We start from the raw sequence: 72,089 nt of genomic DNA on the forward strand, positions 1-72,089 counted from the left end.
CTGTGGTGCATCTGGCCTGACTCTCAGAGGGTGGAGCTTTGAAGTGCTGATCCAGAGTTTAGTTTAATCAGTCAAATCTCACATGTATTGTAGCTGAAAAGAAGATATCACCATGACAACTGTGGTATATAGCAGTGACAGGCATAGCAGGGGAGTTACAAAGAGATGCCTTTAAATAGATCCACAATATGTGCTTAAATCTGCTTAAATACACAACAACCCAAAACCTCTCCGCTAAAGACACATGTGCAAGCCTCTACCCTTTTAATTACAGCATGAGTTTACACAAAACAGGGACAAAATGAAGGCCTATTCCTTTTTGATTTTATAGTGTGGTTTCTGCATATCATTATTATTTTTCAATATCATAAAGTGGAGCCGAGAGAAAAGTGAAACCATATGAGGCAGCTTTTTGAAAGGGCGCTGGGCATGGCTTTTGAAGGAGCTGTGGTTCTGATGGAGGGCCCATTCTGAGCCAATCTGCTGGGCTAGGCTGGCCACACTCCCAAGCTCACCAGCAATACGCCCCCACAAAATTGCCCAAGTGACATGGGCAACCACAGTCTAAGGGTACAAATTCAGCAGGAAAAATCACATATGACCTGCTGTGTTTCTATTCTGGTCTACTTGGATCTATGTTACAATTATTACCTTTCAATCCATGAACAATTAGAGAACAATAGGCTTCTTTTAAAGGTGTCAAGAAAGAAGTCCACAGTCACACTCATGTTGTTTGCAAAACTCTGGGTTTTAACCTGATGGACCAGGTTAAAATGGGTTTAATGCTGACCAGGGTATGATACAACAGATACCATGGCAGGCTGATAGTAAGCCTTTATTAAAGGGAGCACATACCCTTGTCATTACCGCTGCTCCATTGTCACATAACAGTGCTCATCCTGCCTTCTCCCAAACTGTATAGAGAGCTTCTCAAACTGTGAAGAGAGCAATGTGGTGGCATTAAGACCTAACCCCTGCTTACTTCTAGAGTAAAACATATGAGTGTGCGTGAAGTGTAGTTGTGTGTAGTTCATTGGGGAGGTGCGTGAGGGTTCTGTCTCGGGCTGTCACTGTACTTTAGGGCTTCACTGATGTGGGGTGATGGGTGTCAACTTCATGAACAACAACAACCACAAGATGTAACAACGGTTCTCAGCGGAGTGTTCCTGAGTCACCTCTATTGGTCAGGTTCAAACCGCCGAACAGGAGACAGACAGCCACAACACAGAGGATTGTCATCTGTTGCACACACCGCGAAACACCTGGGAATACTAAAATCCATTAGGAGTTTTGGTAGAAATGATATTAACACTGCTTACACAGAAATCATACATTCATAAAGGTAACAAGCAAGTCTAATTAAAGAAGCAAGTCATTAGATTCGTGTAATTTCAGAAACTAATTAAATCTGCAGAGATGAGCAAATAGATTCTGATATCTCAATTTCTTCAGAATGACACATTTCAGTAGTTGTTAAATTATATTGATGTAAAGAGACAGAACATGTTATGGAGAGGGGGGGGCATATTTTTGATAACATATTATAATAGGGTCTGGAATGTGGGTGGGGGGGGGGCTCTAATGTGGTGGCTCTGATGTCATGAAGCTTTGCTCGTTCTTACTGCAAAGTGCTCATGATGGACTGACTCTGTGATGGATGTGTGTGCTTGCTGAAACAAGTGTTCCTCATACACCTTCAAAGAGAACTGACTACTTGACTAGATCTGTCAGTCTGTCAGTGGGAGCAGAGCAGAGCAGTGAGGCAGCCTCCCATTTATTCTCTGAAGTCTCAGTCACTGCTACACAGCCTCAAACCTACATGTGACTCTGACAACCAAAAGGAGACATGAGATTCAGTGGTAGTCATGAGATTTGTAAGGTGTTTATTCATTCTTATACATCACATAACTGAATAATATGATAATATACTGAATAACAATTGATTTAAAACAAATCAACAATCATATCAATTTAATATGTGTATGACCTATTTGATTGTACTAACTTAGCGTTTCCCAGGACCCCAAGGGGTGCACGTTTTGGTTTTTAACTGAACACTACACAACTAACTCAAATGATCAACGCTTGATGATTAGTTGATTATTTGAATCAGCTGTGTAGTCCTACGGCAAAAACCAAAACATGCACCCCTTGGGGTCCCCTGGACAGAGTTTGGGAAACCCTGTACTAACTCATTATGACATATTTTCCTAAATAAAAACTAGAAAAGGTATCAACGTATTTGGAGATGTGCTACAGGATTAAAAATACGTTTTCTGATAGCTTTACAATATATGAGGTAATTTGGTTACTTTGGCTCTCATCACGCAAACAATAAGTGAGCACAAACAATTAAATGAGCATTAAGCAGAGTTTGCACAGTGTTGTTATGATCACAAATACAAACATTTGACCACAACTCTGAAACATACAGAGCTATGGAGAGATTAAAAATGCACATTTAACAACATTTAGAATAGTTACCTCCAATATTATGATACTTGGAATTTTATGTTACTAACTTCCCATCCTGTTTGTGAGATTTCTGTTAGCCGTTAATTTGAGATAGATTAGAATCCTGTTGACTTCTGATATGAGGGACTACTGTGAATGTGGATTCTAAACTGGACATCAGAGACATCATTCCAGTAAGTGCTTCGTTGTTGTGGAATGAGTGAAGGTGCTGTAGTCTTTTACTCTGTCCCTGTTCCTCTAGAGCGTTCCTCACTCAAAGGCTCTCTCAGTACTGGCTCTGGGTGGGCCTGGGAGGCAGGGAAGTGCTGATGCTGTGCTCCATGTTGAAGTTGTACTCATACTGCCACAGGATAGAAGTATAAAGGGATTTAAAATACAGTATATCCAGTATAAACTGTTTGTATATGAAAACACTTCTTCACCAACAGCATTGAGGTTTGTATAAGAAGCTCTTTCAGTAACAGATCATTATGCCTTTAAGATTACAAGCTGGGTATGGGTTTGGGTATGAAGAAAGCTGAAAGGAGAAATGTGTGCAAATACTGTCCCCTTGTGGAATAAGATGAGAATGTATAATACGGTTATAAAAGTTCAGGGGAAAACCACAGTACTTATGAATTTTCTTCACACCACCCATCTCCCAGATACATGCATCTAATGCACAGTTCTTCCTGGCTTTCTCAATGGATAAAATAATATAAATAACCATTGCAATGAAGGAGAGCAATTCAAATCAGTTTAGAATATATTTTGGGGAAAACAATCCTCCAGTAATCAATTGTGATGTTGTGGTCAAAATATATTTCAAATCATTGTTGAAAGAGTAGTACCACATATCAACTTTTACCATTGCAATTTTACTAAAACAAGCAAGCGCATACCAACTCATCACTTCAATACACTCTGATCTGCAATACTGAATCACTGCACTAGGTGATGCTGCAAGATCATCAAATGCGTTTTAATATCTATATTCAAAGATCCCAACTAAGCACAATGGATTTATTGGGGATTTCCAACCAACACCCCTCTGTCTTTCAGGAAGCTATAAGTTACGAGTCACATGCCACAAGACGGTTAGTTATAATGAAATTCAGCCACAACACCTGGCAAAATAAATAAACAAATAGATGTAAGTGTGAGCGTGTGTGTGGATGATGGATGGGGGAATGGGGTGTTATCAGGGAGAGCATGTATCACTGTCTGCCACTTTTACACACGGGCTGACAGGACAGTGACACACAAGAACATGGGCGGCAATCACCCAGATGAACAGAGCTTCATTTCCTGTCCCTGCTCCACTGCTAAAAATATGTGACATGTTGTCTTCATTAATTCCACCTCTATTTGGAGCTCTCTCTCTTTTCTCTCCTCTCCTTCTCTCTCTGTCTGTCTCTCTCGGTCTCTTACACACTACATGCACCCAGGCACACACACACAGTTTACTGCTGAAACACACACACGTCCATAGGTGCAAATGAAAATGTCTGTCAGATTCATACACACATATGAAAAGACATCCACACTAACAGACACACTCTCACACGCTAACTCTGAAAATCATTAGGCAGCCGCCAAAAACAAACATTTTTTAGCAGTGCAAAGTACATAAAGACGTCAGCTCAAATCGCTTACTAATTAACACTTAAAAAGACACAAATTAGATATGCGTGGATAAAAGCAATTATAATCTCCACAAGTTTGCGAATCATTTGGGAAATGAAAAGAATGCCTAATTGCTGGAACCAACATCATCTGAGAAGTGAGAAGTGATGCCTGTTAGGAAACGTTCTTATCTGTAACATTGTATATGATTGCAACAGTTTTCCTCAATTACACGCGCAAATGTCAAATACCACCTCTCTTTTATGTATGTCTTTAAAGAAATGTATTGGACATCAGTCAGTTAGAATGTCCTTTACCATAATACTCTTTCTTCGCCCTGAAGAGAGAAAACAAACTCCTCCAGTGTACACTGACAGTGACCTCTGCTGGACAACTGAACACCACTCACCATGAACAAGAACGGCCTGTTTGTGTGACTGCATATTATAAAGGCTGCACTAAATACTGCACTGTTTATTCATAGTGGTATTGGATTTGATCCACTGAAAACAAAAAGATCTAGTGCATATTACAAATACTACTTAGCTTTTGATAACTGTAAATATCTGTACATATATGAGCAGGTGTTACTATGTAGTAACTCGAGGTGCTCAGTGACGACATATTTTGGCTTCAACCTTCAACCTAGAACAGAAAACCAGTATCTACATTTTAGAGCCTAAATTTGTATATATATATTTATTTTTTTTACAAAAAAATAAGCACTCCAAAAGCCCTGAATATATATTTGGCATGTGTAATATCAAACTGAAATACGATATTAATTTCCCATCTCTAGAGATATTGTAGTGGGATAATAATGCGAGAGGAGAGAAGTAAAAATAACACAATGGTGAGGGATGTTTCCTCTTGGAAACTAATTATCAAGCTAAGCTGTGACTTCATCCCCATCAGCCTGGCCCCACCATTAATCTTGTGCTGTCGTCCACTTCACTAAATCCTGCGTGTTACACTATCTCACATTTACTTCATCAGTTCCAGCTACCGCTGCGGTAATTAATGATTCCTAGCACTCTTCCCTTCCCCTCCACGGCTCAGCTCGCCATGTGTCCTGCTGCTAATCACACTAACTGAGAGGAGAGGAGAGCTAGCCTACGGGACGAGCTGCCAGGCTGTCTCCATCAGCAGACCGCAGTGGCCACACACACACACACGCCACACACACACACACACACACACACACACACACACACACACACACACACACACACACACACACACACACACACACACACACACACACACACACACACACACACACACACACACACACACACAATATTAGTACCTGAGTTGACAATGACAATGAGCTCCATTCTCAGAGACCAGATGACAAGATGGCGACTGTGTGATTTCTATACTATGTGACAGTATACAGAGCCAGGGAGCAGAACAGACACCCAGTTTGATGAGGGAGTGTTTGCTCTGTAACACATCTCAAACCCAACAGCACCTGTTCTTTTACAGTGGTCTGTCACTTCCTGGCAGTTCTGATACCCAGATATCGTGCTAATGAGAGAGAGGGGGAGGGGTTTACTCTCCTTCATGCACACACAATAACTGTGTGAGAACACACACATGCACACACACACAGGCACAAGAACACATGCACGCACACACAAACACACACACTTTTCAATTTTTTTTCTTACTAGGAATGCCTGTAGGGTAGCTAGTTGCTCTGTAATAATACACTGTCTGTATTCTTTTCATTTACTCTGCATGAACTTGTATCTCTACTGTCTGTATGCTGGCTGTCTCATTGGGTAAGAAAGATCAAGTAAGGCTAATTGAAACCAAACACATGCAGTATGTGCATCATACTGGCAATCAGTTTCAATAGTGAGAAGACCACCAAAAAAAGAAAAGAACACCAAATGGAATCCAGAGTGTTTTTGTGCAGGACACAGTGAGACTAGTCAGTTCTCAGAGAGAGTGGCTGACCAGGCCCAGTCTGGGCGGGCATTAATTCAATCTGGGTTTAGTGGAGCCAAAAGGGCCTTGCCCGTCTCAGACACTTAATTACAACCCCCAAGAATGTTTGCTTTGCATTCTGGGCCAACGGTGTCAGTGGCAGCCGAGCGTTGCAGCCCCTACTCACTTCCTCCTCGATCTCTGCCAAGGATTTGATCGTAATGCCCATTAAATTGACTCGCTGCATCTGAAATCAAAAGCAGAGAGAGAAAAAAACAAGAAACACGGCGTTAGGCACATGGCTAAGTAAGCATGCTTAAAATCTTTAATCCTCTCCCTCTCTGTTTCAATACAAAAGGTGATATAGTGACAGCCGCCGCCAGCCAGCCAAATGGACTGCATTGAGCCAGCTCTGCCTGGCTGCATGCATTCATCACTCAGTCTACACTGGAAGAGAAGAGAGGAGAGGAGAGTGCAGGAAGCTGTGTAGAACTGACTGGGGATCAGATCCTGGAGAAGGAAGAATACAGGGTACATACAGTATGTCCTCAATTGAAAAGTGGATGGATAAAAGCTACGTGTAGAGAGCACTTTGTACCTCACAATTTAACAAATTAGAGGCGATGAAAATAAAAAGGCTTTTTAGTTAGCATAATTCAAAAGCTTTGTGTAAACACTCACTTCTTCAGGGGTTCTTGCAAATTTCTCAGAGATTGTGAAGGGCACATCATCCATTGCTGAAAAGAGAAAATAAAATGTTGAGTGGAAACATAAGAGAATAAAAACATGACAACAGGTTTCATACATTTCATACAAAACCAATCATTCCATAATCTTCATACTGAGTATCTCATCCTGGCTAAGTGTAATTTTTTTTATTGAAGAACAGCTCCCCTCAACCCCCCTCCCACCCAACCCTTCCTCAATAGCTTGAAGATGAAAGGTTTTTTTATTCTCCACTGTACTTGAGTACCTCCACCCACCCCCTTCCCTCCTTCCCTCCTTCCCCCAAAACCCTCACCAGCCCGACTCCTCTTTAATTACTCTTGATTATTCCTGATTCTGTCTTGCCAGAGAGATGTTCCACTCCAAAACAAAGACACTCGCGCAGAAAAAGGGGAAAGAAGTGAGACAAAACATTCACCGGATACTGATTTGCATGAAAATAAGCCACAGTGTTTGGCAGGCAAAAAGTGGATTGAAATGAGGACTTGCCAAGAGCGTGGTAGTGTAATTAGCATTTGACCAAACAAACGAGCTTCAACAGAGCTATAATTAAGCAGGCCTGTAATTAAGTGTATGCCCTTTATCATAATGATCATGGTTAAAATGGTGTGATGGCTGCCAGTTGATTATTAATGGTGCAACCCCATACTGTACGCAGCCTGCAAAGGAATCAGAGTGTCACTACTGTCAGGCTAGAGAGCAGCCCTTTGTTTATAAAATACATTAGGGCCCAAATTAACGCAGGGTGACAGGGGACACAAAGGCTCTCGTTCCTTTCCAGACGAGAGGTGGTGACTAACTGCCGCTGCTCGGCTACACCAAATCACGAAGCACACAACTTCTAGCTCCCCTCTCTCTCGCGCTTTCTCTCTGAGGGGCCACAAATATCAAGAGGCCAACCTTCCAACTGCTGTTATTTTACCCATAGTCCATCAGCCTGCTGGCACAGGAAAAGGAACTCAGAAATAAATGTAACCAAATGCTTCTCATGAGTCACAGTTTTGGATCTGATATTAGTCTGTGGAGAATATAACTTAATAACGGTATTTCAAACAATGTCATTTGAATGTTCCTTCATTCTGACACTTATGACTGCCTTTTTGTGTACCTCAACAGTAGGGATCCATTATACTGTACTTTCCACCCATAAATGTGATTTTTACTGCTACAATGAGGTCTTTGTAATCTACCCGTGACCTCACATAATGTAATGACTACAGACCTCTGAGGGAAATACATTGAATATCACCCCTACCTAAAACCCACCCTCACCATTACAAACCACTACTGTAAATCTACACTATGAGTTAGGACGGATGAGAAAATAGACTTTGGCCTCCATTTAACTTCACCCTAAAGCCATTCAGAAAGCCAGCCCTGGCATGTGTGCTTCAACCCGCTCAGAGGAGGACTATTTAGCAGCGGTGCTAGCTGAAGGGCTATCTGCAGCAGCAGGGCTGGGTGATTGGGTGGATATGATGGCTTGTTTAAGCCCATAAAAACAAGTGAATAAACATGTGCTACTGTGTCACCGGGAGCAAAGAGGGAGGCGGGAGGGGGAATATATTAGAATCAATACCCAGCAATGGGAAGTGCAGATTGCACCCTGTTGATGGATCTGTGTGTAACAGACAGATTAATCTAGAGCTGAAGGCTGGGGTGCTTCTTTGTTGTTCAAGGATTACATTTTAAATCAGATCTCACTTAGTATCCCCCCACCATCCATACTGGAGGGTCCATCTCACACCCAGACCAACGGAGGAACTTGGAGACGATTTTACTGGGCGAGAAATTGATACTTTACCAGGCACACGTACATACAGTAGTGGAAAGTGCTGAAGTCATGTTAGTCCAATCTCCTGGTTGAAACACTCCCAGTCTAAAGCATTCACTACCTACTCAAATGGCCAGGGCTAGAGTCTGCTGAGCAATGAATCAAGTTCCAGCAATTTGTGTGAGGAAAACAAATATTTGACCATTGGTCATGTGGTCCAATCTATATTTGTGTAAATGGTGTAGTAAAAATGTGCGCGTTGTAGAGTGATTGTGTATTTGGTATGATGACATTTTCTATCAAATCAGAGTCCATACATGTGCTCTAATTATGACTCCCTAATGAAAATGATGATGGTTATGATGGTGATCATGGCGATAACAACAATGATGATGATGGTGGTGTTAGCGAGTAAGGGCCCTGTGGCCTGACTGATGGTAGTGTAAAGAACGGAGTCAGCACCGGCCCAGAGTGGATCACTGGCTTATTAATGGCTCTATCAGGTGAGATGAGGAATGGCTGCATTGTCATCTCCAGCCCCTGGGCACAGACGAATGGCTGTTTCAGGACGGGATGGGCTCCCTCGTCTGCTGCGCAGAGCACCAATCCCTCACAGTTCTGTAGTTGGATGCGCTGTCACTGTGGACTACAGCTTCAGTCCCGCTATGACCCGTAGCCAGGACTGTAACGCACACAGACACATGTACACACACACACGCACGCGACACGCACACACACACACACACACACACACACACACACACACACACACACACACACACACACACACACACACACACACACACACACACACACACACACACACACACACACACACACACACACACACACACACACACACACACACACACACACACACACACACACACAGGGTAATGCTCAGACATTGACTGATTGAGGACTGTGTGGGTGATCGAGCATACCTCACATTACCTGAACCACAACTCTTAATTAACAATGAAAGAATGTTAAATAACTTTTCTTTCATGCTTCACTAATTCAACATACCTGCACTGATCTGTGTCCACTATAATTACTCAGGTGAATCAAACTGATTCCAGGACCATCTGGGAAAGTACTGAATATTTACTCAAATACAGTCTTATATGCATATCTATTTTTAAAGTGACCATATGAATCAGTAATGTTTGGGTTACTGTAACTAAGACTGTGGTACTTCTACAGAGATACAGTGAGGGGACAGCGGGAGCTGAGTATGAGAAATCTGATGGTAAAAAAAGAACCAGACTGAACCGTTCCCATTGGCCGAAATCTATCACAGACTCAGTTTGAAAAGTTATTATGGGAGTTTCCAGTTTCCATCTAAGCACTTCCCTTTAAAGACATGATATTAACTGTTTATCCTGCCTTGGGGATTTATGCAATAGAAACTTTGTGGACAACCACACCAGTGTCCAACTCCAAATACTTTATTCTAGGTTCCTTGCCATTGTCTCTGCCTCATTTAAGGTAAACGAACAGAGTTTGGATCCACATAGATCAAGAGGAGGAGGACCTCTTCTGCCCACTCACAGCCCTCACCCCGACTAGACACTGACATGAGAAATAGTGGCCAGTCCTGACAGCATCTCTGAGACAGATTGTAGTTTATTTTGTCGCCCGGGCATACCATCTGTGCCATTCCAATAGAGGCTGTTTTCTCAGGCTGCTGTAGGAGAGAGGGCACGAGGCGCAGGGTCCCTCAGTAGCTCTGCAGCCGCGGCAGGTCATTAGTCAAATTGCCTAATGAGAGAGAATACAAATTGCCCCCTACCCTGACAGGAGGTGTCAGAGCTCCTGACCCGTGCTATGAGAACAGATGATCGCGCGTTGCTATTTTCAGATTATTTTAATGACTGTGGCTCTATGATTTCCATTCTTTTCCCCCTATCTTTTTTTAAATTCCTCCAGACAGAATGGGAGTTTGGGGGGGGGGGAATCCTATGAAGATTCTGAAAATGTCCCATTGAAAAGCAAAAAAGTGTTACTTTTAATGATTACAGCAAATGAAAAAAGGGTTGCTGGGGATGACAACTGAATATATTAACTTTATTCATATCCTTTTTCACATGCATTACAATTGAGACGTTATTCAAATGATATTCAGGATATAATTTACAACAGGTTCATTTTGGACATTGGACCCTATACACTTACTAATGTAACACTGTAACGCTAGTTAGATTGATGCAGTCACCAAAAATAGATACCAAAACAATATTTATGAAATGGAGACAATTGTAAAATGCCAACACCTATACTGAAAAGAGTGATTTAAATGGTTTTAAGACACACTGCTAGTCCCAGATAGCTTGGAGGGCATGATTCTCAGTGCAGCTAATCATTTGTACCGGTGGATTATATGGGTGTCTCTGTAGACTCCTCAGGGGCAGCAGTGGGGCTGCTAAACACCCAGGTTTACACAGAGAAAGAGAGGAGGGAAAGCGGAGGAGTATTTAGCAAGGAGGGAGTAGAGTTATTTTTCCATCTGTGTGACAAGCAGCCCTTGAAATCTGGTTCTGGGTTGGGAGCCAGGAGGCAGTCCCAGTCGGGCGCTGGTCCATCAGTCTTCCAGAAAGTGGGCACACCTACAGTGACTTGGCCACAAACACTACGGCACAACAGTGGATATTTGGATCTCCACAGTCTAATTTCTCATCATTTCTTCTTTTTGAGGGCCCATATTTTTCTCTCTCTGTTATGGACACTAAATGCATATGATGATACAACAGACACCTACAATTCTGTTAAAGGGTGGCTATAGCATAATGATCAATCATGCATAGAGGACTTATCTGGTCGCACAATCTATTTGTAAAATGCTGTTTGTATTGTGCTACATACTATTTGTATTGTGCTCCATGCTATTTGTATTGTGCTACATGCTATTTGTATTGTGCTACATGCTATTTGTATTGTGCTACATGCTATTTGTATTGTGCTACATGCTATTTGTATTGCGCTACATGCTATTTGTATTGCGCTACATGCTATTGTATTGCGCTACATGCTATTTGTATTGCGCTACATGCTATTTGTATTGCGCTACATGCTATTTGTATTGCGCTACATGCTATTTGCATTGTGCTACATGCTATTTGTATTGTGCTACATTCTATTTGCATTGTGCTACATGCTATTTGTATTGTGCTACATGCTATTTGTATTGTATTTAGGGGACTCCCGAGTGGCGCAGCGGTCTAAGACACTGCATCTCCGTGCTAGAAGCATCACTACAGACCCTGGTTCAATTCCAGGCTGTATCACAACCAGAAATGATTGGGACTCCCATAGGGCGGTGCACAATTGGCCCAGCGTCGTCCAGGTTAGGGTTTGGCTGGGGTAGGCCGTCATTGTAAATAAGAATTTGTTCTTAACTGACTTGTCTAGTTAAATAAAATGTACAAAATTATGCCGTTTGTATTGTGCTCTGTAATTGCAAAGTCAAACATCCCTTTCAAAGTTTCAAAACTCCAATGTAGGCTAACCACGATGATCACTGAGCACAAGTCTGGGAATTGAATAAACATCAGAACTTGATAAGCAGTACATTGTCTTTAAAGACTTAACAGTGACACCAGCATTGAGCCCCAGCTGTGGTTGCTGGTAAATGTGCAGCAGAATCTGTGTATGAATGGGGTACGCCTCTCTGGACAAGTGTTAAAGCTGGCAGAGGGCTGACAGTAAATTGCATGCGCCGGATGGGACACAGCAGAAGGCACAATTACACAAATCCCCTCTTAATTAGCGGTTCTGTGGGCAAACTAACCTGTAATGATGCAAGGGATGTGGTGAGCCCAAAACAACTAACTAGGAACACTCCAGAACACTGGTGAGAGGGTCACATGGCCATGTGCCTTCTGAAGAGGATCAGAGAGTGACGTGTGATCCGTTGTGATCAAAGCAGCTGTACACTATGATAAGTGATGGTCCCCATGCTGCCCTGCTCCCCCCGGCTCCTAGCACTCTCTAAGCGCCTTGCCCTCTGGACTGTGGGCAGAGCAGCAAGCCCTGCGAGGTTGTGGGTGGTGTTATTAAGTTTTCGATGCTCACAGTACCAGGCAATGTAAAGTGGCACCTCACATGGTGAGTAATGAGCTGTGCCAGGGCGGAAGCAGGAGGGATGACAGCCAGAGAGGCTTCCTTGGCAGCCACTAAGCTGGGCCTCAACCAATTCATCATCCGCCTAAACCAATCCACCAATGCCGCAACGCCATTTGTCATTAATTATGCTAATAAACACACCATTACTCTCCTGGTGAAACAGGCAACGGTTATTAGTTAAGGCCTTTCGGATAGGTTGACACATTGAGGCATGTTTGTACACATCAACGTGTACACTCTTAGAAAAAAGGTGCTATCTAGAACCTAAAAGTGTTCTACGGCTGTCCCCATAGGAGAACCCTTTGAAGAACCCTTTTTGATTCCATGTAGAATCCTTTTCCACAGAGGGATCTACATGGAACTCAAAATGATTATACCTGGTACTACCTAGAACCAAAAAGGGTTCTCCCCGGAACCAAAAAGGGTTCTACCTGGAACCAAAAATGGTTCTCTTATGGGGACAGCTGAAGATCCCTTTTGGAACCCTTTTTTCTAAGAATGTAGGTCAGTATTGTTCCCATATTGTTCCCGTATGTGGGTGAGTAGGCCTATAGTGTTCAAGTTGGAGAGACAAAACAGTTGATTCAGTTGAAATGTTACAATAAGTGAGTGTATGGTTCACCCAAAAAGTGACTTACTGATTTTCATCCAATCATATGGGAACAATTTCTTAATCAGGCTCTTTGCTATGCTCACAAACATAATGACTCCATCTTTGTAAAAAGGGCGATTGTTTTAACATTTCTAAAGCATACTTCATAGGTCCTCTTAGAGAACCAGTCTGAGCAGAACTATTTAATATAGCTTCTGGGAGCCCTAGATGCCCTTTTCCAAAACTACTTCATTTCCAGAATCTCAATGTGCTTTTTACATCACACTACAGTATGTATTATGAGCTCATTAATTACAAACTTAACAAGTCAGCAGAGCCATTAAAAGATCTTTAAGGCATATTTGTCCATAAATCTCCTTAAACTATATTTAATGACTGGATTTTGGGGAAATATTTTTTATCAAGTTCTAATTAGATGTGTGATAACAAACCCTGCTGTACATGGAGGGAATGAGGGAGCTGTGACAGGCCATCCATTGATGGTCTCCATGTCTGGCCACTGAGAATAATGGAGCCCTGCTTTTATTCCAGGGAAGAATAGAGAGCAATGAGGAATGTGAGTTCAGTCTGGTCTGCAAATGCAAAGCTATTCAAAGTCACTTATTTGAGTCTAATGGGGTTCTGAAAGATTGCATTCATATAGTTTGTTGGTAAATATATTAATATGTTTACATTTATGGACTTTTGAAATTAGCAGATTATCAAAACACAAACAATTTGTATTAGCTATCTAGGTAAAATGTGTTGACAAAAGAACATCGTTGTAATATTCAAGATACTAATAACCAAAATGTTAAAATTATCACCATCTTTTGGGGATGTTCACTGTGTGCATAAGCATGCTTAAGCACTCTCTTGCTTCTCTCTCCACACTGACCATAAGAATAAATCATTAATGGGTTTTAGAGAAGAAACTTCACAGTTTTTCATGCCTTGATGCAAGCCCGAACCCTTTGGCTTTGTTTCAGACATTTAGAATAGTTTTATCGTACAGGAATGGCATACTTTAAATCTTGTACCATCTAAATTAAAACACAGCAGTAAATCTGCCCAATACCTCCCCCCATTAAATATCCATGCAAGATTCATTTGGCTCAATTTACTTGATCCAGGATCCTTTGGATGGATGCCTTACAGGAGAGGAAAACACCACTCTGGTTAGTGTTTTAATGACCCACCAGAGGTGCCACAAGGCCACTGAATAATAAAAACCTGCCGATGACTTTTGTGTCACTAGGCAGAGGTTGTTTTTTAATCCCTCAGCCTAAAGAATGTTGTTATTATAAAATATAACCACACTGGTGCAGAGGCTGTGGAGATACATCATAGCGTGTTGAGATTACAGTTGGAGATTAGCGGGGCTGAACTCCTCCCTCTGCAGAGGCTAGCCTGCAAGCCCAGCACCACAGAGAGAGATAAGATGGAACTTTTGTTTGAAACCTGATGAGAAGCCTCTTAATGAAAGTGCTGGGCCAAAAATAATCTTTTTTCTCAATGTTAGTCAATCAAAAAATGGTGTAGTTGGAGAAAAAGAGGAGAAAGAAAGTAATTTTGTATAATCAGTGAGCACCATCTGGAACAATTAACTGGATTCCACAAAACTCAGAGGATCAGTCATATTGGCTTATTAAAGATCCGGAATTATACAAGTAATAAATCCTTGGAAAAACGAAGCATAGACCCCTGCCTGTCACGACTATTTTAACTTCAAATACAGTGGAATGCTTGATAAGGCTGAAAAGAGGAGATTAATATATGCAAATTATGTCGAGCATTTAAAAGCCCCCCAACAACTGTCTCCTTTTTTTCTGTCTCTTATTACGGGGCTTTATGTTTTATTCATACACCAACTCACCTGTCATTTCATAAGCTATAATATTATGAGGGTATTATTAAACAGCGCAAAGTGGCGCTTTAATTGGAAAGCCCCATTGCATTTTCCAGACGCACAAAGTTTAATAAGGATTCTAATATCGTTCCGGAAAATCAAAAATCATTGTCATCCTTCTGCCATGATATTTTGCAAACCCAAGTTAATTTTGAATCTTCCTTTTTTCTTTCTCCTCCAATGGATGAACTGTCTCCTGTCTGTTAATTGAGCTTCTTTTAATGGATTGGGAAATAATTGCACTCCATATAATGTTATATCTGGGCCAGCATCAGGATTTTTTGATTAATGCAATAGATATGTTAATGTATTACTTTTTATCACTAGGATGTCTGCTAAATATGTCATGCTGCTCAATGGATACACAATAAAGCAAATAGTATATGAACTCCATTCAAAACACCATAATCTTTTTGTGCTATATAGTGAAGTAAAGGGAAATAAAACGGTACTTCTAATTTTGTAAATTAATAGAATACTATATACCAGGGGTATTCAACTCTTACACTACGAGGTCCGGGGCCTGCTGGTTTTCTGTTCTACCTGATAATTAATTGCACACACCGGGTGTCCCAGTCCCTGTTTAGAGGGGAACAATGAAACAAAATGCAGTGGAACTGGCTTCGAGGTCCAGAGTTGAGTTTGAAGGCTAAATACCTTTGAAGATGCATTTTGTTACAATACAATACATTTCCTAACACATTTCATAAATGCACATTTCATTATAATTACATGCACCAGGAATAACTTTCTCCCCTGTCAATAGTATAGGAAATAATTGGCAAAGAAACTTGCCTTGGATCAAAGAGATACAGGTGAAATAAACAAAAGGTTGGGGCTGTTGTGAAAACTTCATAACTGTCAAAATGAGCTTGAACTGTCAAGTGAGAGAAGCTTGAAAATCTATATGAATTAGTTTTTAATATTCTGGTTATAAATGTCAAAGCGTCTGCACATCACATCTCCACATAAAGTGACTGAAGATGACAGATTTCCCAGACATGTTGCCTCTCCTCCCCTCTCGTTCCTTTTTTTGTGTTGGCGTTTTTGTTTTGTTGGGAAGTGACGGAGGGTTTAATCAAGAAAGCAGGCAATTCATCAATCCTAAAGAAGGCGCCTGTACAACCCTGACAGAGCGCACATGGTTTTAGACCAACGTGAACCTGGCCAGCTGTCAACACACCACACACACCGCGCAGCTCACAATTAACACAAACCTGTCGTCTGCTCCGACCCCACACTTGGTCTGCAGGTCGTCACACTGTTAACGAAGGAGGAAAGATACTGCCTCTCACAATCTAAATGTGTGGGTGGAAGGCTCTCTTTTCAAGACAAATGAAGCTGAAAGAGAACGTCTTTGTACAGTATGACTGGGAAGATGAACCCCTCTCTTCAAACCCCACAAAGTGATTCAAAGAGCGAGCAGGGCTGGAGGATTTGTGACATTGTGATAAAGGAGCAGACACGAACGACATTCGTATGATTATAGAGCACAGCCTCTATTGATAAATTATGATTGCTGGCAGTGTACTGAATCTCTATGGTTCTTATTGTCACTCAAATACTGTCCTAACAGAGGTATAACGCATGGAAGGCCACAGACCAGACCAATGTAGGCAGCAGGTACTATAGATAGGTATTACAAACAGTAACGTTATCATTCTAAATAACATAGAACAAAAATGATCCCTAAATCAGTAATTATATGTTATGAACTTTGTGTGAGATCGTATAATAGTGGACTGGTAGACTTGACTATCTTTAAAAACTTGTAAGGACACGGTCAGTGTGTGACAGGGATAACTGGGATGATAAGTGCATGCCACAGCCACGCTATCTCGCCACTGTGGAACAAGAGGAATCCTCACCACATGGTGTCTCTCTCCAGCTGGATAAAACCTGCCTGCTCTACTCTCCACACTCCTCGTCTGGAGAAGTACCACCCCACACTACGGTGTTTCAGCAACTTCTGACTCCATAGACCAAGCCAAGTTTAAACTAAGTTCCAGTCCAGATCAATTCCATTCCACTTTCCACTCTATTATTACTAAAAGAGCATTCAGTTTGCATTTCTCCTACAGCAGAAAACTGCAGGTAAATGTGAGCGTGGCATGTGATGAATCATATTTGACAGCTGTTAAACGTTCTCTTGAGTGTAATGCTGAGCTCCTCTGGGAAGCAGTGTTCACTCTTTCAGATAAGCACAGCTCTTTACACGTCTGTGATAAAAGACATGAAATGTGTGCATAGATCAATTACCAAAGGAGCAATCTACACGTTGGTGGAAATTAAATACTTTTATAACAACATATGGCTAGAAATATTAAAAAACCTTGATTCTGCAATGAATAGAAGTGATAGGAATTTAAGTCAGCTCACTGGGGGTCAGGTTGGGGAACAGTGAGAGAGCTAAACTGATTTAGAATACAGTTCAGATCATTTGCAAGATGCCTTACCATACTGTATAATTTGCACAATCCATATCATACACAGTGAGACTCCCTATGTGTAGTTGAGTTTGGTGCAGGAAAGATACAGTTTACCTGATATGGTATAGAGACTGGAGCTCTCTGAGTCAGGCCTGCTTGTCCTACTCCTGTAGGGGCTGGTGGGGAGCGCTGCAGGTATTTGCCTGGAGGAGATAAAGCACCATGTCATGTCAGACAAGCGTACCACAACATTGAAGGTGACATGTTCTCTGAGATCTGGAGAAGAACGCCAATGCGTGGATTCAGTGTCAGGAGGAAAGGGGGTTCACTGGGGCAGGATCTTCCGATTCCAACCCCATCATCCCCATGACGACACCCCCACCCTCTTCAAGTCAGACAGCGCGTTGATCAGGACACATCTGACAGAAAAGGGGCTGGATATGGAGACATGGAATAAAAGCTAACCTGTACGTGAGCTGCCCAGGGGGCTTTAGTAGGTCTTTAAGGGTTTGGGTCTGGGATTAGGGCCTGGTTAGTACTAAAGGAATATAAATTATATTACTCAAGGGAAGTCTGTTTTACCATACTACAGACTTGCATTACAAAAAAAAACAGCATGCAATGCACTTCATGGGCAGTTGGAGCTAACAAACCGTATAAGATTGCAATCCTCATCAATCAAGCTATCATGAATTACACCCTGTGACTAAGCCCTACTGATCGATAAATCCACAGCAAGCGCAAATTATTTCTCAGCTTCAAGAGAGCTGCATAATGTGACTTTGAACATGCATTGAAGTTAAAATGAGTTCCTCCAAAACTCTGATGTAGCGATAGGCTACAGTGTGTCCAAATGTAGGGTAATGCTGAGCAAGGTGTTCATGTAATATGGGAACTTTAAATACCCTTAGCTAGGGTCACATGGATTCAAACAAATAACTCAAATACTGTAGTTGTGTATTGTGTGTATGTTTACGTGTGCTTGCCCATTTGCAGTTTGGACAAATCATCTTCAGGGAGCTACAAAATTAATTTCCAAAAGCCTAGCGACATATCTGCACATCTGCATATTCTGATGGCAACACTGCATGAGTTGTGGCCATTCTACATTTCTATCTCTTTTGATTAGATTAATAAATGCTATCATTTCTATCAAAAACAATAAAACAAACTCCCTGACAGGTTGTGGTATTTATGAGCTAAGGCTTGCAACTCAGATTTATTTGCCATGATAGGGTCGACTTTTCCCCTGTTCATTTACATCAGCATTTGGCCATCTTAAATCCAGGCCAATGGTGAATTTTTAAAAGGTTGGCATCAATCTTGTGGAACCGAATGCCACATTTAATGAAGACTTCCCTTACCTTGCAAAGGTTGACTCCAATGCTGAAAAGGGAAGGGACATGCCTCTCCAAGCAGTGAGACATTTCACAAACACTGATAAACTGAAGGGAGATTGTTTAGATGCTCTTTTGAAGAAATGCGCTTGAGCGGTTTGGTTCATGATATAGCATAGAACAATGAACCGATCCATTGAGATACACAAATGTAAATGAAGCATTCAGAGAAAACCTACTTTGAAACATCCATTTGCTCAAATATCACCAATTTGATAAGGTCAAAATGAAGATATGTTTAGCTGGCCTTTGAAAACTATTGTACTCAATATTGCATCTTTCCTGGTACAAAAACAAAGCACTTTCTAATGAAATGATGGGTTGCCACTAAATGAAATCAAGGGAAGATCAGACATTGCCATAGAATAGAGCATGGTTGATCCTCCCACACCAACAAACCTTCATGGACTAATGAAATGATCAGCAAACATAAAATCTACCGAAGAACTGTATTGAATGAAATCAGCAATTTGCTTACATAAAGTGCATCTCCTTGTTATAGTATCTTGTAAGGGGTCTAAGAGTTTCCATTTTCACATTAAACTTAAACCACAAAGAACTGTCTTATTCCAAATTCTGGGATTTCTAGACATGATTAGGGTGTACTGGATATAGGGTACCATGTGGCAAATCAAGTCTAATTCTTAAAATAAAAACATGGCAAGTGTATTGCTATGTAATCAACGGTAGCAGTTGGGCTCAGATTATGTTGGCCACTGGAGTTTTGACTACAATGAATCATCATTCTAGGCAACGAGAGCCATATTGACACTTGTTCCTAATTTGAATATTTAATTACAATGTAGTTCCTCATTAAATTACTGTGAAACTGGGAACATAGTCTGAAAGATTTAAACAATTACAACTTCACTCAGGAGCCCATTGGCCCAATGAAATCGATCCGGAATGTAATCACAAACACATATGCATAAATAACAACCTGATCCACTTTGAGCTGGATCACGTCTTCAAGTCAGAACGTTCTAAGTAAAACTAGAGTACTGCTGATTGCTTGATAAGATCAATTAGTTGTCTAAATCCTAATATCAATGTATGGTTTTATATATTTGTTCAGTGTGGTCGGTGAGATAGAAATGAGGTAAAAGAAAATGAAGCTGTCTATCTGAAAAGAAGAGGAGAACATCTGTTAGACAGTGGACAGACAAGTAGTAGTCTGCAGAGAGGCAAGACAAGGATAAAAAATAATATCAGTGAAGAGCCTGAGCTGCCATAGAGGGAGTTGGGAGCGCTTGTTTTGACACTCATCCTGCCTCTTCCATGACAACATCTCCACACCTTCCTCAATATGCAGACAGTCCTGCTTTGCAGGGGCTGCTTTCTCACCCATCATTATCTTCCTCTAAGCTTTGTGTCAGGTGCTGAAAAGAATAGCTGCATGAATTCACAGGAAAACCTCTGAGCACACGGAGCGCATCCGATTTCACTTGATGATTCTCTCGTTTGTGGCACCGTTCTGCATCCATTTGCTTGATTTGAGATATACATTTGCCAACTTTTTTAGGATTCCGCAAAGTAAAGAAAAAGAGTGCTTTCAGTAAGTTTGACGGTGGCATTATGGCTGGGGGCTCTGTCAAAACAGCACACTCACAGACAATGATGGCCTCCCTCAAGAATCAGGTACAGTGCTGGTTTAGGCAGCGAGGAATGGGGACAGGTATAATGCCACCGCACAGCAGCTGGGACACTGTGGAAAGTGCCAAAAGCAGAGGATAGGACAATATAAAAGCTAGAGGAGACTGCATGCATGTCAGTCGTGGCATTCAATTATATTTCCTGACCCCCGTCTGACAGTTACTTTATGAATAATGTTTTAAACCGCAAATCATACAAATATGGTCATGTTACGGTATGGAAAAGATGATTGGCCTTAACATTTTTATCGTTAGGCCATTTGATTTAGAAAGTGTCCAAGTATACAGTACATCAGGCTATTATTCCAAGAGAAATGTAAAAAAAAAAAATTGATTATGCAGGAGAAAAAAAAGACATTGCAATATTAGCACAAGGCTAATTTATGCCACCAGTCCATCTAGAGGTCAGATATCAGCCTTAGCAATGACAGTTTTATCAGGAGAACAAATAGCAGCGTTGGAAAGGAGGAGCGTAGATGAAAGGAGAGGGGGCTGCTGTAGTGGATGCATTAAAAGCCTGACAGGACGGTACAGCTTTTCCACATAAGGGAGTCAGGAAGTGGCTGACTGGCCTCTCTCAAGATGGAAAGAGAGCTGAAGTGGTTGACACCAGGCCAAAGCAATAATTTAAAACAGGACATGGCAGCAAGTAAGGATGTTCCAGACGAAACTTATCAGAAAAAGTACATAACAGCTCTCTTCAGTTTAGCTAAAGGCTCAGGTTATTCAAAACAAGGCCTGTCTGCTTGTTCTTGGATGCTATTATGGCACTCACTGAAGTGGAGGCTAACCACGTGCAGGGGAGGTCATACAAATTTATGATTCTAAACAAATGAATTGATTGTACAAATCAAATGAAAATGGAGGAAAACCACTCAGAATTCAGTACCACAGTACAGTAACTTTAACCTAGATGCTGACAGCTTTAAATGCTGACAAAAGTTTAAGTGGCTTAGTGGATTAAGTCAGAGCACAACTCTAACAGCTCACATTGCCTGGGGCAACCTAACATTTGTAAGGGATCACCAGCATTCAAAATTACAAGGGTCATAAAAAATGTACACAATATTTCACTGACTGTGAAAGGCACTTACATTTAAGGGGTGCCGTTCTCAAAAGGCCATAAAGTTGTTATAGATAGCTCCAAGACAGCACAGTGTATAGGAGGGAATTCTCAGATGCTGAACATGGATGAGGAAAGAGTTCAAGTGATGCAAACAAGTTTTCAGAAATGACAGTTACCAGATACTAACTGCCGGAGTAGTTCAAAAACATGGACATACTTATTTTGGCTGATTGAATAAAACATAGCTCATATGACACTGAGCACACACTAGTTGAATCAAATCAAATGTTATTAGTCACACGCGCCGAGTACAACAGGTGTAGACCTTAAAGTGAAATCAAAGTTGTTAACACATCATTTCAATGAAGTTACGTCGAACTAACATGGAATAGACGTTGAATTGACATCTGTGCCCAGTGGGATGCCTCATTAACACTCCAGAAATATTGCAATGTATGGTAGCACAAGGTACTCAGTATAATGAAAGTGTGGCCATTCCATGTGTTGGTTGTTTATCTGTCTATAATGAGGGGTCTGGAGCAGCCAACAAAGAACATACCAGCAATATACACTTCATAAAATGGCATTGTCTACTTTGGGTGGCGAGAGTTTCTTATTCAGTATATCATCTTGCTCCTATGTGTCTGTGCATTGTGGATGGAAATGAACTCAAGGGAAGGCTCTCAAGCTGTGGCATGAATTTGTTAATGTTAATACAAAAACATGGCCTGTGATCTCAGCAGGCATCAGAAGGGGGTTTGTTGCTTCGAGGTGCAATTTATTCTTACCCCCAATGCCTCAGCGACTTGAAAGTGGGCTTCAAAAGAGCTAAGGATTACTGGTAACAGTTGAGAGGGTACACGGCCTAGGCTTTCTCCATCGTTTCGAGACATCAAAGATTATTAACTATCTGCTCCCCAAATATTCGCGATTCACACAACTCTGATTTGTGTGTCTCTCCTCTCAAATCATAGTTTGCGCACTTCATACCTTGCCTTTAAATCAAACAGCTTTCTCTCATCACCAGTAGCCATATGAACAGTCTCACCTTTGAGTAGCACTCCATCAGTCTGGCCACCTTCACTCTGACCTCTGCTGTGGAGTGGAGTAGTCTTCATACTGCTCTCCACATTGAGCCTCGAACATTCCAGGAGCAGCACTCCAAGCCGGCAAGCCCATCGATACCCCTGCCATGCCCCCCTCTCCACCGCCATTCAAAAGGAATCTTGATTGTTTACTTACAATTTGCTCTGGAAATCCCCAGTACTTCATTGCAATAAATAATTAGGCTGTTGGATCTGGCCGCAGTACAAAGGCCTGCTCCTTCTCTGTGGGCCCCAGGCAGGGCAGACAGAGCAGCTGAGGATGGGGGTACGGTACAGCAACAGTATGGCATGGTGGAGCTCTCTGCACTACCTGCCTCTGTCTTCCCCTCCCTTCCTCTGCAGCTGTTTCTCTCTTTCTCTCTCCAGGCTACGTTTCTTCCCCTTTGTCTGCACAGTACAACAGCACTAATGTCACCACAGTCAGAGAGCGACCCGGCTCTCCAACTTGAGACAGAGAGCAAATAGCAGGAGTTCAGCCCTCGTTGAACTTATGTTCCCATTCAGGGGATCCTGTCTAGTTTCCCTTTCTCTCCAGTACTCCTTCACTGCTTTCTCTGACCAGGCACAGCTATCAGGACATATACTGTATGAGTGTGTGTAATAAACCTCATCACTCAAGAGGTATTGACTGACTAATGGATCACAAACATACCTAAAGGAACACAACACGGACAAATCTGAGCTTGGGACTCATGTTTCCAAATACTGTAAACACAAAACAATGGCATGGTCCTTCTGAACTAAAAGTTGAGAGAGATGGTGTTGATGCTTGGCTATAAAAGTATCATTAGGAACTTGGTATGTACCTTGTGGTGTTGGGCATTGAGTCGTAGATAGCGGTTTCGGTGGATGGATGGACATTTCCCGTTCGATACAAAATGTCCATATTGTTTAGCTCTCTGTAGAAACAAGAGTCACACACCAGTCAAATGGGAAATTACTCCTAAATTAATGAGCAACACTGTCACAAGGACATTCCAAAAAGATTCCAAGACCAAATCCATCATTCAAATTCAATGACCTAATTGATGAGAGTACAGCTCATATATGGTTGATGAACAGCAGACGTGGATGATCAGAGCAGAAGACTGAGTGAGCCCTTTGTTTCTCTTGCATACCTGTGGTGAAATGAGGTACTACTGACAGACTGTGCACTGTTTATGTCCAGGCAGGTGCCTCTAGCAGGCTGCAGGCAAAGTATGTTTTGAGAAGGGAAATAGGGATCCTGCTCATTGGAGACTATGCAAAATCAACGAAAACCTACTGCGCACGTTGCCACAGAACTGCATGTCAAAACACAATGCTATGAGTGTCAGGTATTAAATACAATATTCCTTCTGCTTTTACAGGTCCGTCCACTCACCCAATACACGTGTAGTGTGGACGGGTGTGCTTGGACTTCCCCTGGATCTGGATGTCACACACAGCAGTCTCTGTGGCTAGGCGTAGGCCGAGCCTAACACACAGCCTCTTCTTCCTCAAGGCAGGCTCCTCTGACGGACAGGGAGAGAGACAGACCATATTAGGGATCATGAACAAGAGGTCAAATTCATCTCTTGGTCACGGCTATGCATAAAATAATGATATGAACTATAAACACACAGAATACTGCTAAGCGCTGACAAAATCCAATAATGATAAGTAGAAAACGAAAGACAAATGCTAACCCCTACAGTAGCCACAATATATGCTGCCAAATATGAATGTGTTTTTTTTTACTGGATGTGCAGGGTAACATTTCATACATCACGTTAGATGTATACACTAAACACGGATTCGCATAAAGTAATAAAACGTTACATTAAACCATAGCCCAACAACACATAATCTTTCTGTTCTTCATCCCAGCTACAAAACATAACCATGCTTGCCCATATTACTTCTCTGCCTCCCCCATTTATTTCCCAACCACTGATAGAAAGTGGAGAGTAAATGTGATGATAATAAAAATAATAAACATCTGTCCTCACTCACCACACCACAATATTATTACATTTTCAAGGCCTGGATAGTGAGGGGGAATACATAGCACTCAAAGAGCACTAAAGCATTGGGGAATGCATTTCATTAATATTAGATAACCCCCATCCACTCGTCCTCTCCCCAAATAAATACATAAATAAATAAGCCCCTCATAAAGAAAAGCACAGCTCTAGCTGAGATAAACAATGACTCATGATTCTCTTCCTGTGTACCTCGAGGGCAAAATGTTTCTTTTATTCCCACAGACTATCATAAATTAAGCTAACCTGCACCCATAAAACATTCACTATCTCAAGCTAAGCTGCCCCAGAGGACTTCCGCAGAGGCTGATTAAAGCAAAGTCAAAGCTAGTGAGGGGCCCGAAAAACCTTCAGAGGTACGATTGTGGTTTAGGGGGAAATGCTTACTTACTGGTGTCTATTGTTTCTTGGATGGGTATGAAGCCCTCTGGTAGAGTGTCCTTCAAATCAATCAACCTCATGTCAAGGAGCACATCTGACGACTGGCTCTAATGTACAGGAAAACATTCAAAATTACATATGCACGTTTCAGATGTAATAGATTGTAAGAACCACTTATAACAAAAGTGTAAGGGTTATTCCGTTTTTGTAATGGTCTGAAAAGAAATTACAAAGACAACTGAATCAATGATTTCCTAAAAGCTTGGGAAGTCTCTAAAGAGAGGAGTTGACACGTTGGTGAAAGTAATTACTCCATAATAGCTTCTTTTAAAAATGAGAATGCATCTGTGAACTTGCAATCATTCTCAACCCTTGGAGGGAAACAGCGGGGTTGTATGTGAGGCAGGCCGGATTGCCTGTTCATCAGAATTTGGTTAAAAACAATCAGGGACTGTTTAGTTGACATTTTCAAGCATGACTCTTCTCAGCCTCCCAGCCTCCAGTCATTATATTTCAATTTTTCGCCATAGTAAATTGCAATAATACACAGCGGCAGTGGAGAGTGGGGTGACCGAGTCGTTACTTGGCGCGTCCGAAAATCTGGATTCCACTGCTACTGTTGCCCAGCAGTCATCACCGTTCGAGAAATGTTGTATTGATTGTTTTTATTCTGACTTAGGGTGGAATATGGATGAATGTTATTACTATGCATGAAACCCTTTCTTTAGCTGATTTTTTCCCATCAGGACCTGACAAAAGGGCCATCTACCTCCAACCTAGAGTATAAATCACAAAGTATTTAACTTCCTTCAACGTAATTCAGTGGCTAATTTTGCAGAATCTGTTTTTGTCAACGACAGTTACAGAGGGGCTACATTGACTGGCAGACAAAATAGCCTTTGTTGATGGCTCTGTCATGTTTTATTTGTGCCAAAGCCTTTAAAACAACATGGACACACATTTTAAGATAATACACAGGAACATGGGCAAAGCTATTTGTGTGACATATACTAAACTGTGGACCAGACTGAGCTCTGTCCCAGGCAGACAGGCAGGCAGGCAGGCAGGCAGGCAGGCAGGCGCTAAGAGGTGCATTTACAAGGGCTGGCTTCAACCACTCTCACAAGGATACTAATGGAACTATTTTCAGAATTAGTAGTAGTATCCAACCACAAATGATTGATTTGTCACGAGGATATGTCAGAGTGGACACAGAGAAATAATTAATTGCTTGCAAAAATGCTATTATGTCTACAAATGTGGGCATGAGGTAAAATCATAGTTTTGTAAAATAAAAGTGTGAGTTTGACAGTATAAAATGTTCTAAGGGTGGGTGGAGTCGAGGACTGTTATATGGGGCATTCATTCAACTGATAAAGTGACCTCCTCTAACACCGCAAGGCTGTAAACTGAGACACTGACAGAAACTGTGAAAGGAACAAAGGTTGAAATGTCTGTCTAATCATTACAGTCCTGTTGACATATTATCAGTCTTTTGGGCTGAAGTATGTACATGTACTATATAGGTCCCAAATCATTGCTTGGTTAATGTAGGACCATTAACTTGATCAGTCAGATGAATGGAGTAAACCCATGTCATATATTTATCTGAATTTGTTCAAATTCTTTACGTTTAAGTTTAAAAATGATAGCATAGTAAGCATAGTTAAACCCTGTTACATTTTATGTAACTAATATGCCTTGATTAGATAAGCATTCACCCTCCTGAGTTAATGTTGGAAACACCTTTGGCAGCAATTAGGGCGTTGAGTCTTCACTCTCTAAGAGATTTGCACACCTGTATTGCGCAATATTTGCCCATTTTACTTTTTGAATTCTTAACGCTCTGTCAAGGTGTTGGGGATCATGGGCTAGACAGCCATTTTCAAAACTTGCCATAGAGTTTCAAGCAGATTTAAGTCAAAGCTGTAACTTGCCCACTCAGGAACATTTACTGTCTTCTTGGTAAGCAACTCCAGTGTAGATTTGGCCTTGTGTTTTAGGTTATTGTCCAGCTGGAGTGTTAATTCCTCTCCCAGTGTCTGTTGTAAAGCAGTCTGAAGAAGGTTTTCCTCTAGTATGTTGCCTATGTTTATCCTGGAAAACTTCCCAGCCTTTGCCGATGTCAAGCATATCCATAACATGATGCAGCCAACATCATGCTTGAAAATATGGAGAGTAGTACTCAGTGACGTGTTGTGTTGGATTTGCCCCAAACAAAGCTTTGCATTTAGGCCAACAAGTTTATTCCTTTGCCATGTTTTTTTGCAGTATAACTTCAGTGCCAATTTTCTGTATATTATATTGTTCTTTTCATTTTGTCATTTAGGTCACTATTGTGGAGTAACTACAATGTTGTTGATTCATCCTCAGTGTTCTCCCATCACAGCCATCTCCCATCACAGCCTCTGTAGCTGTTTCAAAATCACCATTGGCCTCATGGTGACATCCCTGAGCAGTTTCCTTCCTGTCCTGCAGCTCAATTCAGAAGGATGGCTGTATCTTTGATGTGTCTGGGAGGTGTATACATCATCCACAGCATAGTTATTAACTTGACCATGCTTAAAGTGATATGTAATGTCTGATATGTTACCTATCTACCAATCACTGCCCTTCTTAGGGAGGCTTTCGGAAAAGCTCCCTGGTCTTTGTAGTTTAATCTGTGCCTGAAATTCAATACTTGAAGGGTTAGTAATTGAAAAATCATGTCAACCCCTATTTTTTCACAGAGTGAGTCCATGTAACTAATTACATGATTTGTTAAGCAACATTTTACTCCTGAACTAATTTATTCTTGCCTGAACAAAGGCAGTGAATACTTATGCAACAACTATGTTTTAGTTATTTCATTGTATTAATTTGTAGATATTTGCAGAATAACATTTTTAGCTTTGACATTATGGAGTATTTTGTGTAGATCAATGATGAAAAAAAAAGAATTAAAACAATTTCAACCCCACTTTGTAATGCAAGAAAGGGGGGGGGGGGTGAATACAGATGATACCCAATGTTTTTCTATTTCATGGTAATTTATCAAATCTAATGTAGGTTTTATAGCAGGATAATTGGTGTTCTCTATCCTCAAATTTTAAGTGTAAAAAAAGACCATAAAAATGTGCCTACCAGTTGATATGTAGAGAACGTTCAAAGAGAGCTCAATTAACCGTGAAGTTATTACTGTTATTTTAAATAGGTGCCCCATTTCCAACCATATTGAACTGGCCTTTTGAAGTGTCATTTCTTATAAAGGGACCAACATTTTTGATGTGTGCATCATCTTTGAAGAATCACTGGGAGGTATCCAGATTCTCTACAGGGACAAGGTTAATTGGAAAAAGTGAAATAGTTTAAATAAAAGCTCATTGTAATACTATGAATAATCATAAATCTCCCTCTCTGGAGGACACAAGAACATCAACGATATAATCCTGGGAGCCCACCAAGATATCACACATCAAGAATATAAATGCAATCATATAATCAAAAATTCATATTGGTATTTACATTAATAAAAAAAACAGACTTTTAAAATTCATTGAACATTATGGCACTTTCAATTATGAAAGTGCTGCACAGGAGAACGCTAGAGAGGGCAAACCAAGCAAACCAGTGCCAAAAAAGGTGTTAGGGATGAGGTGTTATTGCATGATGCATAGGGAAATTGAGAAGTTTACATTTCCACTTACATTATCTCTGGTGAAACAGAGGTAGCGGGTGACCTTGGATTTGAATAAGCCGTCCTTCCACAGGTCAGCGTCGGAACCATCTGTTGTTTGTGCAACCTACGTGAAAAAAGGAAGAAAAAAAAACAACAAGGAGAGAAGAACATGCATGAGGTGGGATAAAGTTAATGTATGTACGCTGTGAGCGTGTTGCTTTTTGCCTCTTCTCTTGCATACTTTCCTTAATTAACGGTCGCCTGCTCTAGCGCTCCATCTCATTAGTGCCCTGTGTGGGTAAAGATGGAGCCTTAGCCTCCAAGTAGGTGTCTGAAAATATCATCCCCTGGAATGGGGCTGATTAAATAAAACCTGACAAAGATCTGCTCTAATAAGGAAAACCAAAGTTCACTGTGCTCCTAAAAGATCCTGATGGGGATGAGGAGATATTATTTGGAGGAAAAATAAAATAAGTGCCTGAATATGGCAACATAATGCACAAGAGCCCAGGCACATCATAGAAAAGGCTACGAAGGACAGTGTGGGCAGCATATCTATAAGTGTGCATGCACTCAACAATGATAAAGCCAAAACTTCCCTCACATGAGTGAGTCAGACATTTCTCCATAGCTACCAGCAAACAAGCTTGGCTGGAACGTCATGTTACATTGGCCATCGTCGGTAAATCACCAAAATGACTGCCAGACTTATTCTCAGAGAGGATCCTTTACAAAGACGATTCAATTTAATGAGGTTCATTCAAACAAAGAAGTTCTGGATCTCTGCCCCCACCCACACAAATTACCATCCTGACAATAATGATGAATGACCCTAGCAATTGGCTGTGGAAAACATGGCAGGGAGAGACTTATGCAAAACCACCAGTGACTAGAGGGAGGGGAGAGAGAGAGTGAATGAGAGAGAGAGTGCGAGAGAGAGAGAGAGAGAGAGAGAGAGAGAGAGAGAGAGAGAGAGAGAGAGAGAGAGAGAGAGAGAGAGAGAGAAAGAGAGAGCGGAAGAGAGAGAGAGGGAGAGAAAAAAAAGAGAAAAAGAAAGAGAAAGAGAGAGAAAGTGAGAGGGGGAGAGAGAAAAAGAGAGAGATGCAGGCATCTCAAGCGGGCGCAGTCCCATGAGGAGCCCATACATCACCAGAAGCCCCCACCTCCTTACAAGACAACCCGTCTTGGCCACTTTTTCCAGGTCAGTAGCCAGTGCATCCTGTCAGCGTAAACAAAGGGCTGGCTGTGTGAAACCCAAAGTCAAGCAAGGGAGTAATGAGGGCACAGCGCTCCTAGGAGGCACCTCAGGCGTCATCCTGCCACAGCTCCGGCAGCAGGGGGCGACGCGCCCAGAATGTGAATTGCCACCCGCAGAGCCGCAGAGGGAGAGGCAGGGGTAAAGTTTTGGTGGACTTACTCTCTATTTTCTTTTTACTATCTATTGTAATGTGGCTCCCATCTTCCAACAGAGCTCATTGCTGGAAGTGTTTCCGCTGCACGAAAAGTCTGAAGATCAGAGGAATCACAGGATCTGACTTTAAATCAATCTTTGAAATCTGATCTTGTCATTTAGATGTTCATGTACACATATCAAGTCGGCTGATTGACTGATATATCCAACTGCCGATTCCCAAAATCTGTACAAATGAAAATGATTAAAAACTGTCATGGAATAGGTAAGTCTATTGGGAGTACTGGTATTTCCTATGACAGATCTCAAAAGACAGAGAACGTCATTGAGGTTATAATGAGAGAGAGCACTAAGAAGCAGATGAAAGGCTACTGCTACTAGGGATGGACATTTGAAATGATTTTCATATTCAAATAATATAGTGACATTTTAGGATATCCGGATAGTCAAAATACATACAAAAAAAACACTCTTGACTTTCTTGACCAATCAAAATGACGCAAATGCACATCGCAGAGATAAACAGCGGACAGACGGCTCAATAAAATGTTATAAAAACTACATTCAAAAGTTGTTGTTTTATTAAACTAAGAATATCAAATGTCATGGTATATCCTTGTAGGTAACAATGTCACAAGGATAATTTAAATTACATTTAGACAAAGCTTTTTGATTGTTAATATAGACCCAAACATTTTTTATAAAAAAAAAAAACTCACTCAAGTTATCAAATACTAACGTCCGTTTGAATATTTGATTAAATTATTAACCATACCCATCTGAGGTTGGTAAACCGATTCAGAGGAGGCCCTAGCCAATTACAGTGGGCTCAGATCTCAGGCTGGCGCCACACTCCTTCAAGTACACGTATGTTAATGTATTCATGAGGGTAGCATGTTATAGGCTCAGGCAAATTTGAATTACACACAGCTTCCCTTTGCGGCCCTAAGTGTCTGTGTCACTGCCTGCTTAAGCTGTTTGATGTGGGGCGGCTGCTGCAGCCTGAGCAATGCTCCTGATTCCTGTGGAACAGTGTATGATTTGGGCCTGCTCTCTTGCGTAGGAACAACCTGTTCAAGTTCAGAGATGTGAGTGCACCGTAGTGGAGAGCAAAAGAGTTAATCAGCTCATTGATCTACGGCATAAAATGTATTTCTTAAAAGCAGTCATCGTTGAAGATGAATTCAGAAAAAGGAAGCAACCAAAGTAGGCCTAGAATATAACACGAACAGTAAAAGAACATGACTAAACATTGACATAAGCAGACTACCAAAGGGAAGCAACACCTACACTCCCTTCTGTAACAACATAGGGATCTATCCTACTGAAGAAACCAAGCAGGAAGTCTCATTCTCATTCACTGTCATGTGGCATGCATGGAGTCCCAATGCCAGTATGCAAAGCACCGTCACAATGCCAACCCACCAACACCCACCAGAGATTACAACAGTTGGGCTGTGTGGGGTGGGGCAGGAAGAGAGAGAAGGGGGTGAGAGGAAGGAAAAAGAAAAGAGAGAGGGTAGAGAAAGAAAAGGAACAGAGATCTGCCCTTGAGCCCACTTCAGGCTATATCACTGTGTTTGCTTTGTGCTTCGTTAAATTCACAAAACACATTCCTCTCTCCATCTCTCTCTCTCTCTCTAGCTCTCTCACTTCTCACTCTTTCACAAATACAAACATGGCTCCCACAGGCCAGTGATATCGCTGTCCCACTTTCCTCTCTCTCACAACCAGATTGTTCAAACTCGCTGGGGTGCCAAACAGCCGGCAACCCCTCTTCACTGTGAGAGTGTTCAACAAACATGGGGACACAGTGCCAGAACTGTGGGGGGCATCCACCAAGGGTTGTTAAACCATAGCCTCTGGTACGGCTGAAGGACTAATGGCAACAAATAAGCCTGCAGTAATCATCTCCATCATCAAAGTAAACTGCATGAATTAGTTAGTTATTCAATTCCTCACACAAAAAACTCAACACTACTCACAAGTGCTAGCCAAGTACATACCCAAGTGCTTCATGGCTACCCTCCAAAGACAATATTGTAGAATCCACAACAATACAACAATGTTATTAAGAACATGGTTTCGGGGCCGTCCCTAGCCTTTTGGGGGCCCTAAGAGGTGGCAAAACATTTGAGTGGCCGCCCTCTTGACGGTGGAGAGAAAAACACTTGAGTTAATTTCCTGCAATTCTATACATTTTGCCATGGGACGCAGAGAAAGTGTTGCCGTTTCAAAGCAAATTTTTACACTGACAAGTTTTAGCAGTTTTTAAGCTAATTTCCGTCAATTGTACAGATTTTGCTATGCCTAATGCCATGTTAATATCATATCTGAGTGAGAATGACTAATCATCACTGTCAAACGCTCACTAAAACATTTTCTAATCAACCTGGCCCGGGTATCCTGGAAGGATATTGACCTCATTCCGTCAGTAGTGGATGCCTGGTTATTCTTTAAAAGTGCTTTCCTCACCATCTTAAATAAGCATACCCCATTCAAAAAAATTAGAACCAGGAACAGATATAGCCCTTGGTTCACTCCAGACCTGACTGCCCTTGACCAGCACAAAAACATGTTGAGGCGTACTGCATTAGCATCGAATAGCCCCAGAGATATACAACTTTTCAGGGAAGTTAGGAACCAATATACACAGGCAGTTAGGAAAGCAAAGGCTAGCTTTGTCAAACAGAAATTTGCATCCTGTAGCACAAACTCCAAAAAGTTCTGGGACACTGAAAAGTCCATGGAGAATAAGAGCACCTCTTCCCAGCTGCCCACTGCACTGAGGCTAGGAAACACTGTCACCACTAATAAATCCACGATAATTGAGAATTTCAATAAGCATTTTTCTACGGCTGGCCATGCTTTCCACCTGGCTACCCCTACCCCGGTCAACAGCCCTGCAACTTGCACAAGCCTCCCCCATTTCTCCTTCACCCAAATCCAGACAGCCGATGTTCTGAAAGAGCTGCAAAATCTGGACCCCTACAAATCAGCCGTACTAGACAATCTGGACCCCCTCTTTCTAAAATGATCTGCCACAATTGTTGCAACCCCTATTACTAGCCTGTTCAACCTCTCTTTCATATTGTCTGAGATCCACAAAGATTGGAAAGCTGCCGCCGTCATCCCCCTCTTCAAAGGGGGAGACACACTAGACTCAAGCTGTTAAAGACCTATATCTATCCTACCCTGCCTTTCTAAGGTCTTCAAAAGCCAAGTTAACAAACAGATTACCGATCATTTTGAATCCCAGCGTACCTTCTCCGCTATGCAATCTGGTTTCCGAGCTGGTCATGGGTGCACAGCAGCCACGCTCAAGGTCCTAAACGATATCATAACCACCATCGATAAGTGACAATACTGTGCAGCTGTATTCATCGACCTGGCCAAGGCTTTCGACTCTGTCAATCACCACATTCTTATCGTCAGACTCAACAGCCTTGGTTTCTCAAATGACTGCCTCGCCTGGTTCACCAACTACTTCGAAGACAGAGTTCAGTGTGTCAAATCAGAGGGCCTGTTGTCCGGACCTCTGGCAGTCTCTATGGGGGTGCCACAGGGTTCAATTCTTGGGCCGACTCTTTTCTCTGTATACATCAATGATGTTGCTCTTGCTGCTGGTGATTCTCTGATCCACCTCTACGCAGACAACACCATTCTGTATACTTCTGGCCCTTCTTTGGACACTGTGTTAACTAACCTCCAGACAGGCTTCATTGCCATACAACTCTCCTTCCGTGGCCTCCAACTGCTCTTAAATGCCTGTAAAACTAAATGCATGCTCTTCAACCGATCGCTGCCCACACCTTCCTGCCCATCCAGCGTCACTACTCTGGACGGTTCTGACTTAGAATAGGTGGACAACTACAAATACCTAGGTGTCTGGTTAGACCTTAAACTCTCCTTCCAGACTCACATTAAGCATCTCCAATCCAAAATTAAATCTAGAATGGGCTTCCAATTTCGCAACAAAGCCTCCTTCACTCATGCTGCCAAACATACCCTCGTAAAACTGACTATCCTACCGATCCTTGACTTCGGCGATGTCATTTACAAAATAGCCTCCAACACTCTACTCAGCAAATTCGATGCAGTCTATCACAGTGCCATCCATTTTATCTCCAAAACCCTATATACTACCCACCACCGCGACCTGTATGCTCTCGTTGTCACGTCCTGACCAGTAAAAGGGGTCATTTGTCATTGTAGTATGGTCAGGGCGTGGCAGGGGGTGTTGTTTTTGTGTGTTTTGGGGTTGGTTTGTTTCATGGGGATTTGTTCTAGTTTTCATTTTCTATGTTCATTTTCTATGTGTGGCCGAGTATGGTTTCCAATCAGAGGCAGGTGTCTTTCGTTGTCTCTGATTGGAAGCCATACTTAGGCAGCCTGTTTTAACCTGTGGGTTGTGGGTGGTTGTTTTCCGTTATAGTCGTTGTACCTTACGGAACTGTTAGTCGTTGTATTTTTTCTGTTTCAGTGTTCTCCTATAATAAATTAAGATGAGCACTCTACACGTTGCACCTTGGTCCCCTTTCATCGACTGCTGTGACACTCGTTGGCTGGCCCTCGCTTCATATTCGTCGCCAAACCCACTGGCTCCAGGTCATCTATAAGTCTTTGCTCGGTAAAGCCCCGCCTTATCTCAGTTCACTGGTCACCATAGCAGCACCCACCCGTAGCACGCGCTCCAGCAGGTATATTTCACTGGTCACCCCCAAAGCCAATTCCTCCTTTGGCCGCCTTTCCTTCCAGTTCTCTGCTGCCAATGACTGGAACAAATTGCAAAAATCACTGAAGCTGGAGACTCATATCTCCCTCTCTTACTTTAAGCACCAGCTGTCAGAGCAGCTCACAGATCACTGCACCTGTACATAGCCCATCTGTAAATAGCCCATCCAACTACCTCATCCCCATACTGTTATTTATTTTTTTGCTCCTTTGCATCCCAGTATCTGTACTTGCACATTCATCTTCTGCACATCTATCACTCCAGTGTTTAATTGCTAAATTGTAATTATTTTTGCCACTATTGCCTATTTATTGCCTTACCTCCCTTACCTTACCTAATTTACACACACTGTATATAGACTTTTCTATTGTGTTATTGACTGTATGTTTGTTTATTCCATGTGTAACTCTGTGTTGTTGTTTGTGTCACACTGCTTTGCTTTATCTTGGCCAGGTCGCAGTTGCAAATGAGAACTTGTTCTCAACTAGCCTACCTGGTTAAATAAAGGTGAAATACATATATATATATATATATTTTTAACTAACAAAATCAATGGGGACCCCCTGGAGGTCAGGGCCCCTGGGCACGTGCCCTGCATGCCCGGTCGATAATTCAACCATGATTACAACCAGTTTAGATAGCTGGCTAGATTAATTTACCAATCTAAAAATGTTTAGCTTACATAGGCTAATTGAGTGACTGTCAGTGACTGACATAACAAGATAAATGTCACCTTGTGTATTCTACTATTCTAACTCACAACAGTAAGACCCTGACTGAGTTCCCCATAATGTAATATTAATAAAGACCTGCATGGTTTTGATTAATCACTGATTAAAAAAATATAGAATTTATACATAAATCATAATGCATAAATCATACTGCATCTGCTTCACAACATATGCATAATGCAATTGATTTTCCTAAAAATTAGGTAGAATTCAAAGTAAGGGGAAAATGCGGAGCGAAGTATGGTAAAATCCATTTATATTCCATGATAAGCTATATGCTTTTATTTAATAATGTATCCTCAGTCTAAAAGAGTGAATGATGAAAAAAGCTCTGAGAAGTTACTCACAACAGAGTATTCAGGAGGTGCCTTGCTTCGGCACGCCACCACAACAACTCCGGTGATGGGCTCTGAGGTCAACTCTGGGAGAGCCTCAGACAGTTCCTGTACCTCAGGCATCATGCTGGACCCTTGGAAAGACAGCAAAGTTTACTTCAGGGCCTTACTGGGATACTAGCAATAGAAGTAATAGTGCCTTCACTCCCTCACAAAAGACCTGTGCAACACACGTGAACATCTGGGGGAAGAGGATTAGAATCTTAGCTTCTGAGTCAATAATCTTAATTTCCATGTATTTAACTATTTCAAAACCACTTTCCTCTCTCTTATATGGGTCTTTCCCATAGGGCTGCATGTAGTCTAATGCTGTACTTTCTGGACAGAAGATTTTGAGCAACAGCACAGCTCATATATTTTGGAGTAAAGCATACTACATCATGACTAAACCCATAAAGATGTTTATCTTGGCCAGAATGATAACTTTCGCCAATTATTGACTTCTGTCAGCTTCCTGGGATCCAAAAGAAAAAGTGGCCTCTGAGCTTTGCATCGAATGACAAGTGAGACCAGCATGACAAAAAGCAATTAAGGGTGACCCAGTGAAGTCACCCAATAACAACTTAGATGGAGTGATCACATATTTGCAAGAAAATCCAGATCAATTGTTATCTATTCCTGTCTAAAGAAGCTATAGCGTAATGTGTATGCAAGGCTTTTACAAGGTTAAGTGGCTTTGCAGAGGTTCCTTTGCCATTTTATTAAATTATGTTTAAAGCATCCTAGTGGGGTAAGTGACACAGTTACAGCATTCCATCTAAATGTTTACTGAATTTATTGTAATTAAGTCTATTGAATTTGGTAGATTTAATACAGGAATAGCTATTTATTTAAGAAATGTTAGTTGGATGGACTTATTGATGAAAGAGATCCAGGATAGCAAATTAGTTTAGGGAGGGAGAATGTTAATTTGTGGACTAATCAATCTAGCTTTTCCTAACTGCAGCGTAGTGGTTGGAGGCAAACTGCCATTAAGCCACACTCTGTAAAATGTGCACATATCAAAGAGTCGGCCACCAACAAAACTGTAAACAATAGAGCAAATTCAATACTGCATCCCATCAAATTGTCACATGCAAATGCACTTGTGTGATGGAGACGGTCTGGGTTAGAACTAGGGCTAGCTGAGAAAATCTAAACTCTCCATACACGAGTACAAGGGAGTTAAGTTGCGATGAGTGTGGGCAGACTGGAGCTCAGACTACATCGAGTCGCTGTAAAATCTTAAACCCTTACCATGTACCTATGTTTGTCCCGTGTAAAGTCAGGCTTGTCTTTGTTTGATGAAATCCATATTGTTTTATGAATTTTTCGTTAAATACAACCACCGACCGTTTCCTCGTTTCTGTTACTCTAAAATGGCTCTAAAACGTAGATTCCATGATGTAATCTGAGATTCAATTGGATAATGCGTATTCCCTCTGAATTGCCATATTAGAGAAACAGAAACATGTACATGGTCTGTGGTTGAATTTGACAAAAGTTTATTAAAAAGTATGGATTTCCAACGTGGTCTCAGGGCAATTTGTATTATTCTGTATGTAAATCTGTGACACTCCATTTTACTGAGCAAAAATATAAATGCAACATATAAAGTGTTGGTCGCATGTTTCATGAGCTGAAATTAAGATCCCAGAAATGTTTCTCCTTTGCCAAGATTATTCATCCACCTGACAGGTGTGGCATATCAAGAAGCTGATTAAACAGCATGATGCTTACACAGGTGCACCTTGTGCTGGGGACAATAAAAGGCCACTCTAAAATGTGCAGTTTTGTCACACAGCACAATGCCACAGATGTCTCAAGTTTTGAGGGAGTGTGCAATTGGCATGCCGACTGCAGGAATGTCCAACAGAGCTGTTGCCAGAGAATTGAATGTTAATTTCTCTACCATAAGCCACCTCCAACATCGTTTTATAGAATTTGGCAGTACGTCCAACTGGCTTCACAACCACAGACTACGTGTAACCACGCCAGCCCAGGACCTACACATCCTGTGGGATCGTCTGAGACCAGCCACCCAGACAGCTGATGAAACTGTGGGTTTTCATAAATTAATCATTTCTGCACAAACTGTCAGAAACCGGCTCATCTGTCTACTCGTCATCCTCACCATGGTCTTGACCTGACTGCAGTTTGGCGTCGTAACCGATTTCAGTGGGCAAATGCTCACCTTCGATGGCCACTAGCATGTTGGAGAAGTATGCTCTTCACGGATGAATCCTGGTTTCAACTGTACGGGGCGGGGCATATGGCAGACAGCGTGTGTGTCAACGTTGTGAACAGAGTGCCCCAAGTTGGTAGTAGTGGGGTTATGGTATGGGCAGGCATAAGCTACAGACAACAAACACAATTGCATTTTATTCTAATGCACAGAGATACCGTGATGAGATCCTGAGCCCATTGTCGTGCCGTTCATCCACCGCCATCACCTCAAGTTTCAGGATGATTATGCACACCCTCATGTTGCAAGGATCTGTACACAATTCCTGGAAGCTGACAATTTTTTCCATGGCCTGCATAATCACCAGACATGTCACCCATTGAGCATGTTAGGATGCTCTGAATCAGCATGTAAGACAGCGTGTTCCAGTTCCCAACAATATCCAGCAATTTCGCACAGCCATTGAGGAGGAGTAGGACAACATTCCACAGGCCACTGTCAACAGCCTGATCAATTCTATGCGAAGGAGATGTGTCGCGCTGCATGAGGTAAAACTGACTGGTTTTCTGATCCACACCCATACCTTTTTTAAGGTATTTGTGACCAACAGATGCATATCTGTATTCCTAGTCATGTGAAATCCATCGATTAGGGCCTAATGAAGTTATTTCAGTTGACTGATTTCCTTATATGAACTGTAACCCAGAAACATCTTTGAAATTGTTGCATGTTGCGTTTATATATTGTTTCAGTGTAGTGTGATATGTTACGTTATGTTATATTATGAATGGAATACCAATCGTTCAATATCTTACGAATTAGAGGACATTGTACAATAGCATGCGAATTGGATGATTTAACTCATCATAGGTCTTGGAGGACATATAGTACTATATGTCTTCCTCTGAGAGACCAGGTCATTTGTTGCATCCTAACAACAAAGGGGAATTATGGGGAGAATTTACATTGGTGGTTAGGTGAGCTAACAACAAACGTTAGTATAATTTATGTGAAAGTTTAGGGGAACTAAAACGACAAAGTTTAGGTGAAGTGCGTTCAATTTAGAGGGTTAGCTAAAATGCTGAAGTTGTCCCGACATTTCTACATTTTGTAGAAAGAAAGATACAGTTAAAGAGTTCAACCTGATGACGTCATCAAAAGTTAAAACATTTTAAAACAGTGATTTTCAAACACTGATATTCGCAGTTGCGTGGGGAGCTAGAGACTGGCTAGAGACTCACTCACTCCCCCCCCCGGCTAGAGACTCACCCCCACCATCCCCCCCGCCCCCCAAGTTCGAGACTCACTCTCCCCCCCAGCTCGAGACTCACTCACTCCCCCCCCCCCCCCCGGCTACAGACTCACTCCCAACCACCCACCCCCGGCTAGAGACTCACTCCCCCCCCTCCCCCCTCCCCCCTGGCTAGAGACTCACCCCCCCCCCCCCCCCCATCCCCCCCGCCCCCCAAGTTCGAGACTCACTCTCCCCCCCCCGGCTAGGGACTCACTCCCCCCCTTCCCCCCCTCCCCCCTGGCTAGAGACTCACCACCACCCCCCCCCCCACGGCTAGAGACCCCCCCCACGGCTAGACACTCACTCCTCCCCGCGGCTAGAGACTCATTACAGGTTTTGGAAATCACTGTTTATTCTCTTTCAATTCTACCCTGTGTTGTCATAGAGAAGCATTATTTAAACCTTTTTATCTTTTTAACCACCGATCATAGAAATGCGCAGTTTTTTTGGCCAACGTCTCCAACGTGCTTAAAGACATTTTATGAGAGCAACATTACATTCATCAAATCAAATCATATTTTATTTGTCACAGCGCCGAATACAACAGGTGTTGACCTTACCGTGAAATGCTTCCTTACGAGCCCTAAACCAACAATGCAGAGTTTTAAAAAAGTACGAAAAATTTGACAGATCAACTAAAGGATTCATTATCTATGTATTCTATGTAGCCTATTATCGGTGAGTAATATTCCTTTCAAACATACTAATTTCCATTTGCAGAGCATGATTACCCAGATGGATGGTGATTTACAGTTTTTTCAAGCATTTGTCAACTTTCAAGACTGGACCAGCCAGCAACTGGGATTCTTAACACAGAATGAGACCGCCTGGTAAAAATGTCAAGTGTAGCTGCCATATGGAATAGGACAGAGAGGGACCCATGGTGCTAGACAGGTAGGCCTGTAATTCTTACCTTGGTCAATTGTTTTAAATGTCGTCCTGCTGTGGATCCTTTGAGGGTGCTGCTTGTGTCTTTTACTACAGAGCCAGTGTCAATGTTCTTATCATGGTTAAGAAATAATTAACTACAACCAGAGACGGTTCAACTTTTTTTCCTCACTACATAACTCAAATTTGTGTACCAATATTCCATTGATATTGTATGCAAGCATCTAGCAAAGCCATTCACTATTCTAGTCTCATTGACATGTTAGAATTTGACTTGTTTTGTGAGTTGACAGTATGGTTCGGTGTCACAATCCCACCTGCAATAGTAATTTGCAATCAGTTCAGTCAGTGTAGGTCAGGCATGGGCAACTGGCAGCCTGGTTGTGTATCAGCAGGTTTTTTCTTTATATGTCAGTCACTGATAGTTACTCAATTAGCCCATGTCAGCTAGCATTTTTTGGGATTAGTTAGTCTAGCGACCAGCTATCTAAATTTAGTAATCATGGTTGAATTACCGGCCGGGGGGCCCCCATTGATTTTGTTAGTCACTCTCACTCAGATATCATATTAAAAACTGCAAACATTTCTCTCCACCGTATGGGAAAATGTGTAGAATTGCAGGAAATTAGATGTAAAACAGCTCATTTTCCTCTTCCCCATGGCAAAACGTGTAGAATTGAAGAACACTTGCTTTAAAACTGCAACATTTTCTCTACGCCCCATGGAAAAATGTGTAGAATTGAACAAAATTAACTCTATAACCTAAAAATGCACATGTGGGTATGCAGACCCCCAAGCAATTGCAGCCCCTCATGATGAATTCAGGTTTTTTGTGGCCCCACCCCCATCAAAGTTGCCCATCCCTGGTGTAGGTTATAGGCTCGGCCTGTCTCTATAGGTCTATCTAACCTTATCACACATAATCTTGTCCCATGCTTTTGGAAGGACCTTGGGAATACCCATTTCAGGCATTCATCTGATGATGATGGAATAACATATTCAAGAATTTGTAACTATCTAAGTAGAAAAGCTTGTCGAAACAGCATGTAAGCAGGTAAGAGTCCTAGAATTGTTGTAGGCCTACCTTAAGTCAAAATTCAGAAATTCTGTTCCCCTTTGCCGTCGTGTTGTGGATAATAATTACATCAAATAGGGCCTGCACATAATTGGGGGTGTGCTCTATGTTAATATTTTCTTGTCAAGGTTTAGGCCTAATGATTTCCTGCTTCTCCAGTGGTCTCTAGTGTCTTCCTGTCATGTACTGTATTTGTGCTTTGGGCAGAGTTAACAGGTTTTAATTTATTCTTATGGCCACATTGATCCCTTTTCACCATTCGTATGATGAAAACCATTCAGCCAAGTCAAGCATAGAAACAAACAGGCTGTAATCCCACCCAAGCACTTTCTACGATGAAACCTTAACGATAGAAGTTGAAACAGCCATACTGGAATACAGTGAGATGGAACAAATTGTGTTGCAGCCAATTGAGTGGTATAAGAATACATCAATCAACATATTGTAATGGCGTGCACACAGGGCCATAACACTGATTGATTCAGGCCTGTCATTTCTAGGAACAACTTAAGAACTGTACAGAGAGCAATGTGGTTGTGAGCAAGAAATACGGTAAAAGCATCTGTTACAGACCGAACATCCTATTTGAGTTAATAACGCACAATGAGATCAAGCACACAGGAACTAAACAAGATTTAATGAACATAATAAGGTAATGAGACCTCTTATGCTCATCATTATTCATGACAAACTGACAATGAGTCAATGCCAATAGCTCATAGGAGCAGAGTGCGTCACTGAGAGAGTAATGGCAGTCGTCGTTGAGACCGTCGTTGACTGTGTCAGGTTGGCAGAACACCAGCACTAAAAAGCCCCAAGATACACATGTCAGACAACATACACCGGTTCAACTCCCAGACTACTAAACCCTTTTGTCCTACTCTCTCTATGTCCCAACTACGGGAGGCACGCTGACAGAGAAATCCAAATGATTGTGCTAGCTAGATCACACCAATGATCACGCACACATCCCTGTCCTTATACGTTATGTACAGCTTTATGCCAGCGTTGTTCTGTCAGCTTTTCCCAACCAATCTCACACCAGGATGTTTCGACAACCCCCAAGAAACAGGCATTCTCACTTCAGCTAGATTTTGCAGCAAGGCTAATTTGCTCAAATAAAATCTCAGGTATAAGAGAAAAAAGCATTTGCAGTCTGAGGAAGAGAGGTGCACCTGTTAAAGTAATGGTCTAGTTAAGGAAAAGGTGATGAAATGCTCAGTGCGAAAGTCTCAAGATATCAGCAACACATGCTAACTGTGAAAGCCATCAGCTGTTACTGTGTTTTTGATGTGCGCCACGTCACACGCTGAGGATTGTGGGGTAAGATGAATGATGGCTATGGCTGATTCTGTGGGGGAGCAGTGCACAAATAGAAAGTATGCAGAGCCTTACAGATGCCATGAGGCAAGGGGTAAACCCAGGCCCCTTTGTTCATGCTCTTTAATAAAGGCACTATTATTCCTCTGGTCCATGCTAAATATCATTTCATTGCCAAATCAAACGTAATTTTGGTCCCCATTTTTGCAGTAGCTGGAATTGAGTGATCAACAATGCCTTCACATTAACATATCACCACTATTGATAGCTATCTCTCTAAATCAGCTAAATCGCAAAATGGTTATGAAGTAGTACTCTGTGAACTGTAATTGGTCAGTGAAAAAAATGGCAAAGCCAAAAATACATGCTTCGTTAAACCGCCCTCATAGTTTCACTGCTTTCCTCCTTGTGTGTAAAGGTCATCTGCTGTGTTTTCTAATTTGGTGGCACTAGTCTGGGGACTTTAAAGATGGAGATTCCTTTGTTACCACGGATGGTAATAATATCCCTACTTTGACCTGGGAAATCTACAGTGCCCCAATGCCCCCATCACCCGTTCGAACCCATTACTGACTGATGTGTTGAAATCTGCAGGTCTCATATCAAATATAATTACATTTCCCCATCTTCTGTCTGCCCATAAAGAACCCCCATGTCTCTTGAATAGCTTATAATAATATGTTTAAAGAAGCCCACACTTAGTGCCCCAAAAGGATCCGGAATTGCACTTAACTGTTTGCTGTACTGTATAATATCCTTGCTTTTCTGATAGTGTAAAGGTTTGTGTGGGCTATCCCTGTGTTGCCCTGAATAACAAATCTCCCATGCTTTCACTCTCCTCCATTGCCTTTGCCAAATGCGCTTAAATCTCTTTTGGCACCATCTGTTTTCTTGGCACTAAAATGCATAAATTGAAAGTGTACCTCTTACCAGTACACTAACATGTCTCACCAGTAATGGGGTTGTTCACAGTAGCTATTCAGAGGTACAATAGAAGATGAATGAAATCCACCAATTACATGTTTTGGAGGCCGAGTAGTATTTTGTTTGGTTAAATGTTGAGGTCTGACAGAAGATTTTCACTGTGAGTACATTTTTCAGATGATGTTTCCATTGGGGATTAGATCAACTCTAATCTCATTGTCATGACATCTCTTGACCATCTCAATCCACACTGGCTGTGTTCTCATCCCATTGCAGAGTTGTCAAACTCAACAAAACTCTTAGGGGACATACTGGGTGCCTCACTTATGATTCACCATCACCTTATACTTCATCACCCTACACCATACACACCATACACACACAAAACACACACAAAACACACAAACACACACACACACACACACACACACACACACACACACACACACACACACACACACACACACACACACACACTCAGACTCAGACTCAGACTCAGACTCTTACTCCCGTCTGGTGGGGAGTCTGGCCTGCTCCAACTGACTGCGCCTCACTGCCCTCGTGCAGTGGTGTGCCAGTTGTGCCTTCCCCCATCGCTGTGAATGCCACCATCTGGTGTGCCACGTGGACATCATAATCTCTCCTTAATTACATTAGCAGCGCAATCAGTTACTGCATTACAAGGCCGGGCGAAGAGCTTTTAAATCTTGGAGGAAATCATAAATAATTGCACTAAGTACCCGGCACCAGATGTGCGTGCCAACTTGGCTGGCATGAGATAAATAGTAACCTCGACAACAGTGTTCAATATCGTCTCTGCAAATGTTTTTTGGACAGTGTCATCTTTTTACCCTTTGCTCTGCTCATCTCTATTTAGTCATGGGGTGTTGGCGAGCCTGCCTCCGTGTGATAAAACCCAAGGAGTGTTTAGTGTCCATTCACACTGCCATACCTGTTGCTGCAGTAGTTCTCTTCAGTATTGAATAGCACAGTTCACAAAGTCTGTGACGCACACGTTTGGTCTCACAGTCCCTTCCAAAGCCTTTTTATCCCTTGCTCCGCTCTGCGTTAGTGTCAAACATAACTCACTGTATGGAATTGGATTTTGATCCATGGTTTATAGGCTTCATTCTTGAATCGTTTGCTCTGGAAATGCATAGTTATAAATGGTTGTGTTTATTATTATCTAGTTAGTGTGTGAGGCTGGCCTGCCTGTTTATGTGGGTGTCTGTCTGTGTTGAAATTGAATGGGCTGTGCACATTATTAGCTAATGCTATCATGTCTCTGGTCGCATTGAAGGGAATGTTGGTTGTGTCAGATAGCACCTCTCACTCGTCTTCCAGCCATCTCCCCTGTCCTGGGGACAGCTCATAGCGAAACATATCTCACAAAGTTCATTGTCACCCCAGAGCGAATCCATATCTCCAAATGACAACAGAATGACAGTGACATTCCTTTTGTGTTAGACCATAAATTAACTACATAGTTTGAATCCCCAAATTCCAATAGTCGCTCACCGATTCAAACTATATTATTGCATAAAGTTCCATTTGACTGTGTGGATGGGATCAATGGAGAAAACAATAATGTATGTAAATGTCATAACTTACAACTTAAAACTATAAAACCTTCACTTGAAAACTAAAACTGAGACAATGAATAGAGTCATTCATTGTATCCAAGTCTTCAGAGCCGCAATTATTTGGTTGTTTTAAAAACGTAAACGGCTGCGGCATTCATCATATTCAAATGAGGCAGTAAAATAAATGATGCCCCTGTGTTTATAAACAGGCACTAGAGCAGACTGTGATTTCTAGATGGGCTTTCTTAAACATGTAAATGAGATACAACATTTGCAAAAAAGACCCCTTTGGTGATTTGTCTCCTTGATAGAGTTATTGATATTGACCTATCAGATGTCCATTATCATTTCATCAGAACATGGCCTTCAATGAACTTTTTTTCAATGAAAACGTGTCGTTTAATTTGTTTCTATTTAAACCAACCCTTGTGAGAATAAAACAGAGTGAGGTGCAAAAAGATAATTACAGGTAAATATCTTATCATTTATCATCATTTCTCCATCCCCCTTGTTCGCAGTTTCCGTATTTAAGGAAGATAGATGACACAAGATGTTGTCTTGTCTTTCACACTCTCTCTGCTCTGTGAGTGTGTCCGAATAGGGAATTGTTTTACTATTTTACTATTCTCTAGTATGTGTTTCGTAACAATGTTCGCACTTCAGTCAGTTTTTATATATATTTTTATTTACTTCTACTCTTCAGTGTAAGATGTTCACTTAGTGGCCTATGCAACCAAATATGACATATTTGTGACTTGTCAATACTAGGATATCAGGGTTGGGATTAGCCCAAAGGCTGGCAGATGGCGATATTGAGTCGTTTCATCATACCGTCCAAAGGGAATCCATGCAGCCGGCTATAGACTTGTCTCCCCCGTGGACCGGTTCGTACATTCTCCATTCAGGCGTTGATTTCTTCCTTAACTTGATTTAATGGCGAGAAGGTGGAAAAAAACAGGGAAAATACTGTATGTGTACTTTCTTTATGAAACGGTGGCTAATGCTACTTCTGAACATTGCGAAACAGCATGTGATATGCAAAAACATCCTGGACTAGCTTTTAGCCACCAGAATGGTGGTGGAGAATGGAATTTCATAAAAAAAGTATTCATATTTTCACCATTTTTTTTGTGCCTTCTCACTATTAAATCGAGTTAAGGAGGAAATTGATGCCTTGGCAGCCTGAGTGGAGAATGTTTTATGTACGAACCAGTCCACTGGGGGATACGAGTGTATAGCCGGCTGCATGGACTCCCTTTGGACGGTAAGATAAAACAACTCAATATCGCCATCTGCCAGCCTTTTGGCTCGGTTGGGGTCAATACCATTTTAATTCCAGTCAATTCAGGAAGTACACTGTAATTACAATTACAAGTTTCTTCAATGCTTTTCAATTAGGAAAATCTGGCATTGGAATTTGGTTTACTTTCTGAATTGACTGTCTCGTTGAAATGTAATTGCCCCGACCCTGTAGGATATTAATGGAAATGCATAATCGTGTGTCTATAGCGGACACAGCCCTTGAGTTTGTCTTGTTAGGAGAAGGCAACTTGCAGTGACTTTTTTAAGTGTGAATAGAACTTCCCAGTTTCACTGAAGCCATAACATCTGAAGCTGTTTTTAAACTCACACAAGAATATGTAAGAAGGCAGTGGCGTTGGAGGTTGTGTCTATGAAGCTACAATGTTGCCTACTGTAGGTGGCCATTAAGGAGTGAGACTTTGAAGGGTGTGGCATTTGCGATGCCTGGTGGGCATTCTGCTGAGGTGGCCTGCTCCACAAGGGCAGCCATTAATATCTCAGTGGTTATATTCCCATGGTGAAGTGACTCGTAGGAAAAGGTCCCGCTCCACAGTGTAGCATCGACACCTATGAGCACAAAGTTCAAAAAAGAGCTGACTTACTCATAAACCTGGATGGACCCAACCATCTGCTCTCTCTCTACTTTAGTCTCTGTGTGTTGTTAAGCATATTTAGTATTTTTTCAAATTACAGTGAAGAAAGCACACAGCACACGTCAGTGGACAACGGCATTTGATTAATGTTAACTCTTAAACGTAACTAAATATAATCGAACATGTAATCTACCTAATTCCCCAAAGTTATTATTTATCATGAGAGGGCCATAAACAATAACTAGTAATGCTGCATACTCCAAGAAAGGTTAAAATCTCACCTTTCTGGTAAGAATAGTTACAAATTGCTGAGGTGTAGTCATTTTGGGGGGCACAATCTCAAGTACACAGTATGAATGTGATACAAATATATAAATATGAAATATTTTATATGATGCATTTCCTATTCAACAGAACAGTATAAATAAGGCTTGAAATGACTTATGTGCTTTCTAAATATAGCATAATCAAATTATAAAATGACTCACTATAAGATTTCACCTTCCTCATAACTGTAAAATGCATATTTGTATATTTAGTGTTAGAGAAAATGTGCATATTTTCAAAGGGTCTCTCTTGATCAAAACATCTGCCCCCATCTCTGTGAATGTCTCACAGAGCTCTGGCTTGGCTTCCTGAACTCGTTAGAAACTCTCCTTTCATCTCATATAAATCGATATCTGAATGTGCTATAGCAACAAAATCACTCTGTCCTGCTGCGTTACGTTGTAACGATTCCAGGCATATGCGTTCTTAGTGGCTATGACATAGGGTTCAGCCAGGAGTTGATGGACAGTTGGAAGAGTAAATTAAATGGTAGGAGGGACATTTTTTTTCTTTTTATTTCACCTTTATTTAACCAGGTAGGCTAGTTGAGAACAAGTTCTCATTTACAACTGCGACCTGGCCAAGATAAAGCAAAGCTTTAAAACAAACAACAACACAGAGTTACACATGGAATAAACAAGCGTACAGTCAATAACACAATAGAAAAAAAAGAAAGTCTATATACAGTGTGTGCAAATGGCGTGAGGAGGTAAGGCAATAAATAGGCCATAGTAGCGAAGTAATTACAATTTAGCAGATTAACACTGGAGTGATAGATGAGCAGATGATGATGTGCAAGTAGTGATACTGGTGTGCAAAAGAGCAGAAAAGTAAATAAAAACAATATGGGGATGAGGTAGGTAGATTGGGTTGGCTATTTACAGATGGACTATGTACAGCTGCAGCGATCGGTTAGCTGCTCAGGTAGCTGATGTTTAAAGTTAGTGAGGGAAATGTAAGTCTCCAGCTTCTCCAGCTTTTTTGCAGTTCATTCCAGTCACTGGCAGCAGAGAACTGGAAGGAAAGGCGGCCAAAGAAGGTGTTGGCTTTGGGGATGATCAGTGAGATATACCTGCTGGAGTGCGTGTGAGGTGGGTGTTGTTATCGTGACAAGTGAGCTGAGATAAGGCAGAGTATTACCTAGCATAGACTTATAGATGACCTGGAGCCAGTGGATCTGGCGACAAATATGTAGCGAGGGCCAGCCGACTGGAGCATACAGGTCGCAGTGGTGGGTGGTATAAGGGGCTTTGGTAACAAAACGGATGGCACTGTGATAGACTGCATCCAGTTTGCTGAGTAGAGCATTGGAAGCTATTTTGTAGATGACATCGCGAAGTTGAGGATCGGTAGGATAGTCAGTTTTACAAGGGTAAGTTTGGCGGCGTGAGTGAAGGAGGCTTTGTTACGAAATAGAAAGCCGATTCTAGATTTGATTTTGGATTGGAGATGTTTGATATGAGTCTGGAAGGAGAGTTTACACTCTAGCCAGACACCTAGGTATTTGTAGTTGTCCACATATTCTAGGTCAGAACCGTCCAGAGTAGTGATGCTAGTCGGGAGGGCGGGTGCAGGCAGTGAATGTTTGAAAAGCATGCATTTGGTTTTACTAGCGTTTAAGAGCAGTTGGAGGCCACGGAAGGAGTGTTGTATGGCACTGAAGCTTGTTTGGTAGTTAACACAGTGTCCAAAGAAGGGCCAGAAGTATACAGAATGGTGTCGTCTGCGTAGAGGTGGATCAGAGAATCACCAGCAGCAAGAGCGACATCATTGATGTATACAGAGAAAAGAGTCGGCCCGAGAATTGAACCCTGTGGTACCCCCATAGAGACTGCCAGAGGTCCGGACAGCAGGCCCTCCGATTTGACACATTGATCTCTGTCTGCGAATTAGTTGGTGAACCAGGCGAGGCAGTCATTTGAGAAACCAAGGCTATTGAGTCTGCCGATAAGAATACGGTGATTGATAGAGTCGAAAGCCTTGGCCAGGTCGATGAAGATGGCTGCACAGTACTGTCTTTTATCGATGGCGGTTATGATATCGTTTAGTACCTTGAACGTGGCTGAGGTGCACCCATGACCAGCTCGGAAACCGGATTGCATAGCAGAGAAGGTAAGTTGGGATTCGAGATGGTCGGTGATCTGTTTGTTCACTTAGCTTTCAAAGATTTTAGAAAGGCAGGGCAGGATGGATATAGGTCTATAACAGTTTGGGTCTAGAGTGTCACCCCCTTTGAAGAGGGGGATGACCGTGGCAGCTTTCCAATCTTTAGGGATCTCGGACGATATGAAAGAGAGGTTGAAAAGACTGGTAATAGGGGTTGCAACGATGGCGGCGGATTATTTTAGAAAGAGAGGGTCCAGATTGTCTAGCCCATCTGATTTGTATGGGTCCAGGTTTTGCTGCTCTTTCAGAACATCTGCTATCTGGATTTGGGTGAAGGAGAAGCTGGGGAGGCTCGGGCAAGTAGCTACTGGGGGTGCGAAGCTGTTGGCCGGGGTGGGGGCTTCCCAGCTTTAAGTGGTCAGATTTCACATCCTTCTTCACACAGGCAGAAGAGACAAACTCCTGTCTCCGTGAGAATCAGGGCTTCCGCTCAATGCAAGCCATTTCAATCTATGGTGTCCACATATCAATTTATAAGCGAAAGTGTCGGTCAGAACCAGTACCAGAACCATGCAGGTCCCCAAAACAAGGGAATTTACATCTAGGAGGATGTATTAGTAGTTGTACTGCCTACAGTTTGATGGATCCTCAGTTAAGATATCTGCCTTACAATTGTAACTTATAATAGCTATTGCATTGGCTGTTAGCTATAGCTTGTAATAGCTGTAACTTTAAAGGTAGACTCGCATTTGTGTTTAGTGAGTCCGCCAGATCAGAGGCAGTAGGGATGACCAATGATGTTCTCTTGATAAGTGCGTGAATTGGACCATTTTCCTGTCCTGCTATGCTTTCTAAATGTGATGGGTACTTTTGGGTGTCAGGGAAAATGTATGCAGTAAAAAGTACATTATTTGCTTTAGGAATGTAGTGAAGTAAAAGTTGTCCAAAATATGAATAGTAAAGTAAAGTACTGATACCTCAAAAAATGACTTAAGTAGTGCTAGTATTTTTACCTAAGTACCTTACATCACTGACAACTAAGAGCATTGAAGTGCGAGGCTCAACTTCTCCACTGTTTTGGTCCCGTGGCTACCACGCTGTAACAGCGTGAAGTGAACTCTTGCATGTGTTCAGATACTGTGTGTGAGAGCGACGTCTTGCATCTTGATCATCTCAATATCGGCGGGGGTGCTCATGGCAACGTAATTTTGCTGAGTCTACCTTAAACATCTTGAAAATCTTAGAAATCACATGGCTCCCCTCCCTCTCTCTGAACTCTCTGATCATCCATCCAGCCCATTCACAGCTTTCTCTGTGGAATTGGAATAGTGAATTATCATAATCACTCATAGGAACAGAAACAAAGATTAAAGGGTGAATATAAAGAGTTATTAGTTTAATAAGAAACAACAATAGTATCACAAAGCCAGAGTTGCCTCCCCTGTCATGTTTTGATTCACTGATATTCATAGCTATGAAATACACCCAGGACTTTGTCACTCAACTCTCTCATGTATTTGCATGTGCTGTTGGCCCTGGTCGGGTGATTTAGCGTGAACCTTTTATCAGAGCTCAGGCAAGCAAACTCCACTGGGGTGCCCACTGTTTTATAAGGGTATAAATAATCAATGACACTGCATCTGTAATTGGCCTGTAATGCTGTTTGTTTAAGCTCCCACCAGAATGGTATGTTGTTCGCAGTACAAACAATAGAAAGAGATATTCACTAGTGACTGAAATGAGGGATATCTTTCACTTTGCCTTTCATTTCTGTTATTGCCTCTCCTGCTCTTCAAATTTTGACAATGTCAGCTCTTTTACATTCAACTATAGTGGATTATAATTTGCATTACTTTCTGATTGAGTGTAATTTATGATTTATTTTTACTTTGAGACATGTGACTTGCCCACATCAGCACTGTTCTATCAATCAAGAGGTTTGGCAAGTGGGAACACGTCTCAACCCAGTTTTATTTTCAAAAACAAGATCTAAACAGGGGTCGGCAACAGGTGGCCCACAAGCCAAAACCCATGAGGGATTTTTCAGTTTTTGGTAAAAAGAAGACTGTAAATCACCAGGAATTTATCTGAAATGATTTTAATGTTGCACTTTGTGTTGTAAATTAGCATTGATGCACTTAAATTAAACCATTGCTTTTGTTTATCTGGTAGTCATCATTGATAACAGTGAGATGTTGGAATATAAGAGGTGTTATATATCTACTTGCCTTCTGTCAAAATATTATCCTTACACACACACACACACACACACACACACACACACACATACACACACATACACATACACATACACATACACATACACACACACACAATGAGTCTCTCATTCCCATTATTATTAATATCTGCCTTTTTAATTTTCGACTCTGTCATAATGTGTCGGCCTAAACTGCAAGAGACAATCCCTTATTGATTACTTTCCCAGCAGACCTGGCGCATGCGTCAGCTGATCACGCCTCTCACGCACAGACATCTCATGCATTTCAGATAATAAGCCGCTGCTCCGGAGTTGATACAAATTGGATATGCAGTCAGTCAGTGTCCAAGTGAATCATGTTGCAGTCTGTCAGTGGGCTAGGCCTGGATTATCATTTTACCCAACCGAGGCAAAGGGAGGAAAAAATGCCATGAGCACCTGTTATAATGTGGTGATGGTATACGTAGAGACACACATGTTGGTGGGACTATTGATGATGTATCACAGCTGAATCTTATATTTCTACAATATTACAAAGTAGCCTATGTGAATTTGAATGATGTTTAAAATCCTCCCAAAGTATTATCCTGTAACATGAAATACAAGTAACATGCTAGATAGTCCACATCTTTGGACCACTTTACGGGATAGACAAGGAATGGGTATGGGGTTGTGAAAAGATAAAGAGTTTGTCAGAGCTCGGGTATGACAACCAAGCATTGTTTTTGTAGGTATCCTGTTAAGTTAAATCTATTTTCTTCTGTCAACAAAATCAGTGTCACTCAAAATAATAGTTGGATAGATTAATTCTACTTATCACTGTCAAAATCAAATTTGATACATTATGCCAGTCATGTCATGCCAGCATTTTACTAATTGTGAGGCCCTTTCAACTGCTGGCTTGTAGAGCCATTTGACTTGTATAAACATGACTATTGGAAGTTAGTCCAAACATCTTTAGACATTGTGTTCTGTTCTAAACCCATTTTACACAATATTTAGCTTTTGGATTTGCTTTCTTAGAATTATAGGAAAAAAATAAAGAAAGATTGCTGTCCCACTGGACTTGGTTCCATCAAATTTAGTGTATTTTCGGGTTAAAAATCAAGAGGGAAGTTTTTAGGAGTTGTGCCGAGGAGCACAGGAAGACATGATTAATAATACAACAGGATTATAGAGCACAGACTGTGCAGTTCCGACTTTAATAAGCCCATGGAGGGAAAACAACACCAGACCAGGAACATGCACTTAGCACTGGCATAGCACACACCCAAACAGCCCCCGCAGTGCTAGCGGGGGCACGCGGGCTCTGTGGGACCCAACCCAGAGCTGTTTCTGTGTTTTTCTTCATAGAAAGAATAAGCTATTAATTGATAGAGTATGGTAAAAAAAAAAGACTATTCTAAATGTTCTTGATCACGGTCATTTGTCATCACTCTTTTCAGGTGTCATCTGCTGCAATAGCAATGGAAAAAGAGCCTTATTTAAAAGAACAATACCTGAGCTGCTGTGCTGTGGTTCGGTTTGCTCCGAAGCCCTGAGAAGTTGAATAATTGGCACCCCAGAGTAAGGCTCCCTCTGTTAGGCAGCAGCTGTTTAAAATATGGATGATATTGTGGTCATTGTTGGGTTTTATTGGGTTCTACTGGGGACGTGCAGCATAATCCTCCCACTCTGACCTTTTCTGGCATGCAGAAAAAGTAAACAAACACAGCACTGATGTATTCTCTCTGTCACCAGAGGAGCTGAGCAGCCTTTGAATTGATCACATTCAGGTGTCTGCATTGTGGAAATCAACTGTGAGGGCCTGGGAGATAGGCTAGCTAAGAGGAAACGTCTCCAGTACAGTGTAGAAGCAGAACCATGGATGAAAGTTATGAATGTATTGACAACTTTGGTCAACAGATCAACTCTCTATTGGCGTGGTTCCCGTGCAAACAGAAATAGATACAGCAAACACTACATATTGTATTTCATTATTGTGCATGCTGCAGCAACAATAATATTTCTCTTTCAGTTTTTCCTCCCAGTATGTATCAATCCCACTTACTTCTATTATGGTTGTGGGCTGACTTGACCTAATCCTGTACATTGTGATGGGAGCAGTGCTGCCACAGATTCAGTCATATCCTGTGTTGGATATGACATGCTTGGCATAGCGCCTGTGCAGCCCTTACACATGTTTGTCACACTAATCCTAGTCTCATTTCTTTATTACACTCTGGACATCCATTGTTAACTCTTGCATAAATACATAGATAACAAAATTATTAAATTAAAGGCTTTCCCGTTGCACACTGTCGCCTTAAATCATGCATGAACGTGATAATTACCAGGGCTAAGCCAAAAGGGCCCATCACTGCTGCTTTAAATCCAATAAACGCCACGACCTGATCATTATAATTGACCATCTATCAGGGTCATTGAGGAGTCCACTGTCGTTACCCACTGCTTATAATCCCTCTTGATCATTGCTAATTACGCATAGTGGGAGAAACCAATATCCCGCCACTACACTGATGGTAGGAAGAAGCCAGCCAATTGAGATGATGGTGAGGTAGGATAGTCTACTAAGGAAATAAGACGGTTTGTAAAGTGACATAAAATTCGACAACTTGAAATAGAAACTGAAAAAGCATTGTGTTTCTTAGCATTCTTGTGAGACTGTGTCTTGTCAACCTGACTTTTGTTTTTGTATGAACACCACTTCTCCTTCTCCATTTTAAAACAGGTTCTGGTTGTCTCTCTATGGGGAGGTTTTGAGTTTCTGTCAAAGTGAATTCACCGTCTATGTTGAGCACGCTCATATGAAAAAAAATACATGTTAGTCATTTTAATTCAAGGTCTGGTTATTTCAATGTTCCTTTCATTATGGTTATGTTATTATTGATTTTAGAACATTTGAATTAAAGGCAGTCAATTCAGGAAGTAAACTTAAATAACAATTCAAAATGTCAAAAAACATTCTATTTTCAGTGACTTCTAAATAAACTGAGGAGTTAAAGCTATGTATTTAAAACGTTTTTTTTTTATTTAATTTTTTTTATCACTTCCTGAATTGACTGCCTTCAATTCGACTTTAGGAACATGCTTCACAACATCAAATGCTAGAGTTGAAACACTAGCAGGACTTTGTCCTTGTTTGACTTCTTATGGAATTTTAGTTTCATTGATATTGGTGAGGAAAGTTGACATGGTTGTATTTTCTTTTTATCTCGTTGTCTGTCACCGTTGGGAATTTCCAAAGGAAGGTTGTGGTGGGCATTACTTTTGCCAGCACTTGCTCTTACTCCTCGTCCAGTTTCACTACTTCAGCCCTGCCAACAAGTCATTGAGAAAATGCACAGTTTATTAAAACCTTCTGAGGAGATCCTTACACCCTTTCACCACACAATAACGTAAAAGCCATCAAGCCCTTGAGTAACCCTCTTTGTAGTAATTAATTTATGAGTTTGGTCACAGAGGAGATGCCACTCTAGCCACTAACACCCTAAAACGTGCATACTCGTTATGAGGAGACAATAAGCTGTGTTTTATTCTCATGGAAGGTCTCAGCTCTCATCCATTCTGGCTCTATTTTCTTCATAAGCACATCATAAAAGTTATGAAATCTCACTTATCATGAACTTGTTTCATTATGAAGTTGTACTTTAAACCTTTTATTGGAATGATAATGGAATGCTAACCTTTTATTGGCATTCAAATGTTGTTGTTTTTTATTATTAAACATGTGCACTCAACCCAAATGTCAAAAGAGTATTTTGTTTTTGTCACAGTAAAAGCGGGAGTGATGGTTGAGACACTGATGAAAAGAGAGCAATAAAAAGCTAGTGAAACCAAAAAAGTTAGTGGGAAACAAAAAGACAAAAGAGTGTGAGACAAAGAGAGAGTGAGTGAGAGCCCTATTCTCTACCGAGTAAGCATACAGTGTGTTCACACCGTGCAGTATATGTAACACTAGAGATAAAACCCTTGGAGGCTTTTGGAATATGAAAACTCACTTCTTCTCTTAGGCAGCATATACCACTCTTTTTTCAACACTGAGCATTGTTCACATCTCTTCCCTAAAGCTTGAAAGCACACCATTTTTCAGCCACCTGCTCCCTCTGGGACTGAGGCCCAGAGATGGAGATGCAAAGGATATGTTTTATTGGACAGTTGCAGACAGATACATCTAAATATGTATTTTGGTCATTTTTGTATGCAGGCTGCATCCAGAGAGGGTTGGAATGATTATAGGACATAAATAAAAGTGCAGTAGCAGGACATTAGGTAACGTGTTTACATATATTTCCACGGCGAAAAGTCACACTACTTCTTCCCGTTCGGGGTGAAGAGTGTGAAGAATATAGTAGAAAGGAGTCATACCTTCCAGAGTGATCGAGGTACGCACACAGCCTATCAATGAGAGATGAAACTGGACAGGCACATAAAATATGCATACTGAAGTGGATAAAAGTCATGGATGTATTGAAGCCTGCCAACGAGACACAAATCAACCTGTCCATTGCGGGGGGGCTGTGCAGGTCACCCTCTTAATGAAATGGTTTAGGCCCACTGATGCGCTTGAAGGAAAGTCAATGGGAGTTGTCAATGAGAAGGCGGACGGGGGGCTCCTGCAATCATACTGTATGCTTTTTGATTGACACGTCTTAACCTGAGGGGCTTTCTAGGGTGTCAACATAGTGCAGCCCCCTAGTATGGCCTTCAGCGACGTCACCATACAGGGCCAGTGTGAGTTATGGACATAGCTCTGCTGACCAGCTTCACACTGTGGCTTGTTTTATATATCTCCTTCTCCATTGGTGTGGAAACATGAACCTCAGATTTATTTTGTAGCTCAACAGTGTAATTGTATTTCATTTTCAATTGTTTCTATATCTAGCAAACCCAACCCGTACAATGTACTGCAGTAACAATAGAATGAACCCAGGTGCTGCAACTTTTCAATCCCTCGCTGGTGCTTTGAAGGTAGACAAAACCTGGGAAGTAAAAGCAGCAGCCTTGGGCATACTGTACTTCAGAGAGTTCTGCAGCTTTTCACTCTGACAATCGTGCTATCCTGCTGCACAGAATTATATCTGTGTGTCTAATTATTTCTTTTCAACTCCTGACAATACAATACTGCATGCCTTCCACTTGCAAGGACTAGGACGGAAGGAGAAGTGCCCTCCAAATTTTCCGCACATCTGTCTGCATGTCAACATAGCAACTTTCTAGACATCCCACGATTTAATGAAAGAGATGTTGTGTTTCAATAGCACAGTGCAAATGAAGTCTCTTTCTTTCTCTTTCCTTTAATCTTTTTTATCTCTACTACTCAACTGTATGCCACATTTGAGCATTTCTAGTCATTTTCTTTGAAAACATTACAAGATACAGTACAACCATATTAGCAATTCTGTTTTCATAGAAATATGGCATGTCCTTAGTGAATTGTAAACGTAGGATAGTAAGACTAGTGACTGTGAATCAATGTCTGGAAATTCATGTTCGCCGTGTTGAAATATGTTGATGGATGATTTATTATTTTTTTACAGTGATTACTGGCATGCTCACACAGAGCTACACATTATTTAATAGTATGGATTGTAAAATAATACTAAGCATACCTACTGTACTGTAATATTCACATTACCAATAGCAAGTGGTTCTCCCATTCCCCTGTACAGTGACAAAGACTGCTTGTCATTCTTATATTCTCCCTGTACTTCTATTTCCATCCCCTTGTCTTCTGTGTTGCAGCGCAAGCTGTTTCTGCTGCCGTCTGGTCACAAGGGGGTAGCATTGACACAGTTGTTCAAGGCCTTTAGGTTGCAGCCGAGAGCTGGGACAAACTGCCTTTGATGTAATTGAGGTCTTAGACCTTTTACAAAAGCATATATTGGTTTGTATGGGCGAAATGTTCAAGGAACAATGAATTTCCATAAGTGGATGTAAAATTGTATTTGGAGCATCCCCGGCATGCTAATCACTCTCTAAACAATAAGAAAAAAGAACTGCTTCAGGATGAGACTGGACATTCATCTGCACTTATGCGGTAGAAATGTAATGAATGTAACGGAATATAGCATTAGGATTAAATGTGTAACTAAAAGATCCAGACTACTTCTGGGCCCCTTCCCCACTGAATCATTAGAGTACATGTGCGGATTTCCATAGCCTTATACAGTAGGAGCATATCCGAGACGGGCTGGGAGCAGTACAGATGTCAGATTTTAATTTGATCACCCTACTGTAGGAGAACTTTCCTTAAGGAAAAGTGGACATTACAATCTTCAAAAGCCTTTTTAAACCTCAAATACACTACATTTTGAGGTTTAAAAAGGCTTCTGAAAATTGCAATGTCCACTTTTCCTTACGAAAAATGTACAGTGTCAACCCCTACAAAAATGTCAATTTTTTTCTTCTCTTTTTTCATTAATTTTAATCCACATAATAATTTCCTGTTGCTGCAGGGTAATTCTCCTGCTGTAGCAAACTGACTCAAATTAAGATCCTATCTGTATAAAGCCTACTGTACATGTCATTTCCCTTTTGCACCACGCATTTGACTGCAGTGGCTGAGTGTACATTTTGGGAGATTTGCAAGGTTCAGTATACCAAACATATTGATATACTGTATGGTTTCAGCCACATTGGAAAACAGAATTTCTACATTTCTGTCAGTGTAAATAAAAACCTGCAGGACATAGAGTTATTACCTCAGCAGCGTATAGATTAAGATGTTAATTATCAATCATGTAGAGCCCACACAAATGGCCTCCTAAAAAGCATTTGTATCTATCCATCTTATCATCCAAACTAATACTTAAATGTAAGAGCCTGGTACAGGGCTCATAAATAAAGGTTACATATTTACATATTCAGGTTATCATGAATATTGCAGACTCTGTACATACAAATTCAAATGTACTGTTTATGAAATATGATCATGCAGCCAACATGAAAAGTTAGGTACATACACACAACAGTTCATTCATACATAGCAATGCTATGTTAAGTTATAACGCCCCGTTCTGTGATTAATAAAGAATAAAACAGACATTTGACCCACAGAGATATTCTGTCCTTCAAGGGTTTCTGTTTTATTAGTAGTATTGATCCGACAAATATTGTCTAGTGTCGGCTTTCCTGAACAAGGATTTATTTTAACAAAGCAAAGTTCAAATCTGATGCCAGTCTACCTTGAATTATAAATGTATGAATTTCCCATTAATATCAGTGACATATTCAAACCCTCTACTTCCCTTAGCTCACCCAACCAATAAGTAATCGGAAAATAATGATTGTCATAAAACAAGTACGGAAATTCCCTCATTGGGTGTTTTGTTGATAGTGGTAGAAAAAGCTGTTTCAGGCGCTGCACCAGAATCTCCCATAAGTGTTCAGATAGGTTGAGATCTGGTGACTGAGAGGGCCATGGCATTTAGTTTACATCGTTTTCATGCTCATCAAACCATTCAGTGACCACTCGTGCCCTCTGGATGGGGGCATTATCATCCTATGGGGGCATAGCCATGGCAGCCAAAATAATGGCCAAAATAATGGCCTGCCAAGCATTTGTATACATGATCCTAAGCATGATGGGATGTTAACTGCTTAAATAACTCAGGAACCACACCTGTGTGAAAGCACCTGCTTTCAATATACTTTGTATCCCTCATTAGCTCAAGTGTTTCTATTATTTTGGCAGTTACCTGCAGGTTACTACATTATTAGCTCAGATTAAACATATAAAATGATGGTGTCCACTGTCATAATAAATGCTTCTCTCTGTTATTATCTACTGTATATGTTCCATTTGTTTCAGTTACAATTCTGAATTCTGAAATTCTGACACTTGTGTCTCTGATATTAGGTACACTATCCCAAAAGCAAACACTGTAAAAAATATCATACTGTTCTGATTTTCAAGCAGCACCAAACACCAAGTAAAGCGTTCGCAATGTGGTGAAATGTGGTAAAAAGATTTTTCATGTCCATTGCTATTTCCCTTTAATAATATCATATTATAAGAGCTCACCGTACGCAGCAAGTGGCTCATCTCCTACCATGAACTAGTTAACCTCAAAGAATACCATCTACAAATGTATTTCAGCAAAAGCAAATTACCTGGGTTTTGTGGAGGGGAACTAATCTCTCCAAGCATGACACTGGACAGGAAAGGGCTCTTACTGTTATTATGATGTGTCGACTTGTGTTAGATGGTGGGCCTTGATGGCCGCATCTGGAAGGAGAATTGGTGACTCCTCCACCATGACAGGTCTCTGATGGATGCAAAGGTGGAGGAGGGGCAGAGAGGATGGGGGGTTAGAGGAGTTGGGCTGGGGGATGGCAGAGCATGGTTATATGAGTGTGTGAGTGTCTGGGGGGGGGGGGGGGGGGGCGACACCTCCCCATAAGGGTGCATTACCCAGTATGATAAATGTCTACAGTATATAGGTCATTTTACAATTTTATGTTTCTAATTGTATAAATATTTATTCAAAAGAATTTTCATTTGCATGTGAACATTGTGTTTGCCTTGACACACATAGACATACACCAGAAATGTCTAATAGCAGGACTTCAGACTACTACATAAACAAGTCAAAACAATATCCTGCACAAGCAATGCTATCTAATGCTGCACTGGCTGACATGAGTTGGGTGAAAGGAATGATCTGACACCTAGACCAATGGATGAGCTGATTTGAGGCGAGAGGGGTGGGCTTGCGTGTTGTCAAGATACATTTTCTGACCTTTCTGTTTTCATATGACAGTGAGACATTCAAGTGTCTGTAATATGAGTTTTTCCGTCAGTTTTTGAGTACAGCAGAGTAATTGAATGATACAGTAAGCTGGCGAACGGGGAAGTTGTTCTAGCTGCAGTGTGATGCTTCAGAGGGCTGTTGTTGATAGTCACCCAGCACTAACATCACTACTGAAACCTCCACTGCAATTAGGATTGATGATTCCATTACAGTTTGTGTACCACTAATACTAAATGGTTTGGTTGGGCTTGTTCACATCATGGTGAACTTCCACTGGAATATCATGAACCCTTAGCACTGTGCCTGTTAGATACTGTGATGCTACAGAGGCTGCCAACATTTGAGTGCCAGCGCAGACAGGCACTTGTTGGTGTATCACAATCCTTCTTTTGGCTCCTGTTGGCAACACAGAATGCTCAGTGCTCCGGTAAGTGAACTGTGGGGGCTCTGCTACAAACCAGGATGATCCATACTAAAATATTAATGCCTTGTTTTCCCCACATCAGCAGGGCCTTTGATTGCTGGTTAAGATATGCAGTTTTGGGGATACTGTCAGATCTCCCAATAGTTAGTTCTCCATTGGTCCCTTCCAGTCGTGGTCCCACAGGGGTCCCTAGAGAGTGTGGCATCATGGGGAGGTGTTGTGGAGAAGAATGGTGCTCCTGCTTGGCCTGGTAAAGATTGGGGGTGCAGAAACACAGCGGGACAGGTGTTGTGAGCGGCACCCAAGGGAGTCTCACCAGGCTGCAGTGCCTGGCCTGCATCCATCTCTGTACCCCTGGAGATAAATGGCGAAACCGTCCCGAAACAGTTCAACATCACAGTCATGGCTGGAGTGCTTTTCTCCAACAATGGGGAGAGAGGGTAGTTCCAAATATCATCAAAAAAATGCTGGACAGTGCAATTAATTTAGACCAAGAAATGAATGGGAACACAATACTGTGGCATCGATGAGCTATAGATTAATAGTGCAGAGTAGAAAAATAATCCTATCCCCGTACTGCATAACACCTATATGAGCTCCAATATGTGCCTCCTTCCTCGATTATCAAAATGTTTTGTCATCATGCAGACCAGAGTTTTCGGCCTTTATTGTATAAAATGATGTGATCTTTCGACTGCCCTTTGTCTTGAAAGAAAAATGTATTCTCATTTGCATTACCATGTCTAAATGTCAGCCACCGATATTTTGTTAGACATTAGTAAAGCTGGCAGCGAGAGGCGCTGGATAATTGCACTCAGCCTAGCAGAGGGATTTACATAATTTCAGACAGCAATTAAAGAATCCTTGGGAATTTTCTTCCTGGCCTCCATCTCGCTCTCTCTTATCCACTCCTCCAACAGTACAAAAGAAGCATTCGTTTACATTAAGCCCCATGCTCCTTGCTGTGCATTTGCATGAAATTATAGGTTTTCATGATCTTGAACAGCAGGGTAACATTTAAAATGATGTTTTAAAGCCCTCACCTTGGAATAATAAAATGCCCCTACGTTTTTTCTTTATTTTTCTCAGACTGTGGGAGTTCATTGAATGCCACTCCACAGCAAACTTTCGCATTTTCCATTCAATCATTTACAATATAGCACATTTAATTGAATAAAGGATGGTTTTGACCTTCATTCCCACTCTTTACAAGGTCCCCGCTCCTTTGATCTGACCATGTACTGCGCAATATTCCTTCCATGTCCAGGGAGAAAGAGAAGTGGTGTCCATTAAGGAGCAGTGTATTGTATCCACACTACTCACCTTCAAAATGTCAGATGATATTCTGTCATACTGTGACTGATTGGACGGTAGCAGGTATTGTATGTACCATCACTTTGCATAATACATGAGAAACTGTTGGTCATTCAAAACACAAGGGGATCTATAAGAGGGAATGTGTTGTTCTATAGTAGCAATGCCTATTCATGTCATGACGCAATATTCAAAATGGCCATTTATCGGCTTAGTTACAGTGAATTGTAAAAAACAGCACACTGAGAGATAATATCTATCATAACAAAAACTGCTTAATATATTAATCCGTGGTGAGATTGACTTGAATATGCATGTTAGAAGGCTCCGGTTTTAAAGTAGCCTAACAACTGTCATTGAGTACAATGGCACAATAATATTTCTGCCCCTCTGCCCAGGACAAAGACAGAGAAGGAGTGTTGGTAATGCTGTGAAGATAGCTCTCTTCTGGACTGTATCTTTAATTAGGTCCCAGTGGGTCTCAGTGTAATCCACCGTGCTGATTAGAATATAAGCATTAACTTGTCTTAGATAAAATATATAGCTGTGAAAAAAATTGCAAAATAGCGCTGATACTTTTAGCACTGTTGCGCCCATCAGGAAAATCCACGACAGAACTCCCATTGTTAGTGTGGTATGGATGACGATGTGCACGTTTCAATGCAGCAGAAGGCCGTGCGTTGTGATTCTGGATGGCCAGATAACTTGCAACAATGACAAGAAACTGCCATCTGGGGAATCGTAGGTGGCTCGTTTCAGTTAGTTGTATCTTGTTATCGATACCATGTCGTGATTTCAGGTGTTTTGACTGATGTCACGTCTATGATCATATGGCTAAAATTCACTAGTTAGCTAACCAACTGTAACAATGTATTTGAGAGACTGTCACGTCCTGACCAGTATAAGGGGTTATTTGTTATTGTAGTTTGGTCAGGATGTGGCAGGGGTGTGTTTCGTTAGAGTGTTTCGGGGTTTGTTGGGCTATGTTCTGTTTTAAGAGGGGTGTTTGTTTAGAGTGTTTCGGGGTTTGTTGGGCTATGTTCTGTTTTAAGAGGGGTGTTTGTTTAGAGTGTTTCGGGGTTTGTTGGGTTATGTTCTTGTTAGTCTATTCCTATGTTAGTTCTAGTATGTCTATTTCTATGTGGTGTTTGTTGGGTTGACCTTCAATTGGAAGCAGCTGCTCCTAGTTGCTTCTAATTGAAGGTCCTATTTAAGAGGGGTGTATTCCTATGGGATTTTGTGGGTAGTTGTTTCGTGTATAGCTGTATGCCTTACAGGACTGTTTGTCGTCGTTGTTTTTGTATACGTTTGTTTTGTTTTTCCTTCTTTCTGCCAGCCAATAAAAAAGAAGATGAGTATACAGACTCCCGCTGCATTTTGGTCCACTTTATACGACGCCAGAGACAAGTGCTCATTATGCAACTTCATTTATATTCAATAAGCATTGGAGACTAAATATAGTTTACGTGTTGTCAACAATCTAAGCCAACCCGGTCTGTTTTACCCCATAGTTGCGTATGTTTCGGTTTTGTTGCTGAACAACCAATCCCCCTATAGGATCACCAAGATTAGGTAAACCAAGGCATTATTGGTTTAAACACATAGCTTCATCAAAACAATACCTTCCCCACTTCTTCCTTGATTCTCTGTCCTTACTTAAAGGCATCACAGAACATTTTCACACTAGTCTTCCCACTGCTTTGATATAAATTGTGACAGTAACTCAATATGAAGTGAAATAGCTGAGAAAGCCCTGAGCTCACATGTACTGACAGTGCTGTTTAATTCCATTTTGTGCCAGCCTGAGTTTTCTGCTGCCACTAAATATTAAACATGTATACCCGTTTTATTTGCATGTCGTAATGAGCTGGGAGACAGTGCCTAACTGGTCAAGCCACTGTTATCCCACTGCGCCAGTGCTCCATGGGAACCACGTGGCCTAGGGTAAACCAACAGAAAGTGGCTTGGTGAGGTAGCGAGGGAGAGAGAAAAGAAGGCAGAGTGAGAGAGAGAATGTGAAGGGCAGCGAGAGAACAGCACATGTGTACATGTACGGACAGTAATTCAGCATTCTGATATCATTCTAAACCGACCTCAAAAACACAGTCACAAGAGGGGGGTTAAAAGGGATTGGTCTATACAGTGCCTTCAGAAAGTATTCACATGAAGTAATATTGAACAAAATGTGGCGAAGAAATTAACTTTTTGTCCTGAATACAAAGGGTTATGTTTGGGGAAAATCCAACATAACACGTCATTGAGTACCACTCTTCATATTTTCAAGCATGGTGATGGCTGCATCATGTTATGGATCTGTTTGTCATCGGCAAGGATTTGCGAGTTATTTAGTATATAAATAAACGTAATAGAGCTAAGCACAGACAAAATCCTAGAGGAAAAACTGGTTCAGCCTGCTTTCCAACACTGGGAGACAAATGCACCTTTCAGCAGGACAATAACCTAAAACACAAGGCCAAATATACACTGGAGTTGTTTACCAAGATTACATTGAATGTTCCTGAGTGGCCTAGCTACAGATTTGACTTAATTCAGCTTGAAAATCAATGGCAAGACTTGAAAATGGCTGTCTAGCAATGTTCAACAACCAACTTGACAGAGCTTGAAGAATTTAAAAAAGAATAGTGGGCAAATATTGTACAATCCAGGTGTGCAACGCTCTTAGAGACACAATTAATTTTAATCCCACGCCGAAGATGTGGATGTCGATAAAGGCAGCCCCCCGCACCTCTCTGATTCAGAGGGGTTGGGTTAAATGCGGAAGACACATTTCAGAATGCATTCAGTTGTACAACTGACTAGGTATCCCCCTTTCCCTTTCCTTTCCTTTGTAACATAACAAAATGTGTAAAAAGTCAAGGGTTGTGAATCATTTCTGAAGGCACTGTATGTCATGACGTCTTTTATTTTTTTTTAAATGCACCCCTTTTTCACCCCAATTTCGATCTTGTCTCATCGCTGCAACTCCCCAATGGGCTCGGGAGGCGAAGGTCGAGTCATGCCCTGTCCGAAACATGACCTGTCAAACCGCGCTTCTTAACACCCGCCCGCTTAACCCGGAAGCCAGCCGCACCAATGTGTCGGAGGAAACACTGTTCAAGTGATGATCGAGGTCAACCTGCAGGCGCCCGGCCCACCACAAGGAGTTGCTAGAGCGCGATGAGCCAAGAACCCCCCCCCCCCCCGTCCAAACTCTCCCCTAACCCGGATGCTGCTGGGCCAATTCTGCGCCGCCCTATGGGACCCGGTTGTGATAAAGCCCAGGATCGAAACCCAGGTCTGTAGTGGTGCCTTAGACTGGTGCACCACTCGGGAGGCCCCATCAAATCTTTATAATTAATATATATTCATGATCTGGTAGTCCAGGAGGGCCGATGCCAGAGTTGTGTTTAGTAATTAAAATGCTTTCCCTCAAATGGGATCACCTGAGCATCACTCTACAGATATTTCAAACACTGATATTTATCTGTGTTATTTGTACTGTATATTTTGTAGGAGTCATGGTATGTGGAATGATAGATTTTGGGTTCTATATTGCTAAGTAGGATCTATGAGTTATGGCAAATGTTGGTAAACACAAAGCATACCTGTATAGCAATAAGTATTTTATCTCTAAACTCCTCTGGGGCATCTAAAACCCAAACTTTGGGTATTTGGTATTTGGTATTTTGTTAGGATCCCCACAGCTACTCTTCCTGGGTACCACACAGAACATGAAAAATGACATAATACAGAACATTAATAGACAAGAACAGCTCAAGGACAGAACTACATACATTTAAAAATGGAACACATAGCCTGCATATCAATACATACACACAAAATACCTAGGTCAAATAGGGGAGAGACACTGTATCGTGAGGTGTTGATTTTTTCAGATTTTTTTTAAACCAGTTTTGCTGTTCATTTGAGCAATATGAGATTGGAGGGAGTTCCATGCAATAATGGCTTTGGGGACTGTGAAAAGACCCCTGCTGGCATGTCTGGTGGGGTAAGTGTGTGTATCAGAGCTGTGCGTAAGTTGACTATGCAAACAATTTGGAATTTTCAACACATTCATATTTCTTATAAAAAGAATTAGCGATGCAGTAAGTCTCTCCTCGACTGCTGGCCAAGAGAGACTGGCATGCATAGTATTTATATTAGCCCTCTGATTACAATGAAGAGCAAGACATGCCACTCTGTTCTGGGCCAGCTGCAGCTTAACTAGGTCTTTCCTTAGAGCACTCGACCACACGACTGGACAATCATCAAGATACGACAAAACTAGAGCCTGCAGGACTTGCTTTTTGGAGTGTGGTGTCAAAAAAGCAGAGCATCTCTTTATTATGGACAGACCTCTCCCCATCTTTACAACCATTGAAATTTGCAGAGAAATTTGCAGAAATGTGCAGAAAAATCATTATTTCACATATGAAATAGCTGTTTTCACATATTGAGCTAATATTTCAAATGTAAAACCAGATTTTCACCATCATAACATTTGGAGTTCATATGTTCATACCACTTTTCACATGAGAATATATATTTTTTTTCACCACTTGTGAATTGCAGTTGCACATGTGAAATCACTTTCACATATGGAATTGTAGTTTCACATATAAAAAACGATCGCATGTAAAAATCACATTTCTGCTGCAGGCGCACACCTCTCTTCTTCAAACGTTGGTCAGTGAGTGACCGTTGAAAGAAGCCCAGTGGAAATAACAGAGGAGCTAGCGCTCTGAGTCTCCTTATTTATCCTGTTTGACATGTTCAAATTAGCGCTTTCAGAGTTAATCAGTTAACTCAAGTAAACTTTTGGTATTTTAGTGCACTTTTTATCACATTGTCTGAAAGCGTACACTGAAAACATCAATTGGAGCAAATTATTTGCAGATTAGTCATGATTATTCACAGCAAATCCTGCAATAAACTTAATGAAAAAAATATATCATTTGACAGCCCTAGTTGACATTTAAAGTGTGAAAATACACATGTGAAAGTTTAGCGGTCATGGCGTTGCTCATGGTCACGTGATAAGGTAACCCCACCTGCGACTTCAAAATGAATGTTATGGTCAAGACATTGATCAAGACATTGGCTTCTCCCATGGGAGAACCGGATTCTAAAACCGCCAGTTACAAAAGCACATGTAGAACGTTTAATATCACATATGAAATGTAGGGAAACATCATGTGAAACACCCATGTTAAACTTCACTGTTGTTTTTGTTCATGTCGTTTTTTTTGTAATGGTTATTCTGCATAGTACTGACCAAGTACCACATTGCTCCTGAGTGCATCTCAGTGGTTGAGGCGTCACTACAGACACCCAGGGTCGAATCCAGGCTGTATCACAACTGGCCGTGATTGGGAGTCCCATATGGTGGTGCACAATTGGCCCAGCGTTGTCCGGGTTTGGCCGGTGCAGGCTGTCATTGTAAATAAGAATGTGTTCTTAACTGACTTGCCTAGTTAAAAAGGTTAAATAAAATAAAAGTAGGTGCAAAGTTCAGAAATGTTTTAGAAAGATATGATTATTAGATTTCTCCCCAAATGTGGTTGATGAAAGGTATTTTGTTTGGCTTGTGCTTTTATTGTGAAACAACATATTTTTGATGCTTTGTAGACATAAAATCAGAGCTGCATTCTCTTTTGTCTGTCAAAATCTCAAGGCTTTGTAGGACTATAATCAATTTAAAAAGGAATCATCTGTCAGGGACTAGTGTGAAGAAACTTTACAAATTAATTTCCCTTGTGAAACTCTTGGCAATGATTTCTGTTCTGTTTTTGTCGGGGGGGGGGAGCGGGGTGTTTCAACGAAGTGCAGTGGCGTTGTCGTTCTCTACCGTACATCCCTTTCCAGCAGTGGAGCATGGAGATTCCTACCACCTCTCAGTGGGATTGTATTGCTTTAATAACATGTATCAGATATGTCAAGGCAATTCAAACCTAGATCAAAACCAAAGCTGACTGTCTGAGAAAAACAGGGAAAGATCAAAGACATGAGATTGTGCAGGAAGGGTTGGTTGAAGAGGGGGTCTTCTTCTTGCCTGTTAATTATCACTATAACTGTTTTATTAAACACGTAAAACATGTAGAGCAGTTGCTGAGAATGTTGACCAGTCCTGGACCTCCAGTGGGACTGCGTGTCCTGAGCTTTACTGCTGCTAGCTTGTCATGTCCATGTCAACAGTGCTTGTCGCCGTACATCTGAGCACTGGGACGTTTCTCAGGCATTTAGTTGCCTGTTTGACTTCTCTTTATTATCCTTCCAAATCTTTTACATGTAGTCTTCACCTGACATCACACAGACTGTTTCTATGTCAGAAACAGAAATCCTGTATAGGATCCGACAGTTGCAGTATGACACAACATTGGGCAAATGTCAAGAACTGATCAAGTAGAGTCAACCACAACAGAATTAACCACTCCTCAGTCACAATATTAATCACATATTGTAGACACTGAATCATAACTTTTGTTTACTGCTAAGAATGACATTTTTGACTTTTTTTTTTGTACATGTTAGTAATTTAGCAGACACTCTTATCCAGAGCAACTTACAGTAGTGAATGCATACATTTCATTTGATTTCATGCATTTTTTTTTGTACTGGCCCCCCGTGGGAATCGAACCCACAACCCTGGTGTTGCACACACCATGCTGGCGTCGCAAACACCATGCTCTACCAACTGAGCCACAGGGAAGTGGCTCAGTTGGTAAGACTCTGCCACACAGTCAGACTTTCTGTATATGTCTTTATTAGGTGTGCTTGCTGAAAGCAAAGTTTAGAAAGCAAAGTTTAGAAACTGTTCATACTTATTATTTGCTTTCCATTGCCACCTGTAGGGCAAAAATCGTAAAAGCTACCAACATCAAAACAACTTCAAAACTTTGAAGATAGAAACGCCACTCAAACTTTAAAACGTGCAGACCGGTCTGGAATAGTATAGAGGGGTTGCAGATATGTCACAAATCACCTAGCACCCACACCATGTTGGAAGACAAGAGTCAACCCTTATACCTTAATGAGTCAGCCTGGTGGAAGTCCTCCAATGGCTGCCTGTGTTTTGCTACCAGCAGAAACATCGAGACGATTGCCCATTATTTTCTTTTTCCAAGGATCCAGAAAATGGAGGCAGTGGGAGAACCTATTCAAGTAAGTAAATATATGTTTATTATTATTATTTTTTTTACGATGTAATATTAGCTAGCTAGATAACTTCACATACTGTATACAGTAGCTAACTAAGTGAATTAAATATCACCAGATAGCTAACCCATTGTAATTTAAAAACACAAACTCGAAATGCATTTGAAGCTAGGTAGCTATCTAGCTAACAGCCATGGAAGAGGGTGAAAGGATTAATGTTAGCTGCGCCAGCTGTCAGAGAAGGGAGAGAGTAGGCTACTCTGAATAGCGCAGGTACTTTGTGGGAGATCATTATGAAAAGATTCTTTAGTTCCGGTCCCTAGGAAGAAAAACTGAGGACAGAGAGATATAGCAACATAATATTCAGTACTGTCTATTTTGAGTATAATGAAGCATGTTTCTTTGTGATGTTTTCTGTCCTCAGATACAGAGAGCTGTGAATTCGATGAAGAGGTCCCAATGAATGTCACAAGAGAATAAGAGTACATCCGTGTATACCATTGGTCATGTGTGTACCTATGTTAGCAAATGTTGTAAACAAAAATACTGTACCACTGGACATTTTTTGGACAATAATGTCCTCTAGGCTAGATGGACATCATATCCCCTTTTTGTAGGCCTAGATTAGATGGTTGCATTCAAGACAAGGTCGTTTTTTTATTGATCTGTTGGTCAGTGTTAGCAGAGTAGGCATAGGCTATCCCTTGATTTGTCACATTAAAAAATATTCTGATAATGTCTTTGGTCATGTAAAGAGTAGTGGAATTTCATGAAATGTGTTTATCAAAGACCACATTTTTTCTTGTGCAAAGGAGAGAAAAGAACAGTCTGATAGAGCCTATAGGCCTATGCCTCTACGCGCTCAGACACAGTGATTAGATTATTAATAGCTTAATAAATGATCACTATCCAATCTACTCATCACATTAGGAATAGTTGGCTTACAAATGTGATGATAGATTCTTGCAATGCTTAACAGTGCATTTCTACAGTGAAAAAAATGACGCACCGCCTACTGCATGAGAGAGACGCAGGCTAAAAGATAGACTACAAGCTATCTAGCTAGCTAATGTTGGCCAACTTAGTCTTATTGTTAACACCTGGTTAGCATAACAGCTAAACCCGAAATCGATCAGATTTACGAGTAATTTAATTATTGGAGTAGACGTACTGACAGCTGTCTGGGTTCTGTGCTTGACGGGTAAAAAGGTTCTTGAGTCTTAATTATTTCCTTGGTGTTTCATGATTGTGGGTAATCTGTAAAAAATATTTTTTGCCCGTTGTCTTTCCTGCCTTGTTAGAGCAGCCAAATACTGCACAAAAATGTACAATGGTGATAAATGAAGTCGTTTTAGGCACAGTTATCATGCAGCTTGGGGTAGCCAATCATCTGTGGTTGTCAGAAGAATTGATACTGTGGTCTTCCAACATGTGGTCTCCCTCTATAGTGTGCTTCTATACAGATTTTTTATACCATTTATACTTTTTGAAATATAACCATTTTAAATGTGCATTAAAGCTCCATAGGCTTGAATGGGCAGTATTTGGATTCACCACTGCTCCTGAAACCTTAAAGCTACCAACACCAAAACAACTTTAAAACGTGCAGGCTGGCTCTGGTACTGTTACTAGAAAAAACTTTTAGATAGACTTTTCACACTACAACCATATTTGCATAAATCCCAATGCATTTCAGGTGCTATAGACTGGAATGGGAAAGATTCCGGTCACTACTAGTCTTCAACCGTTTAAAATTGAAACGCTATTCAAACTTTTTAACATGGAGACCGGTCTGGAAGCGTGTGCTTGTATACAGCTTTTTGATAGCTTTGATACTTTTTGAACTGTAACTGTTTTGAGTGTGCATAAGTTCAAAGGCTTGAATGGGATGTATTTGGATTCGCCACTGCCCTTATACCATTAGAGCTACAAACACCAATATAATGTTGTCATGTACAGACTGACTCAACTCAGATTGCTTGTCAAAAGATTGTTGATGCTATTTGTAGTATAAACACTCCATAGACTTCAAATGTAAAAATTGTATTCACCACTGCTCTTGATCTGTTTCGGCTACAAACACCACCCCAACGTTGAAATGTGCAGACTAACTCAACTTAGATGGCTTCGACACAGCTTTTTGCTACCATTCCTACTTCATAAACTATAAAGCTTGTTATATCGCTATTCATTTCAATGGCGAAATGGAGGCTTCAACATTCTAAACTGAAATCACTGTCACAAAACCTTCAGAATGTTCAAACTAAAACATTTTGACAGCTTAAAAACACATGATATGGCGTATGATGATATAGTACTCACTCTAGCCTATTCTACTAGCCAACTATACCCACTATAATAACTCCACACATACAAACCACCCCAAAATAGGTCACTAACACAAAGCCTATGAAAACCCTATTACTACGATTACTACTACTACTACTATTACTACTGCCGTCACTACCATTACTACTACTACTTTACAACCATAAATACTTCAAGACTAGCAAGCACACTATATTTACTTCAGTAAATGTC

General features: G+C 41.3%; 1 protein-coding gene across 1 annotated transcript; it reads right to left on the reverse strand.

The window, feature by feature from the left end:
• Nucleotides 1–1,866: 1,866 nt before the first annotated feature.
• Nucleotides 1,867–40,733, reverse strand: LOC106579894 (multivesicular body subunit 12B). The gene is made up of 10 exons (XM_014160243.3): nt 40,477–40,733; nt 36,058–36,179; nt 28,862–28,957; nt 25,186–25,282; nt 24,155–24,284; nt 23,598–23,690; nt 17,685–17,773; nt 6,697–6,752; nt 6,203–6,262; nt 1,867–2,815 (listed from the first exon to the last, which is right to left on the reverse strand). Exons 2-10 carry the CDS (start codon nt 36,169–36,171, stop codon nt 2,741–2,743), a joined length of 810 nt encoding a protein of 269 aa, XP_014015718.3. The 5' UTR covers nt 36,172–36,179; nt 40,477–40,733; the 3' UTR covers nt 1,867–2,740.
• Nucleotides 40,734–72,089: the final 31,356 nt, after the last annotated feature.

This window comes from Salmo salar, chromosome 20 (assembly GCF_965601325.2).
Source record: "Salmo salar chromosome 20, fSalSal1, whole genome shotgun sequence".
In the NCBI taxonomy this organism is placed as follows: domain Eukaryota; kingdom Metazoa; phylum Chordata; class Actinopteri; order Salmoniformes; family Salmonidae; genus Salmo; species Salmo salar.

Bases quoted from the DNA above. Each gene is read 5' to 3' on its own strand.
- LOC106579894 (XM_014160243.3), bottom strand. From the start codon at position 36,171: ATGATGCCTGAGGTACAGGAACTGTCTGAGGCTCTCCCAGAGTTGACC. The intron at 24,285-25,185 runs GTAAGTAAGCAT...CCTGTCCGTCAG, and splicing joins CCAAGAAACAATAGACACCA to AGGAGCCTGCCTTGAGGAAG. The intron at 23,691-24,154 runs GTGAGTGGACGG...TTGTTTCTACAG, and splicing joins CCACACTACACGTGTATTGG to AGAGCTAAACAATATGGACA.